The sequence below is a fragment of the Calidris pugnax genome, unplaced genomic scaffold (assembly GCF_001431845.1).
Source record: "Calidris pugnax isolate Ruff unplaced genomic scaffold, ASM143184v1 scaffold44, whole genome shotgun sequence".
In the NCBI taxonomy this organism is placed as follows: domain Eukaryota; kingdom Metazoa; phylum Chordata; class Aves; order Charadriiformes; family Scolopacidae; genus Calidris; species Calidris pugnax.
In genome coordinates, this window is record NW_015094506.1 from 34,704,050 (window position 1) to 34,760,408 (window position 56,359).

Sequence of the window (56,359 nt, forward strand, 5' to 3'; positions counted from 1 at the left end):
CCTGAGTGGAACAGGGTTTGAACTCCGCCACCTCAGACACTGGGATCTTACCTGTCATGGAGAGCTGGCACTAGAATAAATTCCAAAATTCAAAAATCAGAGACACAGAGTGACAAACGATCTGTTCCCTGTAGCCTGGTGTGAACAAACAGCTGAAAAGCCTTTCAACCCCGGCAGCGAGAGCAGAAACCAAACCACACGTTCAGCTGAGCGAGGCCCTCGAGCTGAGACAGGCAGTGGGACACCAGGCTCTCATTTCTCCCCGGGGCACAGGGAGACACCATCCACTGTTCTGTACCTTTCCACTTCAGTAGTTGTCCTCATGCCCAAGCACAAAACGTACTAAAAAACTACATCTCTTAAGACTAAAGCTGAAGGAAATATCTAGGTACAGATATATATATTTATATATAAATACAGATAGATATATGGGTGTTAGATGTGGACGCTTAAACAATCCTTGAAGAGTCTTCTCTGGTGAGTTTAGCAAAAAGAATGGTAAGGTGTTTCGGGTACATGGAGAAGTCCACATGTAGACACCCTTTCAATAAAGCCGTCCATGTAAACAACCAAATCCCATTCACATACATCTCATTAGACTGTAAAGATGACATGACAATGAAACACAGGTTGTCAGATTTATTTTTCAAGCAATCTTGTCTGTAAGATACAATTACCTTTCCAATAATATGCAAAGAGAACTGAGACGTCTAACCTTCATACAAAAGCTGAGCAATAAATTCATTTAAGTCTAAACTTTGAAAATGAAAAGCAGCATTGCACTGGGAAACAGAAATATATTCCGATACAAAATGTTCCAAAAATAGTAGCAGTGTTTCTTGAAGAAAACACCCTGTAGTGCTTTCTTTTTGTGCTCCAAAGAGATTATATATTTTTTAAAAATCCTAATTTTCTTTGCATACTGCATTTCCTGGGCAGAAAACCAAGCAAGGTGCACGCACATACAACAGAAACACAACCACGTGGTTGTGCATTTGTGGGGCAAAGGAGGGAACAGAGAATTCTCGAGTGAAATCCTGGTCTCACCAAGCACTGGACTGGAAGGCACCGGCAGATACAAGTCTAATTTTAACCCGTAGTTGTAGGACTTTAATCTACCAAGGGAAGGAGGCAGCAGGGAGCAGAACAAACATTGCAGGCTCCATCCTTACCCCAGCAGCACGTACGTACCAGCCACACAACAGACCAACAGCCAAGGTCAGCGGGAAGCAGAGCAACTTAGTGGAGCCAGGATTTCATCCGACACTCGGAGCATGCGTGGAACTGTAACAGCATCCAAATTTGACAGTACAAAAGCATTCAGTGGTTCAGTATAAAAAGCTCTCCTCTTTGACAATAACACTCTGCCCTTCATTCTTCCTTCTCCCTTTGGCTCCTTTCACCCTCCTCTGTGTTTCATTGGCTACTTCATTACCTATGCACAAAGAAAACCCAAATCCGGAGCAGCGAGACTCGCAGATCAAAACTTTAGCTATTCTTATGGCTGCTTTTCCTACCGGGCAGAGCAATACCTGGAATTCCAGCCCCTCGGGACTGTGAAAATGGCACTAGGCTTCTCAGGAAGAACAAGGCTGTGCGTTTATCAGCAAAGTGTGCGTGTGAGGCAGGCTGAGAGCAGACAGCTTCCAGCATCAGTGCTCGCTGAGGGGAGCAGGGCTGCCAGTGCAAATGGCGCCTGCCCGCTGCGTTGCGCCTCACAGGCCCGACTGGTGATGTCTAAGCCATGGCTGCCTCTCAAGGTGGCATAGAAATCCCTGAGCAAAAGCCACAGGAGCGGCCCTGAGCTGGAAGGAAGCGAGTGCTGGTTTGTCAGAGAAAAGGTGTCCTCAGGCTGCAGTTCAGCCCTGGGCTGGTGCAGAGGAGCTGGCGGCAGAGCCGGGCCAGCCCCCCGGGCAGCGCAGGGCAGGGCAGCCCTTCGGGCACACCGGGGAGCTCCCATCAGCCTGACTGGCACTGCACGGGGTGGCATGGACAGGCTCCCACATGAAAGCCTCTAAAAGCACGACAGCAAAAGGACAGAAGCTAACTCAAAGAGTAGTGATTTAAACCTCTCAGCCTCCTGCGTTTCCCAGCTGCTTGTGCGAGGCGGCCTATTCCCTTTGTGTCGGTACCTCCGCCGGCCGAGGCGCACAGCATAAGAGAGAGCAAACACCTCACGTGGAGCAGCTCCCAAGCACAACAACTGCCTTGGGTGTCAGAGTGCCCTTCCCAGCTGCAGAGCTGTTGCCCCCGCACTCCCTTCATCACACAAGGTGACACCTGACAGCAGGTCTGTCCACACATCCCCACCAGCTTCCACGCGGAGACGGGAAAAGGGATGGGGGAGGCTGGCTTTAACCTCTCTCCCTCCTCCAAGCAATTTAAGTTTACATTCATAAGAGAGGGATTTAAAAAAAAATATTAAGATCTAGATTTCAAATATTTAACAACTGAACATTTTCAAGATTTAACAGGATCTCATTTGCTAGTAGTGCAGAATTTCTAAACTATTTCTTGCATATTGTTATTGTGAAAACATTCACAAACACTGTTAAAATGAAAGACTTTCATTTTAGAAAGACTTTAAGTTACAAGATTTAAAATGTAAGTATCCCTTTCATCTCTGTTTCTCTGATATATTATTTTTACCACATGAACAATCAACCTTAATCAATGGAACTCATTAACCAGGATTTTCCACCACAAAAGAATCCACCAATAAATTTTTCTTTCACCTTAAATTTTTCTTAATAATAACCCTGTACACTTAGAAGATAAACTCTATTACTTAAAAAATTACTTCTGAGATATTTTAGGAAAAATATAAGGAAAGCATCCGATTGATGCGGAAACACATACATGAAAGTGTAACAGTTTTAAGAGGAAAATACCACAATACATGCATCTGGGTATCAACAGTTTCTATGCGAAAGTCAGGTGACTGGTTTTATGGAAGGCACCATTTGTGTGTGAAACGGCAGGTGCTGCCTTTTGCTGGTCCAAAATTGAGATTCTTAAAGGGGGGGACACATCAAACAAAGCCAAAACCTGATTGCATCCACTGCTTCCAGTTACTGTTTGATGACACTGTGGGTGCTGTACACGATGCCTTCCGCCCGAACACGCTCAAGTATTGGTCCGTAAACGTTCTTTGTCAATGGTATAACCATACCTTTGGCATCTATTTCACCTGAGAGAAAGGTAGGAAAAAAGTAATATGTTAAATGTTGTACTGGGTTTACCTGGCAAAGCTTTGGCAGCGGTGGGGGCTGTGGGGTGGCCTCTGTGACCCTGTCTTGTGTGTGACAGTAACTGGGAGCGATCTCCCTGTCTTTATCTCAACCCACGAGCTTTGTCGTTTTATTTTCTCCCCCTGTCCTGCTGAGGAGGGGCAGAGAGCAGCTGGGTGGGCCCCTGGCAGCCAGCCACGATCAACCCACCACAAGTTAAAAATATCAATTTGTAATGATATACATTTTAATTTTTACAATCAGAGTTATCAACCTTGGCATTATGTTCTCACACAGCAGCAGTACAGTATCAAAGGACAGGGAAAAAAGACTGAAATAGTAGTATACACAGCTTGAATTTAATTCATAGAGCTGTGAAACTGTGAGTATGAGAAAAGCATCTAAACTTCAAAAGTCTGGGTTTTGTTTTTTAAACTACAAAAAACACCTCCCAAAAAATCCCTAAACCCCAAGATTTTGCTCATTTCAATTAGCTGGGAGAAAAATGAACTTCTAAAGATTAAGAGCAAGCAAGGGGAAATCACACTATTTACTTAAACAGAGTGACGACCAGGCAGAGTCTGGCTGTTTATATATACACACACAACACAATCAGGTAATGTTCCTCAAGCCTCAAATCTGATCAATCCAGAAAGCAGCAGTGGAAGTCACCAGTTGGTTCAGCACAAGTATATTCTAGCCCATTTCACTGTGGCATAATCAATCGTAATTTACTATATCGAAGGTCTCTTCTACACCAGTGAAACACTTAAGACAAAATTACTAAAAATCTCTATAGATTAAGAAGTTAAGATGAGTAACTGAGACTTCTAAACATGCAGATTAAAAATTCCTGTAAAGACGACAAGAAAAGATTAATTAAATATAAAAAAGTATATATAATATATATGCAGAGACAATACACATCTGCTTCCTACAGGCAATTTTATCCAGAATGATAAAATACTGTTGCTGAAGCCTGAACAGTCACTTACCATCCAGAACCATCTTAGCAGCAATGGCCGTGGGGTATCCTACTGTTTTAGCCATCGCAGAATATCCTTTGTTATCGCCATAGACAACCAGATCAATAAATTTGTCTTCCAAATGACCAGAAGGATGCCTGAGACCTATTTCATTTCTCATAACAATCATATCTCTCTCTCCAGTGCCTAAGAGAAAAGCACAAAAACTATTCATTACTTGTATTTCTGTCATAACAAGATGAAGTTCCTGAGGAGCAAGGCACTGTGCATACACAGCTCATAGAATCATAGAATGGGTTGAGTTGGAAGGGACCTTAGAGATCATCGAGTTCCACCCCCCCTGCCCTGGGCAGGGACACCTCCCACTAGAGCAGGTTGCTCAAAGCCCCATCCAGCCTGGCCTTGAACACTTCCAGGGATGGGGCATCCACAACTTCCCTGGGAAACCTGTTCCAGTGTCTCACCACCCTCACAGTAAAGAATTTCTTCCTAGTATCTAATCTAAATCTCCCCTCTTCCAATTTAAAACCGTTACTCCTAAATCCTATGGCTACAATCCCTGATAAAGGGCCCCTCCCCATCTCTCCTGTAGGCTCCCTTCAGATATTGGTAGGCTGCTATAAGGTCTCCCTGGAGCCTTCTCTTCTCCAGGCTGAACAACCCCAGCGCTCTCAGTCTGTCTTCATAGGGGAGGTGCTCCATCCCTCTGATCATCTTCATGGCCCTCCTCTGGACCCATTCAACAGGTCCACGTCCGTCCTGTGTTGAGGACTCCAAAGCTGGACACAGTACTCCAGGTGGGATCTCATGAGCGCAGAGGGGTAGAATCACCTCCCACAACCTGCTGGCCACACTTCTCTTGATGCAGCTCAGGGAAGTGACTTATGATTGGAACTATTAGCGAGGACAGAATATTAAGATGAAACTAAAAACATAACAGGGAAAGAAAAGGATACATTGGGGGAGTAGAGAACATTGCAAGACATTAAATAACCTAACATGAAGTTTTTTTAATGGAGGTGAAGAAACTAATCTAATTAAGACTGATAAGAGATACTGCCTTGTTCCACTCAAAGCCATGGAAAAGAAGGATTTCTTACGTACCAAAGGGCAGCTTCATCTCCATGTGCTTTGCAAGAGCCCCCACAATGGAATCTGCTGCTGGAACTGGTTCATCTCCCAATAGACCTAGCCTGGAGGAAGAAATGAGACATCATTGCCTATTGACAGCTTAGCCTCAGTTTTGCAATTTCCAGCTTGTTCAGCATACCAGTTTAACAGTCTCAACATGGACGAAAAGGAGCAGAATTGTAATCTTTCTTTTTAAAAAAAAAACTTAAAAAATAAAAACAATCACTGGAAAAATCTTACCATTCCACTGCCTCCAGCTGACTTTCGTCCTTTTCCAGTTTGTTAAATACGGCTTCTTTCAGAACATGGTACTCAGCAGGTGGCTTAATTCCAACCAGTTTGCACATGAGCTCTTTCTGTATTAAAATAAAATGTAAAAAAAATTCCTTGAGGCCCAACATCTGTTCCCACTCCTTTCCAGCCAAGGTTTTGAGAACCCACTGCTCCACTAAACTCAGTTAAATACCCAGGACTTCTGAGAAGACAGGTGGTGCATACAGGGAAAGGGAGATAGTTTGAGATTTTTAATTGCAACAAGTGAGAATAGGGGTTGTTTTGTCCTACAACACTTTGTACCCCACCACTCAGCTGCTTCCTTCCATTTCTCAGTCTTATCCCTTCCTCTGGCAGTGAAGAAAGAACATAGAAATCTGCATAAACAAGAAACACTGGGAGGATGTCAGGGTGAAAGAGAAGCCACCAGACAGAGAGTCAGGAACTTAAGGATGTCTTTCAGCCGGTCTAGAAATGGAGAACATCCCTTTCAAAAGGAAGAAAACAGACTGATGAGATGAACAAGGCTCTGGAATTCCTGGGAATAATCACCAAAAAGCTCTCTGAAGATTTTATGGAGGCCATTTTGTGCCCCCTCGGTGCTAATTATTGCTTGCTTCATTCACATCAAGAAGGGTGATAAATGGAACTATGAACAAGATATAAAGCAAGCAAGAACTGCAGAGCCTGTTCAGAAGCACAGGTCAGTCTGTCTCCTCTGCAATGCATGATTCCAATCACTAAGCACATCCACTCTTAGCAATAAGAAAAACATTAATAAAACAGAGGAAAGAGTAATCAGAGTAACTCACCCAGGTTAGAGGTGGCGTGGTTGAGCTTAGCAAAGGATGAGGATCTGGGTTAATTAAACCTAGTTTTACAAAACCTCTCATAGTCTTAGAGTATCCCTGAAATAAAAGAATAACACAGTTAAAAATAATAATCACTTGAAACTGAGGTGACTAATTCTCCTTGGCTTGATTGCAGTGGTGGACACAACCATGGCAGTGTTGAGCGTTATTCCCATGGGGAGGCAGCCACAACAGCACAATGCCAATGGAGTCACTGCTACAGAGCAGTACCTTCCCCAGTCCTTCTTCACCCCTTCCCCTACTTTTTCATTACCCTCTTTAACGACTTATTACTATTCTGCCATCAATACTTCCATGGCAAGTAGCGTTGGTTGACGAGATCAAAGGGCTAGGCTGGCCAGCAGTAGTTCAAACTCCAGCAGGTCATTACAGAGGGGGTTGGATCAGCCAGTTGGCCCCTACGCTCAGCTCACCCCAGTCTTACACCAGTGTGATTATACAGACATCAGATAAACTGATTTTACAGATAAGAATCCTGTGTGTTTGTATCTCTCCACCAGGAATATCAGAGAGTCAATCAGGACAGCAGTGGAATGGTATTTAAAAGGAACTGCAAAGGCTGCATGATAAGAAACTCCCAATTGGTTTCTGCTCATTATTGTTTGTATCCCATTAACATTCCCACACAGCTGCTAGATACCTGAAAACCCTTACATGCAAGTGACTAGTAGCACTGTTAAAAAGCAGGACAGTGAAAATAAAGCACCCTGAAAGAGGGCTAAGAATAATTAGGAGCCACCTCCACCAGCACTAGGTTATCAGCTCAGATGGTCTGGCAGTGAGATTCTTCTGTGACATCTCTTTTAAAACTGACTCCACCAGCTACCTGAAGTTAATCTGGAAAAGGCAGATCTGGAAAAAGACAGGTCCTGAGGAGCTGTCAGCCTCGGGACTGACCAGAGTGCTTTCTGCTCTGCGATACCCTCTGCAAAGGGCCAGCATTTTCTTCTGCCCCGCTCAGCGCTGGGCACGTAGGTACCACACAGGCAGAGGCATGGCAAGCTCTTCCATGCAACCCTACCAACATCACCCCAACCCAAAGGAACAGACCTGCTTTGGGGGTTTAAAAAATCCAGCAGTAACCAGAGAAACATCATTCTTGCAGCACACCAATAACAACTCTTCGTGTCACCCTGACATCTTTGGTGTTCCTTGTGCTAACACTTGCACAAAAGAAGAAAATTTTACCAGGCACCAAATGGAAGAGGAGATACTGTCATGTTAAGATTTCAGGACGAAACAGATGCCTTCCACATACTTTTAGCTTCTGAACAAGAGATTGTATCTAGACTGACAAAAAGAGAGCTATTGCAATTTGTAGCCCTTATTCCCCAACACTGGCCTTCCATCTTCTTTGGCTAAGCAAGCCTCCCTCCTTCCCAGAAATAAGTAAAAAAATGTGTGGTATTGCAACAGAGAAATTAAGAAAGAAAGGACATACACATTCCTCAAACAACAATAACTTAAACCTTGACATAAACCTTAACTCTATAGACATATCACAACATCCATAAAAGCCTTTTCAAACCTTCAATATCGTTTCTTTTTCAAACCTTCAATATCATTTTAAATTTATTCCTTCTCAATGTATTTTGACCAACAAAATAATTAAAATAGAAATCTGAAAGAAAAAATACCATGTTTTCATTCTGCTTTGTGCACCTAACGAACAAAAGGAAAAGAGTCTATCTGTTAGAAGGAAAATACATTTCTCTCTTAACGTTTCAGTTAACTGACCAAAATGTTAGAGATGCTCAAATTCAAGATTTCCAGTTACTTAATGAAAAACTCTCAGTTTGATGGAAAACCATAATTTTCTGTAAGATTTTTACAGTATGTTTTCCACAGGAAGATAAGCAACAAACTGTAAACTCAAATTTTATCAACTTTAAGAGAATAGATCAGTTCTCAAGAATACGTAACAGCAACACACATCACTCAAACCCATCAGATTTATTTTTTTTTTTAAATCTTCTACTGATCTGACACCAAATACAGTCAGAGAAAAAAAGAAACACAGACACAGACTATGCAAGGCAACTGACCAGCTGTCAAAACCAAGTAAAACTATTTTTTTTGTTTGCAACAAATACCTATTAAATAAACCAACTAAAGCTAGATTTAAAAAAATGAGAAGTTATTTCTCAGTTGGGATACTGAAGAGCTCATAAATAGCAAGTATAGAGCTATAGGCTGACTTTTAAATAAATACACAGTCTTCTTGAAATGACAACATTCATCTCTTGAGAAAAACAATAATTAATAACAACATCAACAACTACTTACTTTGTATCTTAAGGTGCCTCTCAACAAAGTGCGAGCTGTCTGAATACCATAGGGCTCAGCATATTTTGTACTGTCTCTGTTAGGAAAACCTTCGAGATTTAATCCTGGGAAAAAATCCATCGGAGTAACAGCATCAAGTAATGCTCCTCCAGCTGGAATATTGATGATCTAAATTTTGTGAAAGAACAGCAATATTATTTTGGTGCAGTGTTATTTATTTTATTTTACAACAGAAAAGATGAAAAATGCACAATATAGGAACAATATGCTTAGTGTTTCTGGTTCAAACAAAGGTGCAATCTAAATAAAGCAGTTGCACGAGCCATTTAAGTGTATCCTGTGCTGGAGGAGCACGCACTATGTCAGCCATTACTAATCAAAGGGCTAAAACAACCCACATCCTCCTCACACACACTGTTAATTCCCGCTGCGCTTACAGTGAAGTGGCAGGTTCTCATTTCACTTACATCAGTGGAGTTTTGGAACACCTCTCCAAACTATACCAATGTGAAGGGAGATTCTGCTCCCTGCTTTTTCGTCAATATTTTTACTTTTTTTTGTTTCTGTTTTTTTTATGGGGGAGAGCAGAAGGCAAATGTAAAGAGAAGTATGGGGTTTTGTTTCCTTTTTTTTTTTTTTAAGATTAAAATAAATCAGGTGCTATCACACTGGTAAAAAATTGCTGCCCATATGTATCTTTACTTGCAGCTACAAAGCACAGAAAGAATACACCGTTGAAGGCAAACAAAATAAGGTTGACTAGTTCTATTATCACTCCCAACCAAAGCCTTGAACCCGGCTTCCTTCAAGCAGCTGATGCACAGATCTGCTCTGCAGCATCAATACAAACTCATTTGGTGACTTCTGAGCGAAGGGGCAAGGTTTCCATTTAGAAGAAAGACTAAAGCAGCGAAGTCTGCAGCAACGCTGAAAGATCTTATTGTGTTTGTCAGGCAAGACACCAGAGGGGAAGAATCCTGCACAACAGTCAAAGACAGCTAAGGATTTAGCAGCAAGGAGGGAAAATCGCACAATTTACTGACAAGCTCGTATAGTGTTCTTGTAGTGAATCATTCATATGCATGATCTAATTTTTCCTAGCAATGGGTGAACCAGGTCAGACTTAAATCAGAAACATTTTCACATTCTCCAAGAGGCCCCTTCTTTCTTTTTAAATAATTATCCAATGTGCAGTCCCTGAATTTCTCCTTTCTTACTGCAATAAGAACACTAGAGCACCAAAATGTCATCATAAAACATCTCAAAAGATTTCTCCATGTTGCGGATCAAAAAGTTTAGATAATTAGCTAAACTTTACAGTGGTTATACAAGGCAGTCTCCTTGACATTTGAAGAGCCCCTGCTCAGTAACTACTCTGAGCAAGTGGGAGTGATCGAACAGATAGGATTGGAAAACAGAAATGTGATAATGGTTTGCAATAGCTTTGCACAAATCAGTTATAATCTTTCCATAAAACAGATACAGTGACATTTGCTAGGTTAAGTCTACTCTAATGACTCCTGCGCAAACAGCAAAACAGAGCTTATATAAAACACATCAGAAAGCACTGTACACTTTCACGAAATCCACTCAGTGGGTTACTGGTATTACAGATTGCACCAAAAGAAAAAGAAATCAAGAGTCCCATACTTGCACAGTTTACAGCAGATTTAAGCTGTTTGGTTTACAAACATGACTACAGAAAAGCAAGTAGAAGGATGCACTCTCACTTTGTTTCACAGATCCACAGACAGGGCAATTAAGTGGCAAAAGCAACACACAACAGGAATGGAAGCTGAACCCAGAACACCAACCTCAATCCAGTGCTTTAGTCATTAGAACATGCTCCTTAGTTGCAATCAGTTTCCATATAATAAGAATTAAGCTGGCAGCAGCCAGGCACCATCACCCCCCAAACACAGGATTAAGCGATGTACCCAACTTGCTTAGGCAACTGATTGTCACCAGCCTGAAAGTAAACACAGCACCTTACAAATCCCCCTTCCCTCCTTAGCCCAACTGCCCTTAGCCATCACCTTCCTTGCCTGACTTTAAATGGAAACGTTAGGACTACTTCACCTCTCCGTTTTTCAAATACGTAGCAGACTGAACTGTGTTCAGCAACACTCCTTGTGGGCTCCAGCTGAACTTGTATCTCAGAGGATTGTCAGAGTGCTCCGGAGCTGGCAGGCCACCGCAGAAAGAAGTGTAGGATATGACCTGTCAGATTTATCCACAGGAAAGAAACAATGAAGATAAGACAGACCAGAATCCCCATTGGTTCCTAAACTTTCTGTTGACATTGTCTCCCAAATGGACCAAATCAGAAGATCTACAGTGGACAGGGGAAACCAAAAGAATTTCACCAAACAACAGTGTCAAGTTATCACACTGCAGGCACTGTCTGTAAAGAAGAGGAAACCAAAGCAAACACTGGGGCAAAGCCATCTTAGTTGATGGTCTCACCAAATTGATTAGTTGGCACCAAATTGCAAGAATCAAGAAAAGTATGGTGTCCAGAGTCTGTTACACATCAGTGACGTGCCCAAGAACCGGGTAGTGTTAAAGGAACAACTTTACTCATAAAATCTTGGCAGAACTATGCACTGCCTGTCAATCTTACCGTAGCACCAACTTCTTTTGCCTTGTCAATACATTCCATTGCCAACATATGGTCGAGACCAGGATCCAAACCCATTTCACTGATAACTGTAATACCAGCAGCCTCTACGCTGAAAATGACAGAAATGCAGATTTGTCAGAATATTCACTGTTACTGGCCTTTTATTCAGGAAATCTGTTTAACCAGGGCCCAATGAATTTTCCCCAACACATTAAGTTCTGGGCTTGTGGAAAAAAACAAGCAAGCAGATGTTAAAACCTGAACAGTTACAATTGTGTATGAGTCATTCTAGCCTTGGTTTCTCTTATTTTGCTGCAACTTCTAGAGGCTGGAGGAAAAAAGAGATTCCTACCAGGTACTCCATATCCACATTCTCCTGGACAGTGCTATAATGCAGGAAGGTAGCAACCCACAGACAGCACAGAGCTCGTCACAATTGCCCTAACGAGCTCCTGTAGGGGAGAGATTGGAAAGCCCCCCTTTCTCAAATTACAAACATTTGTTTTTTCTTTTTTTAAGCTGCTTACACTCTCAGAGCAGCTCACTTATCACCACAAAGTGAGGCGATTTGTTTTATTTTCAAAATCACTTTGTATTTTGATAAATGACATGTCTTTTTTTTTGTGTCTTTTTTTGAAAGCATGATGATATGCGTGCGTCACAGCAAGAAGGGGAGGAGAGGCCCCTAAACCTCCCTCATTGCCTGCAACTCTGGTTCTCTACTTGTCTAGCTTTCTCTGTTTTCTCTTTTGTAGAGACACAGCATGTACAATTCTCTTCTCATTCACTTGAATTCACTTCAGAGTTTCCATCACTGTGACCAAAAAAGCACCTAGATTAAGCTCCATGCTCAAAACAACTTCCAGTATAATAATAGTATAATATATAATAAGTAGGACAACAGGAACATTAGAATAGTTAGAACTGTCACCAATCTGAGACTAATACAGTGGGCCTGTTCAAAAGACAGTGGCATGAAGGAGGATATTCTGTAGATACAATAAGCCAAAAATGAGTTTTTATTAGAGGAGTGTGAAGGATGACAAACAGGCCAGCCCAGCTGCTCAGTTTGAATATCAGCCCAGCTCAAGCATCCCAACAGGTTTGAGGGGAGAGGGGAAGGCACATTAACATGAAATAAGATGGAATACATGGAGAACAGAACGTTCCAGCATTTAGAGCACTAGTCTGACCAGACTGGGCTATGAACTCATTTCTCCACTCTGCCACAGCCTCCACATGCAACTTTGAGGAAAGGTACTTAGTCCTCCATCACAAATGGAAGAAGAAAGAATACAGAAAAAAGTAATTCACAATAAGCATTGCAGGTGTAATGGACTGCAAAATATTCAGATAATGCACTAAAGAAGGAAGCATCACCAGGGAGATGCTACTGTCATACCTACCTCTCCTGGAGTTCTTTCATAGCTGGTGTTAAGTAGCTGGCTGTTACCAAGTTGACTTTGTTGTCGATACACTTCTTAGCAACCAGAGGATGTACTGAATAAGGCAGCAAACTACAAATGAAGGAGAATTATGCAACATCAAAATCCAGCCAGTTACTTACGCTATTACTGGAAAGACACTCACAAATGTTTTCTGTATGCCTACAAAAAAGTTCAAGTAAACGCAACAGCCACACCTGCCTTGCCCTGAGCTGTTTTATACTCACACAAGTGCAATGCCACCCTTTCAGAAGAGCATTGTTGGATGCACTCAGAACAGGGTGCAGGACAATAGGGGAGCCATTCTTCAGACAGCATCTTTTGTCGCACTTCTCTTTGTAAAAAACAAACCACTGACCTCTTACCAAGGCCACCTTCTAAATAGGCATGCTGGGGGTTTAGAAGATGCAAAACTGTAAAACCATCCTTGAGAAAGCTTGCGTTACAATGATCTTGCTGAAGCATTTTGTGAAAAGCATGCTCCTCACAGAAAGGAAACCACTCATGACATCCAGGGCAAGAGGGACAAAATTGCAAGGACTATGAAGTCATTTTCTCCCCTGTTTCAATACCTGGAAAGATATCTTTCTTAACAGACTATTTAAGGGAAATGACCAAGATGTCAGAACTTTGCCTGCTCTTGCAAATGTGCAAATTTGATCCCCTCACACTAAGAAGACTGTCCACATAATTAGTGAACACTTCTAAAGAGATGCTGCAGTCAAAGCCCCTTTGAAAGTCCTGATGTCCTGCTACCTGAGGAGGCAGGGGCCAGCTGTAACTATTTACATACACAAATATGACCCCAGTTCCTGGGCATTAGAAAAAAGTTACCATGTTGATTTAGGTCAGTGAACTAGGAGAAAGAAGCAGCATGACTTCAGGTTGAGCCTATCATGTTTTACACAGAAATCTGACCTGATCACAAGGTCGTGATTCTTCACCAAAGAGGACAGCTTTTCCTCGTGCTTAATGGCATCCATATGAACTGAAGTAACGTTGCTGTATTTTTTCGTCAGTTGTTCAAGTTGTTCCTTCATGACAGATGCTGTTTTAAAAGTAAAACACACCAACTGTTACCTAAAGATGAAGGCAAGTCCAAAGCCTTCCCGTGTATACTTGTGCTTTACACACACTTCCTTCCTCCCAAAGAGAAACAGTTGTATGGATGTCTTCCTTCACTAAACAGTTGAAGAGAAATCAGGCATAAAGCACCTTACTTGCCCTAACATAGTCAATTTTATTATGAATTGCCAGTGTCAAGCCATAGCAGCTAGAACTCAAAAACAAGAATCTACAAAGAATACTTACTCTCAGAAGTGAAGAACCACTCACTGTTAAAATTGTGTAATGAGAAGTTGTAACCAACTTGTAACTAACTTGTAACTTCATTGATGGACTTAAAATTAACAAAAGTTTTGACTGTAGTTTGCCGGTCAGCACACTAAGTTAACAAAATTTATTTATGCAAAACTAGAAGTCATCTCCCTTCTTTTCCACTCTATGAAGAAGTAGGTCTAGAACACGAGATAAAGGACTGTTAAACCTATCTTTGCACAGTAGGACACCCCAGAACCCAGTGGCTCGCTTGTGTCATGTGTACGTGTCCTCCCACCATGGTTTTTTACAGCAGCACTGTCTACATTTGCCAGGTAACTGAGCATCCACATGGTGGGAAAACAGATAAACTAAACAGAAAGAACACCTCAGTGTTTTTTTAGAGAGAGGGGAAAAACATCTGCTGAATATCTTATAGGCTATGCAGGGTTGTGATCCACCCCATGTCTTTAACTCTGACCCCTCACAAAAACCTTTGGCAAGGTATATTCTATGTTTAAAAAAACATAGATACTGGGAGGTTCAGCCTTTGATATCTCAGATGAACACCTGTCACTCTTTGGTAAATGCCAAAATGTACTGAAAAAGAAATTACAATTTTTCAAAACACAATTGACCAAATCAGTGACAGAAGGAGAAAAGCAGATTCTTCTGGAATCCTTAGAAAGGAACAGTTGTCTTGGATCTAGAAACAGATCAACTAAAGAAAGTGTCTGAGGGTGAAGAATGCAAATAAGTCACAGAAGAGGGGCGCTTGGATGTGTACATTCAGGCTCAAGAAAATTTTGAAGAAAGATCACAAGAAAGCAGCAAGAGCTGTAATAAACACTACAATTGATATAGGAGACTACTGCCATCAGCCCTTACCAGTATAAGGAAAGCAGAACTGAAAAAGAGATCTGGGTTAAAGCAACCAGTATGCACCACATCTAACTGCCAGTGAATCAGTTTCCTGTCCCGGCTCACCATGCTGCCGGCACAAGGATGGCAATGGGCACACAGCCAGGAGAAAGGAGTGGGCAATGAAGGCAGCAGGTAGGGCACAGGCTTACAGAGAATTAAAATCATCTCTATCTCTAACTTATGGTCTTATTTCCTTATGGCTTTTCCAAAGTCAATGGGAAATAAACATTGCCTCAGGGTGATTCTCCCTACCCTAATAATCAACCTGTGCTGAGAGAAAGGAGCTGGGGAAAATCATCTACAAATTCAAACCAAAGAAAAGTTGATAACATGAAGGTTTCCCAATTAAGATTTTTGTGATTTGAATTTCAAGTGGTGTAGCCTAACAGTAAGGAACCAAATGTGGCACCGCGATGTGCATTTTATGCTTTCTTCATCTACTTGCCTGGTGTCAAACATTAGACAAGTAACTTCCTTGTGTCTCTTTGCTTCTGAGTCCATTTGTGTGTGTGCTTTAGAAACTGCACACCCAGATAAGCTACCCAGATAAGAGGGATCTCCTATGTTTGCACAGTGCTTGGGAAAACAGATCTTCCAGTTCACCTGGTTTCCCTTTCTGCAGGGACTAGATGCAACCTCTGTACTGATGAGGGGATGGACACTGCACGTTGCTGCAATCCTTCCCTCTTCACCACACCAGGCAGTGCTAATAATAAGGGTGCAGCTTTCTTAGAGTTCCCCTTTTCTTCCTAGGAAATCTTCTCCATGGGGTTAAAAGTACTATGGTTGTCACCGCAAAGTGCAGCAAAAGCAGCCAAGTATGAAAATAGCATGAGGGGGGAGAAAACAAACCAAAGAAACAACAAAAATCAACAGAAATACAACGGTAAGTTTAAAAGGAAATCACCTCCCAGAAAAGTTTCTTTCAGGTAACACAGCCTGGGTTTTAAAGCTGAAATCACAGAATGAGGGTGCAGTCAACATCAAGAGTACAGAAAGGTGGTTTTGAGATGCCCAGCCTGAAATATGCTAAAGATAACATGAAAACAGAAAAATAAACAAGCATGTGGGGCTGATGAGAAGGTCAGGGTCTGAAGGTTTACTGCCACAGTACTGGTTATAACAACAACAGAGGCTTCACTCATACTGATGTCTATAAAAAACATTTCATCTTGTGGTTGTATGAGGCTGAACACCCATCCCAGCACCAACAGAAGTGACTGACTAGCTACAAAACCAATCCCAAGCCTGAAGCAGGTTAGAAAGAAAAATACTTCTAGTTTCCCTACAGGTTACACATGCAAACAGCAAACTTTTAACATCACTATGTCATTTCCAAATCGATCGTATAAACTCCAAATGCTCAGAAAGCTATAAAATCTTCTTCTGTCATGCGTAATAACAAAGATTTTATCTGTTCTCAGAACCAGATCCATTTATTTTCTGTCATGCGTAATAACAAATATTTTCTTTATCTGTTCTCAGAACCAGATCCATTTATTACTTATAAGAAATGTTCTGCCACACTAGTAGGTTTAAATTAGACATAATTTTTCAATGAAAAGCAAGTGAAGTCTTACATACCAACTGTGATGCCGATGTTGGAATCTCTAGAGAGATATTCAAGTACAGGGCCAGAAACGTAGCCAGATCCCAGCAACAAAACCCTCTTCTTATTACCCATCTTCAGCGACTGAGCATGCTCCCTAGGAGGTGTTACAGGCAAAATTAAACATAAGTATGTTTTAGTAAGTCTATAAACCAAGAGCTGTATTCAGACCAAGAGCCAAGTTCCTGGCTATCCAGCCAAGGACTGGGCAATCACTGTCTAGTACTGCTTCCTTTCTTCTGCTGCATACCTTCTAGTTTCTTTCCTCTAATATAAACATGATCAAATCCATCAACATGTCCACTGCTTCTCCAGCTGCTACTGGCTGTTCAACAAATTTCTCTCCAGCTGTCATTATATTTTTCCCAATGGCCAAATTACTGGAACCTGATCATTTGAGGACCACCAAGCTGTCTGTGTCATGCTGAGCTGTTAGAAAGGGACTCCAGGCTCTGCCTTCCTCCCTTTACATCACAGGCAACCATTAAATTACACAAAACCATGCTGGTGAAAGCGTATTTTGGGTAAGACATACTAGGTTCATATTAGTCCATCACAGAAACACGATAGTCATAAAAGAAGAAAAAAAAAAGCTAATGGCCAATTAAGAAATCCTGTTTGCAGACAAGAACTCAGATTTGAAACCCTCACAGAGTGCTTCAACCAAGCTTCTACTACTCTGCTACACAAATTTAAGAAGCTGCTCTCCATATAAAACTTTCCATGTAAAAGGTATTCACATCAGATTTTGCATTTCTGTTTGCCAGAATAACAGAGTTCAGCAGTTGCTTAAATATGCTCTCATAAATGCATAAATTATAGTAGCAAAACTTCATTTTAGTAATTTATAATTATTTTTCCTTTTAGCTTAAATTTGCATTAAGTTGTAAAATTAGGATTGTAAAACTGTTTGTCTAAAGTATTATCACTATGCAGATAAAAAAAAACTATTTAGCAAACAAAAAAAGTATTTCTTAAAGCACTTTTTATTGTTTAAGAAAAGGAGTTAGTTGCCCTGTCTTTTAACCAAGTTAATGGACAATGAGGTTTGGCTTTCCTTAGTCCACATCCTTAAAAAAATTTTCAATAATTAGGTAGGTTCTTCAAAGATACAGACTCATGGGAATCTTCATAAGCATGTAAGTACGTTCCTCAATTTCCTCTTTATCTAGTGAGAGTTCACACAGGCATATAGTGCACTGTGGATTATGCCACCGAAAGAATCCTGACCTCTAGCTGACAAGCTCACGTCCACTTTGCTTAAAGCTATTGTCCTTAAAAGAGAACTAACCATGTAGCTACTAAATAATGTTTGTTTCAGGCCTTTATGGAGCTGACATGGCATCCATAAATCAATTTTCAGTTGTGTTTTTTCAGTTCAAAAATGGCTATAATAACGAAGGATGGTGTTGCAGTCAGCCAGAGCAGTACCTAACAGCATGACAAGAACGGTGTTGCATGACTTAAAACATGGCATGAAGTACCCGAGTACATTTTGGGGGAACAAGGCCTCAAACAATAGCATCAAAAGACTACCCTGAGTGAAGTTAAATCAATACCAAATACATCTATATCATCTGCCTGAAGAAAATTTGTTATGGAGACAGCCTCTTCAGGTGGTCTACCAAACAGCACACAACTAAAATCACTGTGAGCTGCTGTCTTCGAGAGGCAAACAGCATGTTACATTGGGTAGAAAACACACCTATAGCTCATCATGCACAAGTTCGTAACTAGAACTTCTAAAGTTCCCAAAGGAGATTGGAGAAGTTGGGCATGCAAGAGCCAATACACTGTGCTTTCAGTGCACAGTGCACACAGTGCTTGTGCTCAGACCAATTTCAACTTTTATATGATGCACAGTGCGGCTGGTGCTGACCACGAACATGAAGCCAGAGGTACCCACTTACTGTCAAATTTTTTCACAGGTCAACAATAGGTCTTTGTTAACAATAGGGAGCAAGGGGAAGGGAAGGGATTCCCAGGTTATTTATATTTTTGTTAGCTTAATCCACTCAATGCTACTTCTTTCACATCGCCACCAGCTGGTAACTCCTGAGACAGGGTATGGATGAAGTGGTAGCCAAAGCTGTAGCTACAGGAGTGTAATGGAAAGTCTGAGAGTCTCCCAGAGGCAGCCACAGAACAATGCTATGCAGCAACAGCACTTGAGCCATACTAGAGGAAACTAGATTCCAGGTATATTGGAGAGCCTTTGCCTTTCAGCCATTCCTTTCAAAGGACTGGATGTTATATCCATTTTAAAAGGGCAAGGAGTAACGGAATAATATTGGCAGGTGGCTGTTTTCTGCCTCTGGTAAAGTCATCTTCATAACGTAAGAAAGAGAAAAATGACCACTTTCTCAGCTTCGGTATAAGTTACTAACAACACATGTTAATGATTTAGGCAACGTGCATCAAGAAAGAAGGAAATCATCAAGCTAGGAGGCATTTAGACACAGTACAAGATAGCAGTATAAATGCAAAAGGGGAGATAGAATGCAGACAAGTGTTTTTTTAAAATCCTTAATAAACTTTAAGAACCTATACATTACCTGCTCTCCCTCAGTTTCTGGATATACTCATACTTAGCTGTCAGTGAGCCATTAGATGCAATCACTGCCTGGAAATACATGAAACAAATTTTGAGGGTTTTTTGTATCAGTACATTTTAAAGCAGAGGAAGACAAGCAGAGTGCCAAACTGCAAAACTTACATCTCGAACAACAGATGAGTAATTCTGGCTTTCAAGAGGTTCTGAGCCTTCTGACACCAGCTGTGGAGATAAGTTATTTGGAATCGGGTCATTTTATTTCCCATAATTTTTTTTCAGAGTAAAACATCAAGATTTTAAGCAACTTTTAAATGCATGCAACAATACCAATATTTTGCATATCTGAGATTCTCCTGGCCCTCATCGGTGTCATTTGACTTTTATGAAAACATAGGAATTCAAACAGAAGTCTGATTGTGAGTGATTGTTGAGTGCCCCAAGAAAATCAGATTTAGACATCTATTGCAGGGTCTGGAAACAATGAACTACCTGCCAGAACCTGATTCCTGCCTACAGAAAGTGTTCCTCACAAATTCCTAAGACATCCAGGTCACTAATGTCTCATTCACATGTAGCTTTTTGCAGGTGTTGCCTCAAGACCTAGAAAGCTTTTTTTATTATTTTTTATTTTTTAAGTACAAAGTCAGTTATGTTCTACAGCAGATTCATTTTGAATGTATACAGGAGACCAGAAAAGCAACAAACAAGCAGACCAAAGTCCGAGCCTTTTACCTTCTTGTGGGACACATAAGACCTTACCATCTCTTCAATATAAGGGAAAAGCATGTCCCCAAAGTACTCTGTTGCTTCTATAGGAAGCTGTGCTGGCAGATTGTCAATGGAACACATCAGAATCCCCTGGCCTTCAACACTGAAAGAGAGAACATAGCTCTTCTGAACTACTTCTCCTTGGTACCTGAGAGACAGCACCTTTCAGGAATGTTTTAAATGTATGATTTTTCAATAGAATGTTTCACTGTACAAATTACAGAGGAAAGCAATACAAATTAAAGGTTCTCCCACCTGTCATGAATGATATGCTGGTCAGCATCATACATACAAAATGGACTGTCAATTGTTGTACACTCCGTCATAAATTCTATAGATCCTCCTGTGTCTGCTGAAATGTCACAGATTGCCAGAAGTCTAAAGCGATTAAATAAAATGAGAAAGGAATAGATCATTACCCAAATTACTAAGGAACATACATATTAGAGATCACAAGTGAAATAGAAATAAAAGAAACACAAGAAAATCTATCATCAGACTTGTGGTTTCATTTATCTTAACCAATTTAGAAGTCAACACAACACAAACAATGACCTCTAGGAATGTAATGGAAATCTCGCCCTACTGTAGTCATAAGATTTCCACTCACCTCAACAGGATCTGTATTTCATGTGTAACTTCTCAAAGACCAGGATAATCCCCTCACCCATCATTTTTTCTCTGTATTCCATGTACTTCCAACACCTCTCATTCATTATCCACCTACCAATTCTCCTGAGTTGTCCCTGGGCTGTCCTGTGCTAGAATAACTTCAGCATCGTAAAGGGAAACCTAAAGGGGTGGCTGCTCCTTTCAGTTCAGAGGCAGCTGGCACTGGTGAAGCATTCGTTAGCCTAACTCACAATCTCTGGCTCCACTCCAGGCTAACACTTAAATTCTTCATTTGTCATGTGAGAGAAAGAAAGGTGTCAGGAGTGGGCAAAGAAGAGACAAAGATCTGCTTCCTCAGCAGGATACACTGTCATATCCTCTCCAAATCTATCCCCAGGCCAGTCTCCCAGAGAATTATTACAAAGGGTTATTAGAGAAAGGGTGGCTCTCACCCACACTGAAAGGAGACTAACCCTGGGTTTCCACCCTGTGTTCCATTCTTAAAGCTATTCAGGCTTGTGAAGCATTCCCACTACCTGCTGCAGAAATCAGAGCTGTTAAGGAACAGTTATTGAACTTGTACAAACCAAATTGCAGGGCAGGAAGAACTTAACCAACACGCTCTGCTCAGGCAGAAAAACTTCTAGCAATAATGGTGCAGTAGGTACATTTCCCAGCTGTCACTCTGTTTGTACAGGATTCTGCACAAAGATCAATGGCAGAAAGACAGCCAATACCTGCCAATCATTTGTACTGTGATGTTTTCAAAACCTCCCAACTGTGAAAATAAGACTGTAAAGCTCAGAAGAATGAAAGCAGAATCAATGGGGCATTTTGCAGCATGCAAGAGGAACAACATAAGAAACAGAAACATTTGGTAGATATTGTGGTGAAACTGCCTAACATTATGACATAATGTTGGTGCTGCAGAATTGTTACATGCAAACTGAAGTGTCTTACTTGTGTGGTAACACAGGACAGCCCTCTGTTGCACCACCAGGAGATCTAACTGGCACCAGCAGGTTCTGAGCATCCTGTCGACTTAGCAAGCGAGGAGTATGTTGTTCCCAGTATATGCCATTAATTAAACAAGTTGTGTAGGGTGCAATCTGCAAAGAAAGTTACAGATGCCTGATGTTCTCATCTAGTACTTTAAGAAGCTGAAAGCACCTGGTCTGGTGTTTTAAATGAATGCTCTCTCAATTGACAGAGGCAAAGGTTTAGTAACTACCAACACTCTGCAGAAAATCCTTCATAAAAGAACAGAAGAGATGCTCACATCAGTGTTAAAGCGAGAAGTGTAAAGTTCTGGATGTTTATCATAGTCTACTGGATCATACAGTCCATCACGTTTCCTTACAAGATGATGGTGACGACTTAACACTGTCCCATAGACTTTTCTGAGGTCTGAAGTTAAAAATAAAATAAAACAAACAAACAAACAAAAAATTAGCTGTTCTACTTGGACAAAAAGGATTACAGTGTTTTCAATCACTTTATTGCCACAGCATACCTCCAGATCTAGAAACTTCCTTTAACTCATGTGGTTCCACAAACTCACATGGGAGGGCATTGAACATTTCTTGAGCACCCTGTAAACCAAGAAATAGGATTCAGAATGAGTGTGAAAAATAAAGGTAGTGTAACACTGCTCATTTGGTGTGTGAAAATAAATATAAAAACATGCACAATGTGACAGTCCTGCCAGAGAGCATCTTCAGAAATGTACAAACTGTTTCACACATACCCTTGCTTACCCAAAACAAAGCTGTTTGGGCTCTACGCACAAGGAATTTACATCATTCCACACTACTCCACAATCCAACTCCTGGTTTACATTTCTAATAGCAGAGCTGGGAGACCTTAACTCTGCCACAATACATGGTTTCGCTGCCACTCTGTGAAGCAGCTTCTCTTTAGGGAAGACCCCTGAAGCCACTTCTCATCAACCAGGTTGTTCTAAAGGCCAAGAACTTCAAGATGACTTTCGCAACAAGCTGTGATCACTGAACACAGACCTTTCAGACACACCACCCTTTTGTCCAGAAAGCACACATTTACATAGGCAGTGATTTCACTTTATGGCTGGAGCCTAGTTAACTGATCTTTGTTGCCAAAACCAGGGGTAAGCCTTTTCCCTATGTGGTAGAAAATAGCTCTGAAATCCAGCACTTGTAAGCCAAGTCAATGCGATCAAAACATGTATAAAAACTCAGCGCATATTAGAAAAAATAATTATTTCCCCCATACTTTAATGGGGTGATTCAATATACTTTGTCTCCCTTGTGAGAGAGGGAGACAAAAATTATGCAGGTAGGAAAGGAGAGAGGAGCAGTAAGACAACTCATTTTTCACGGTAAGAAGTTAGCGTGGTCAGCCTTGTCAGGCATGATCTCATCTTAAAGGCATTAGTTTAGGGCACCTAAAATTCATACTGGCAAAGGAAAACCTGAAGTCCAAGCAAACAAAATGAACACATCCACCCATTTCACCTGCTAAGTATCAAATGCCAAGAAGTTCTATTAAAAATAATATAGAATTTCATCTTGAAGGCAGAATTCTTACCTTAGAAACATTACCAGTGCCTGTAAACACAAATGTTAAGGGCCCAACTGACTTTGGCATCAATCCCAGTGAAATTTCATACCCAGCATCTCGTACTGCTTGCACAGCCTGACTGCTATTCCTGTAGTTATGTGCCATCCCAATGTGCTGTAATCAAAGACACAGAACCATCAAGTTATTTTCCATATTCAAATACAGATAATTAGCAGATGCCCGAATGTCATTTTGCTAAAGAAAAATGCATACATGTATACTCTTACCATGAAGGGAGTGTGATGTCCCAGGGCTAAAAATCGTAATCCCAATCCATGTAGAATGTTGATCATTCCTATTGTTAAAAATAAAATAAATAAAAAAAAAAAACAAAAAAAAAAAACAAAAAAAAAGAGAAAGACCATCGGGGTTAATTCTGAATATGCACAGTTAGAAACTGCAGAGACTGACTGAAGCCTAAAACCATCCTGGATATTTTTGCCTGTGTTTCAACAGTAATAGTTTACTTCTAAAGAAAGTTTAGATAAAACCAGGGAAGGAGAAATTCAATATTCAATAGCAGTCCATGACCTTAAACCTGCCCTTGGCCCACATTATGCATTTCAGCACTATTTAATACTTGGATATCCTTTTATGAGATGCATCCACATCACCAGATTCCAAAGATGCAGATAATAAAGACAGTCTCCTGAAGAAAAAGAGCTGAAGTTCAGTAGAAAAGAATGAGAACCATGCCTCACAGAAATCAGTGCAAATGGGTAACAGAGTGACAAACAGATGTTCAAACTTGCAGGACTGACAGCAACCATTTCTTTCAAAAGCCTATTCTGTTCATCTCTTGATATTTAGTCTGCCTCAGATTAGTTGAATAGACAAATGGGACTTCGAGACAACATAAAGTAGCAGATTGGCGAGGAATCCACAGGACTATTTGAAATGTAGTCTCATCAAAAGTAGGGAGCACAAAACAGGATGGAAGAAAGCTCTTAAAAGCAAGAGTTAAAAATGCAGTTAAAAACGCATTGCAAGCCTCAACTTCCAGGAAATGCAGACAACCAGAAGTATTACAAGAAGTTACTTGTTGCAAGCCTGCCTTTACTTTATGCACTATACCTGCTACACCAGCCCACTTTCCAAAGGCCACAACTCGCATTCCTTTATGATCAACCATTTTTTCATAGTCAAACAGTCGAATTTCCTGAAAATACATAGCAAACTGAGTATTAAAATTTTCAGTGAATGCAGTCAGTGGCGTGTTGCTCTCCTAGGAACTACCTTTTCCTACGCCTTTGTCATCCTTCATGGTAGAGGCTGATGGGCACATATGAGAAAGGCAAATCATTCCTAGCAAGATTTAAATGTAAAAATAAAAACCTAAAGGACGCATTAAATTCTTGTTTTAAAGAGTGTCTACGCTGCCCGTGCACTCTTGGCACAGAGCTCTCCAACCTGCCAGTCCAGCTGCTGCAGGCCCATTCACGTCCTCTGCCAAGAGGCTGCTCGTTTCTGGGTGAAAAGGCCGCATCCCTCTGTGATGACCAACACGTGCTCTGGCTTAACGACCTTCCAACAAGCCTTCGTGCTCACACAACGTGAACCTCTCCTGAGCACACCACGCTCACAACTCAGCTGCCTTACACACATAAACACAGCAGCACCACAAGCATGAGATCCTCTGAGCAAGAAACACTCAGCGCCAGAGAAGGAGACTGAAAACAGTCCTCATTAGCTACCTACAAATATGCATGCTGAAAGTAACCACGCTAGGCAGCAAGCTTTCCATCACACTTCAGCATTCAGTTCAGCTTCCACCCCATGCAAACTGCCAATTGTCTTCACTATGACACTATTTACCTGTCTTAGAATCTCATCCAAAAGGGGCATGTTTGCCTCTTGGGCTTTAATAGTGTGAGAGAAGAAGGCATAGTTCTTTTTAGGGATCAATTTGTCTTCTGGAGGTCTCTTCACACCTATTATCAGAGAAGCCTCAGAAATATCTTCTTGAATAATGCCACCTGCTTTGATGTAATCCTATGAAAGAGAAAAATCAAAGTAAATCTCTCTGAGTGTTTTTTCATATTTAGATCTCAGCACATAAGCAACTAGAAGAGAGGACAAATAGATAATTCTACAAAGCAGAAACAAGTTACTGCATGTGATACATTCATAAACCTCTTTATCAAAAGGGGTATCAAATATCAAACTGAATTTCCATGCTAATATCCTATTATACAGTTATGTGTTAATAAAATCCTTCATCTTAAATTCACAGACTACAAAAAGGATATTTTACTGCATTTAAAGTATCTCATAGTATTGCAATAATGAACAGTCCTTTGTGATGTGTTGAAATACTTGGAAATAAATTTAGGCAAATCTGACAAATTAATCTGAAGACTGTTGACATGTGATTTCATAAAATTGTATAAGGCTAAGTCCAAGCTGAAGAGCAACTTCTAGAAGAATGTTTTTCCATATCAAAATTTATTTTTGTTCTCCCTTATCTCAAAAGCATATTAAAATTCCAGCTTTCAATATCGTAGTTGTGTACTTAATGTGATCTGTGCTTTGAAGAAAACCAGCACTGTGCCTAAATTAAAAGGTGACATGTGAAAGTGATCACTAATTCCCTACTTATGTTTCAGTTTTTAACTTAGAGCAGAATATTACTGCTGCTACAAGAACTGTAAAAGCTCCCAGTCCTGAAACTCACAGCAATAAAGAAGAAAAACCCTCTCTTCTCATTTTATCATGGGGAATGGTATTGAAGTAGGAATAGGATTCACCAGATTCGTCCTTCCTCTTTTTTTAAAAAAAATGCTTATTTTCTAGAGTGATGCCTCCATACAAACAGAAGATAAAAACACCAGTGTTAAATGAATTACCAAGTTTCTACTTCAAATGCACCTAGAATTTCTTCAGAAACAAATGAAAGGGCAAGAAATGAGTAACAACAACTCCAAAAACCCACCAGTGTGCCAACATTACATTAAAAGGCTAAACAAACTACTCCTTTATTCTCTCCACTAGAGCACGATGACTCCTCATTTAACAACAAAATTAGTAACATATTTTCTCATATATATCCTGTTAACATTATTCTTCCTGGACTATGGTTCATAACTGAACTCTGGTTTTGCTTATCTAACTCAACTTGGCACCTTACCTTTTCATGGAAGGCCCTCCGGTTTGATGGCTGCACCAAGACCTTGTATCCCATTTGTGTCAATTCCTTCACATGCCTTGGTGCTAGAGGTGCTCTTCTTTCCCATGAGTTGACATCTTCTCTCCTGATTGCCAGCACAGACTTACGATGATGCCACCGCTTAGCCTGACGGAACGCACACCTACCATTTGTGTGACTAAAGGCTCGGAGCATGGTAAAGCCTGATGGCAGCAAAGACAAAGTAGTAAAATAATACATGTATATGTAGGCTTCAAACATTGCTTGTGCAAAAATTCTGGTCTCCTTTAATATCTGCTGTAAAACACAAACCAGATTCTTTATACTCTAGTTACACCCTACTTTTGTGAGAATTTACTTTCAGCGTACTTTGTGGCATCTCAGTTTGTGGTGGTAGGGAGGGGCTTTAAAGAAACAAATTGTTTGTACTAGTGTAAAGGAAGGCTTTTAATGTGTTCAATGTACCAAGTTTTTCATTACATGGCTTAATTAAGTTCATTTGCCAGCACAAACATGCAAAGACCAAGCACTTGATGCACTCAAAGACTGCATTAAGAACAATAAGAATGAACACACACACAGGAAGGAAGTAGAACACAGGCTGTAATGCAGGCAGTTGATTAAAAGAGAAAGCCCAATACATAAGACCAAAGCTAAGTATTTTTCCACAACTAGCTCTTATAAAAACCGAAAGTGGAAGATAAGGACAAGACCTCAACTATTGCTTAACAGTCAGCATATGTGTGGCCAGAAACCACGGGGTTTCTTCCTAATCAAAATTTTACACAAAGTTGAAAAGCTTCATTAGGACCTATTTCCACTGCAGAGTGGGATTTTTTTTTTATTTTCTCTCTCCTCCTCTTCACTCGCAGTGAAGCACATATGCCACTGCTTATCTCTGCTGTGAATGGCAAAGGCTCTGCCCAAGTCCAGCATCAAATACCTAGGAGCCTAAGGACTTCAGATATTCATGCAATTGGAAGATGTGGATCTCAAAGATAAGAGGCTTCAAAGATGTGAACTTTGTTTCCGAAGCAATTTTAACTTTTTTCATTTACATGAATCTCTGTATCTGAACCACTTGGAAAATCCTGTTTGTCCTCATGCCTCAATCTTGTAAAATCTCTATACGCCTAAGCCTTAAGAGGTTCTACTTAACTCCAGGTTTGCTTAAACAGAGAAATTAGCTCATTAAGGAAGACCTGAACTCAGAGGCACAGAGTCCTCTGAGCCTGGTCCTCCTACCATCGCTAAACTTGTCCACCAGCAGAAGTTACTGGGCAGGAGCTGGCGTTATTTTATGACACTGCTCTTCAGCATGGGAAGAGGATCCTGAGAGAAGGTGCCGGTACCTCCCAAAAGCAGAGGGAGCCTTGTCACACCGGGTCAGCGGTGCCGCGGGCTAACACACAGCCCCCGGGGAGAAGCCAGGGCACTGCACGCCTCACCCCCGAGCCTGCAACGGGGCAAATCCCCCACACCACACCCCGGGGGAGCCCTACAGGACGAAAACAGCCGCTTTTCAGAATGGGGGGAGAGCAGCCCCGCGGGGGGGGTCAGTGAGCAGACGCCCGGCCGGGCCCTGGCAGGCCGCTAGCCCCGCCGGCGCTGCCCCCCGGGGTGCGCTCAGGGCTTCAGCCCCACAGACACCCACACCCTGGCGCCAAAGCGAACGCGGCTTCAGCGTTCGGAGCCGGCCGGACCCTCCCCGGAGAGGGAGCCGCACTGGCTGCCCGCCACCCGCCGTACGGTGTGGCCCGGCCCGGGGCGAGGCCGAGCACAGGCCGCACCTGAGCCGCCCCAGCTGCGCCCTCCCCGCCGGCTCCTGCTCCGACCGTTCTCCCCAAATTATTTATGTAGGGTCGGTCGCGTTGTTTCTTGTAACGTGGCACGGGAAGCGGTAAAAGTTATTTCGAAGATGTGACAAACAGAAAAGATACCCCGTGTGACACCCACGCAGCTGCCAGCGTTCGGCTGGAACTCGGTCCTTGAATTAGATCTCTTATGGTGGGCCTCAGCTGCGAAGTTGGCTTGTCACAAACAGCAAAGGCGAGCCGCACACGGGCAACTTGCCCCTCGCCTGCTGCTCCGACTACAGCGTGTCTCATCCCCCACCCCCGACCCTGCGCCCGCGGGTCTCCCAGGGCCCCTCCAGCCCCCGCGAGGTGTGGCGACGCGCTGAGGGACAGAAGAAGCCCCCGTTAAGAGGCGGGCGGGCGGGCGGAGGGAGGCCGAAGCGCGCCCCCCCCGGGTGGGAGCGGCCGCCCCGCCGGCAGCGTTGGCAGGGGGCGGCCCGCCGCGCTCGCTGCCAGGGGGAGCGCCGGGCATCGGCCGCGGGTGCCCCACGGGGGCCGGCGGGCAGCGCCGTACCTACCTCGGGGCGAGCGGGGCAGCGGGGGAGGCGGCTCGGCCCGGCTGCCTTCTCCAGCCAACGACCAGCGCGGCGCCGACGCCCAGGGCGGCAGCCAACCGCCGGCCGCCCTCCGGCGACACCCTCCGCTGCCCGCCAATGGGGAGGGGCCCTGGACGTCGCGTCACGGCGGACGCCGGCACGCCCCTTCGACGCCCCCGGTTCCTGGAAGGCCCAGCGCCCCCCTCGAATGGGATGCTGTAACTATAAATCGTGAGAGTTACGAGGTGTAAGAAACCAGAGCCCAGCCAGAGTCACGTACGGGGTTTGTGGGGGGGAGAGCTCTCCGTCCAGGGGAGGCACACCCCGGTGAGTTCCCACCGGGCAGATGCGGGTGCCGTTACCAGTCTCTGTGAGCAGAGGTGAGGACGTTGCTACAGAGGGTGAGAAGGTGAAGGGCGTTGAGCCTGTGCCCAGCAGAGCAACAGGGGCTGACGGGTCTGAGGAGAATTCATCCACGTCCCACTTTGCCAGAGGGAGATCTCGCTCTGAGGAGGGAGAAGCCAGAGCCATGGCACAGCCTGCTGCACCTGAACTAGGCACTACCACTTGAACTCTCCTTGAGAGGGAGTTAAATTTTGACGGTACGGCCACTACGTGGCTTTAGAGGTACCTCTTCATAGGTTACTCTCTCCTTATAGATTTCTCACTTTTCTTCAAAACATGCCCTTTTTTTCATTTTACAACCCTGAACTCTCTTTCCTGGAGTTCCCAGGCCTGAGCTGGGAACTAAGTTATTTACGGGCACTGAGCGGGAGACATCCATCCCAGCAGCTCAGTGGAGCGTGCCAGGACGAGGCACCGTGCCTGATCCTAACGCTGCTCAGAAAGCAGCTGACTCCTTTTGCCAAGAGCCGTCAGCTGTGTGCTCTCCCCAGGCGTTTGGCACCTTTGCCGGCGGGGTCTGCCTCTCCAATGGAAATGTAACACGGATGCCCTCCCTTCTCTCGCATGCTCCGGTTTGGCCGCTAGCCAAGTGCTTAGAGCACTCTGCTAGGAAGCTGAGGGCTGTTTTCAAAGTTGCAGTGTCATTCAAAACATTGACTTAAAAACATCTGTCTGTAGCATAAGCACTGGGAAATTGGGGTTTCTAAGGTGAGCTCCTTTCAGCTTTTTATGTTGGAAGATACTATGTGTAAAGGACTACTTGTAACTGAAGGCTCTTATGTCTGAGTCGCCAATGAATGCCCTAACTACTGTGATGGTAATGAAAAACTTCTTACAAGTTCCCGCTGTCCTTTGTGGGGGCCATGATGTGATCTAGGCACCTACTGGATTGGCTCCTGTAGCTGAGAAGGGTAGGTTGATTTGAGAGTGTTGCTTGAATATACTCAGGAATGAAGCTCCAGTGAGCTCTGCAGACACAGAACTGGATTTTAAAAAACAGTGGCTAAACCCCTTTTTTAATACCAAAGCGTTTCACTTTCAAAACAATTCAGTTTGAAAGAACATTTCATTTTGAGATTCCTTCATGGGTATATAAAAGAGACTTCACTTTTAGCTAAAAATCTATGTATCGTCACTTGGGGTGAAAGTATTCTTTGTATAATTTGGAATTATTGGGGATTGTACGTTTTAGTTTACTGATCCTTTTTGAATGTTCTTCTAGGGAAATGAAGTTCCAGGCTGGGCCAGAAGAGTCAGCAAACCAATGATCCATCCATCTCTATTCACAGTGATATACTTGATGACTTTGGCTGTATCCAGCAGCAGGACTTAAAGCACAAGCAGGAGGACCAGAACAAGTAAGGGCATGAATGAGATACTCTGCCGAAATGCTTATCGAAGAGTTGACTTCTGCTACAGATTTGCCATCTCTCTAAAGGGAGACTGAGAATTTTATCAGCACCATTTAAGTCTTTCTGCATCTAAAACAGACCAGGTGACGTGCACTCCGAAAGTGCCTATTGTGCTCCATAGAGAAAAAGGCAACCTATGTAACCAGTGTGAACTCATGCTGTGACAGTGTAAAGCCAGGGAAGATGAATCCCACCTGCACTGTACTGTGTTCCAGACAGGAAAGGCAGAATTGCTTAAAAAGAATAAAACAAATCTGAAATTCCGGTTTTACAAAGCACGCTAATATGGAATTGGAGCTGTTTTCTGTAATAAATACCTCCTGGTTTGGGTGGACTGTGATTCCATCTGTCTGACAATCCCTAATTATAAGGTCTAATTCTTACCCAGCTGGAACGCTTTTTACTCAGCACTGTGGGGGGAGTGCTGACTTCCATTATGGTAACAATAAACTCCCAGAGCACCTAGAGAGAGGTGGACTTCATAGATTTTATTCTTAGAATATCAAGGGTAAATCTTGAATCCGTTGAAGTCAATGAAAAACTCACTCCAACTTCTGCTGGGCGAGGGTTTCTCCCTGGGTCTCAAATGAACAGGGGAATTGGCATCCTGAAGAGATTTTTGCAGACTGTGTATCTACCTGTCAAACTCTGTTTCTCGTTTAATTCTGATTTTATACTGCAGAGATCAAGAAGTTCCAAGAAGCTTTCAGGCTTTCAGTCAGAATGAGGCTATTGAAAAACATGACCTTTTATTCAAAAGCCACTACCTGCAGTGGCTGTTGACTGCCACTGTGAATACTGACCTCACAGCAGAGTACTAGACATCACTGAACAGCACAGAGTGTTGTATTCTCTACAATCATGTAGAGAATATATTTACATTCCTATTGCCCGGTAGGGGAAATTGCCATCTCTCAGGGATTACAGCACCCCCAAAGAAAGACCTTCTACTTTTAGTAACACCTAAGATGTAGGGAATATCTGTTCACATTTGTGCACACTAGAATTCACAATAGCATCATATATGCCCATGTTCACCATAAAACCTGGTACTTTTGCATTTGTAGCGTGCACTCAGACTGCTGCATCAAATTGAGATGCCCTTTTAAGTCATCCTCACAATTCCAAAGACCCCACATAAGTATTTTTGAATTGCTGTGCAAATAAACCTAAACACAGAAAATTACAGCCTGTCGTATCAAATTAGTGAATTGGCTCATTAGAAGACAAGTACTAAGTTCATTGAAAAAACCTCAGCAGCTCAGCTAAAATAATCTCTCTGAAATATACCTCCATAAGAATCTTCATTGAGTCTATTAATTAGACTTACCGATGCTCACGCTAGTAGGGCTTTCAAGTCAATAACAATCTACCACTAAGCGTGGATCCATAGTGTGAATAAAATCAAAACCAGGGCCTTCTTTTGAGACAATCAGGGTTTAGTGCTTAAAGAGTCCATTAAAGCAATTATGCCATAGCTGCATTAAAAGTGCAACCTTGCTTCTGAGGCTCCTTCAGCAAACAATGGTTGTCCCTGCCTTAGCTCCTCCAGCAGTGGTTTGTCTCTGTCAGAAAGTGCTGACCTTCTGAAAAATTCACAACAAAAAAACCCCCAGCTTTTTGCATTTATTTAGTGCTTTCCATTTTTGCACTGCTAATGTCTTTATCAATTTAGCAGTAGGAGAATGTGTATTATTTACATCTTAAAGCTGGGGAAAAATGACACAAAAATTATGGTTCAGCCCATGGTTCACATTCAGATCAGTGTCAGAACACAAGTTCAGGACTTCTTGTTGCAAGAGTTCTTAATTCTTTATGGGCTTTAACATCAGAGATTTAAAAATTATTTCAACAAACCCATGAAAATAGTAGGAAGTAAGGAACATGTAAAGTGGCAAGTTCTAGACCTGCACAACTAGCCCTGTCGCCATGTAGTAAAACAGAGCTGAGCTGGCTAAAAAAATTTTTTAAAAAAAGCTGTATTTTAATGAGGATACTTTTTGTTCTCCAGGACAACTCAGCAGGTTCAAACAACTGAAGGTGTGTGCAGGCACAGGAACAAAGTGGGACAGGGGTGGGAGGAGGGAAAGAAATGTCTGCTTAAGCTGTGATTGCTGATAAAAAAATGCATGTTAGACTATTGCCTCAATATGCTGGGGTTTGGCTTCTATTGAGAAACACATGTTAGAGCAGGTACTGAAGCACAGGGTGTAACCAAAATTGTACCCAAAAGTAACAACCAGCTGTCCCAAACGAGGTCCCCAATGTGCTCCTGCATGTCATCAGGGTGACAGGACAGCGAAGGGCCAACCAGTTTTCAAATGACATGTGATTTCTGGGTGTCAGAAGGCCATAGTTCTTGAATGCCCTTGGAAAAGACTAGTCAAAACATTTCTTTGAAGACACTTCTACTTTGACCCAATTTATGTACATACTGAAACACAGGAATTTCTCTTTAAATGTGTTTTTCAGTTTTGTTCAGCGGTTCAGCTGTAAACTGGGTTATGGTTAAATTAGAAGGGAAATTCTTACATCACCATCATCACAGTAAAGAAAGTGCAGAGAGTTTTAACCCCTCTGTTGTGGGCAGAGCATAATTGCAACACTTTTACTGAAATCACTTTCATGACAGAATTATGGAGGACAAAACACCGCTCTAGTGCGGTTATAACTATTCGCTCTCCTCTACCAGCTCAAAATCTTTAAAGGCTTTGAGCCCTTTCCAGCATGAGCCACATGCTTCTCCTATGACTGGATGAAAATACACTCCTGTTTGCCATGGTGATTTCTGCATCCCTTCTGAGACCATCTCAGAGGAGCTAGACACAACTTCTTTGAATCCACAAGATGAAACCAGGAATTGAGAAAGTCCTTCAGAAGCGTGGGATACTGCTTGAAGCCTGCCTGCAAGAACATCTCTGCACCTTGGTAAGATGGGATGTGGAAAGACACATGCATTTTGCCCAGTTGCAAGTCTGTCAGTGTCCCATCTGTTCTACCAGTGGTGACTCTGGAAGCCCTGCATTTTCTACAGACAGGCAGAACATTGCAGCCCCACCTTCTCTCGGCACCACCGTCCTCACAAAGTGTCAAAGACACCTGGTGTGTCGTTGCCCTGCATAACAAGATATATTGTAGCTGCCTCCTCTTTGTTGAGTGCAGAGAATCAGCCAATTTACTTGCCCCATTTCTGTTGTTGTATCTGTAAAACTACCCAGACAGGTAGACAACAAAACTGCCCACATGCAGCATGACCAAAATGGCCTTCTTTAGAGTCAGAGATTCTGCTTTAAAAAAAAAAAAAGCTGATGGATGGATACATGAGTCACATGTATGTGCTGGACCAGAAGATGATCTTCAGGAAGCTGAGTATTTCTCTGCCTTTGGCTTGTTCAAGAATCACATTTTCAGCATGAAGGCTATCCAGAGGATTTGCCTGGTATTTGTGTCACCAGATTAACTAGGGTGCTCTCTCTCTATCCTGCCCCCATCACACTGTTTGGGCCATACTGCGTTTTCATCTACCTTTTACTCAGTCTTAATTTTAATTTTGTCAGCTTGCTCCAGTCATCAAGATTCTTCTCTTTCAGTTTCAGCCACTTGGAACAGCAGATTTTCTTGCTCAAACAAGCAAGTTTTTTTCCCACATTGAGGTTCAGTTTAGGGTAAGCTCTCAGAGGTAGGGCCAGCTAATAGGCTCTACCAGCTTACTACTCCAGTTGCTTTCAGTGTCTTCCTCCTCTGATACCACTGGTTCCCGTTTCCCCTGCCTACTGCTTCTCACGAACAAGCTTTGGTCTTTGTCCTGAACTGGTGTGATTCCCTGCTTGCCCGTCTCAGTACAGCACACCAATTACTTGAACCTTGTTTAGATTTTTTGAGTCTAACCTCATGAGATGATGATTTTTCGAGTCTAACCTCTGTTTCTTCACGTGTTCACACAGACTGCATCTCATAATTTGTCTTTTCTGTGTGTCCGTTTTTTCTGCCCAGAGGGATCCCCAACTGTCTTTACCGGTTTGGGCAGTACTTCCTTTTCACTGAAACTCTTTTGTCTGACCCTACAACAGCTGAAGTGCAAGTTTCATTTGAGATTGTGCACAGATACACACTCACGCACACGCCCACACACTCAAGCTCACAGACTTGGCTTTCTGATTTATAGCTACTCCGTTTATCTCTTAAAGGCTCTGAGTATTTTTCCTTGGCAAGATCTTACCCCGGCATTGTTTTGTTTCCTCCTTGCTCTGATTTACAGTCTAGTGTTATCTATCAGAGCAGTATTTTCAATCTGAGGTAGATACCAACAAAAATTAATAAATAAATCATACTAATCTCTTTTTCTTTCTTCTCAACGTGAACTTTCCACCCCAAAATTTGTTGGCTTAAGAAGCCTGTATTGAAATCTTTTTTCCCCTTGTTCTTCTCCAAAATATGAAGTGCTCTTACATGATCATTAACTGTAAACTGTGGTACATTAGGGTAAGAGACTGAATAGTCTTGTAAGTGGGACAAAGCCTGCTCTGCCTTCCCATCCATGTAGCTATGGAGATTCCTTTCACTCCACCATCTGGAAGAGTGCAGTGCAGATGAAAAACAGCTTTCCACAGAGGGAATATGCAGGCCACAAACAGGACCTAGACCACAAAATATAATGCCATGAAGATTCTCTGGTCTTTTTCATGACTCTTTTTTGCTATGTGAATTTTATGACCTGGTTCCTTTTCCCTTGCAGCCAATTCCACCCACCCAGGAATCTGCCCAGGTGCTTCACACATAAAACGCTTCTTTTCTGCTACCCTTTAAAAAATACTTTTGTACCTCATAAAACATCATCCCATTAACTAATTATCTTCCTATGCACATTATCTTTCTATGTGATTTCCAGTATTTAGATTTTAAACCTGGTATGTTTAAAAACACTATAGGAAAAATTACAGACCCACCACATAAGTACATGCGAACACATTTAAATGCACATCCACATCCTAACACCTGCATGTATGCGTACTCATACTCTTCATCTTCTTCAGGAAAGCATTTAAAACACATCCAGTGCACACATTTGGAGAATAAAAAATGTACTGAAAACTACTGTGACACATAAATTGTTCAGTAAGAGTGAAAGGATTAAAAGCTTCGTATTGTGTTTATGAAATCAAATCTTCGTGTCTCTACTCTGTGCATCCCATATCATAAAATAATGAATAGTTCCATAGCAACAAAAGTCTACCACTAAACCATTACCTTGATTTCAATTTTTGAACAGAAAGAACACAAAAAGCAGAAATACCAGCCCTAAAATTGAGATAATAGCAAGGATTTTAATAGCTTGGTTCAGAGTATCTCTTTACTCAGAAAATGAAAATGTTTATCATTTTATCATTGAAAAGAAGGACATTAGAATGAACCAAATAAGGCTGCTTTTACATTCACAAATTAAATATTGTTTACACAATTATAAAGTCTTTGAGCCACCTCAGCAATTTTTTGTGATCAGGGCATTGCTTTAACATTGATGTAGAATTCAAATTACTAATGGCTCTGACACTATTCAGTAAAATGCAAGAAAGGGTCTACCTATTAGGGAGACCAAGATGGAGAACGGCAGCATATATTAACTAACTTGAAAGAAAGTGTTTTTGCTACTAAAAGAGATTCTATTAAATGATCAAAATCAAGGCACAGGATGTGATTCCATTTGTTAGCAGCCAATAACAAACTAAGAAAAATTCTCATGTTATTCAAAGTGATTATAGAAGCATTTTCTCTCTCTCAAATATTAGAAACCAAATGATATTTCCAAAGAATTAAATAACAAACTCCCCATTCCTTTTAACAAGAGTACGCTGTTTTTCTGATGTTAGGTGTTACAGTTTACTTATTAGTTTCCATATGCATAAAAAACAGCTACGTGCTTTCCTCACAGCAATATCCCTAGAGACTTCAAGAGGTAAGACACTGAAAGCAAAGATAAAAAATAAATAAATAGTTAAATATACTTCATATGAGATCATTGAAACATTTGGCCATGTCCTGTCTGCTCTTTTTCCTAAAATATCCACGTATGTATGATAGTTAGTCTCTCCTCCAGATACAACACTTGAAAATGCTTAAGTAAATTAGTATTTCAAGTACAATTCCCTTAAGATCCAAGGGGCCCAATTCTGAGTCAGATTTATATCCTTTTAACCACTTTGCAGTGTAGTGGGCTTCTAAAACTCTTCAAATATGTATGAACAAATATGTATGAGAATAACCTTTGTCTAAGGAGTGTCTTTTCGCTGGTACACTACTGGGATAGGGCTTCAGAGCATCCCTCTTCCCAGAGCCCTGTGCCAGGAGGCAGAGCAGGAGGTGGTGGCACAGGAGCAAGTCAGGACCATACTCGGAGTACAGTGATCTAGAACTGTGCTCTGGTTTTCAGGTCCCACACAGAGTGCTTTATACATTTACAACATCCTTAACAACTGCTGAGGAAAAAAAAAAAAGCAGGTGTCAAACCTTATGTGACAAAAGCATCAGTGATGCTTTATTCACAAGTCAGACCTTTTCGCTACGTGCCTGCAGGGATGAAAACATGGCAACGGTGAGCTAGAGTTTGTCATACCTTCCCAGCTATTTTCCAGCACAGAGCATAACATAATATTTTGGTCTAAATCTGACAATATTGCAATGCTTTGCAAGAGGACTTTGGCAGAGATGCCAAAGCATGGAGATTTTTTTAAATAAGTATATTCATATGTCTGTGTGTGTATATTTATATGCATGTGTGTATATACAGAGAGAGCCTCTTCTGAATTTAATTTAAATAATTTAACAATTTTGCTTTCCTAAAAAAAAAAATAAAAATGCTGTAGTTGATACAAATACACTATATCTGTTAACTGATGGCAAGGGTGATCCCCCTGAATATAACAGAAATAACATACTTTGGTCTCATAACTGTTTAGAAATTGGGAAAAAAAAATTAAGAAGAAGAAGTGACCAAAGTGAGCATTTTCAGTATTTAACTGAATCAAAGACTTCAAAGATTTGGATCATTCAGTTCAAACTGAAGAATCTTGGTTCAGCAAAAAGGAAACTACTTCTTTTATTTTGAATGATTAATAACATTCCAAAAAAGAATTACTTCCATTTCTAAATAAATTTTAAAAAATAAAAAACCACAAATATCTAAATGTTTGTTTTAAAAACATTTGGGATAGCCATGGAAAAACTGAATAAAAACAACACAAAGTCCTGAGCTATTTAGGTAAATCCAGATGTCTCAATATTGGAAAAGGAGCTTCCAGAGGGTGGGAAATGTATTTTTGAAGTGGCACAGGTCTGTGAAACTCATGACTGTTCTTTCTGAGTTGAAGTTTATCCCATGCAATTCCTCCCTAACATAAAGCTGAGGGATTTGATTGACATTCAGCTAACAAGCAGCTTAGGCAGTGCCAAGCATTGCCCATCTCCAAGTGATGTTACCCTCTGCTAGTCCCAGAGTGACAGGTGGGTACTTCCAGAACAGAGGTGAAACGCTAAGAGACTTTTTGGACCACTGCAAGGGGGCTTGCCAGAGAGAGTTTCCCTCCTGTGAGGTGATCCTGCATTTAAAAAAAAAAAAAAAAAAACCAAAAAACCAAAATCAACAGTATTTGCCCTGAGAAATTTAGAAATGCGAAGGAATGTGACTTTTGATCCCTGCACTTTGGAACAAATTCAGCACAGCATCGACCGCTGGCTGGCTCTGCAGAGGAGCACCCTCAGAGGGACCGCTGTGCTCTGGAACGGGGATCTGGCAACAGGCAACATTCCTGCCAGAAGCACACTGCCACATAGACAGCAGGGAAATCTCAAAACCAGAGAGGAATAGTCTTTAATGACAGCCATAAATGTGATTTGTCAAAAAAAAAAAAGATATTTTTGCCATGTGTAAGAGGGAATGATGTGAGTTTCTAAAACCTGTGAGCAGGTGAGACTTCTTTCCAATTTTAGACCAGGATATAATGTGTACAATGGGGAAAACATTCCCACTGCAACAGTTTAAAGTGCTGGTGTATCTGCTGAAATCCATGCACTGCCACTTTGCCAGCTCTTCTCAGCAATACAGAATATTTCCACTTGATGGCACCAAATTTTATTTTTTTTTAAACCTCAACTCAAAACAATTCTCTAACAAAAGAGATGCTGAATTCTGAGGAGATAAGAAAAAAAGATGTGCTTTTTTTCTGAGCACACTTCTTTTCTTAAAAATATGGAGTTGTTTATAAGTAATACAGTGTATTTCTTACAGTGGCTTGGTCTCTTCTATTTGACCATGACCGTGTATTCATTCAAACTGCCTGGTTTTTTTCGCCACTGCTTAGAGAATCTCTCATTTCAGAGAAGTAAAGGTTGTGTTATCAGACCGTTACAAGTTAGCCTCTAAATGTGCATGAATCATGCATTTTAAGGTAAATTATTTCTAGCCCCATCCTTAAAACTCATCATACATTTTCTTGTTGTAAAAATGTAAGGCATCCATGCAGATCATAGCAAAATAACAGGCACGTTTTTAAGGGCTGAGTACCAATTTTGATTCTTACCCTAAATTACCTGTTGCTTAGTAATAGTAATTACTTACTTGTAGTTCTCCAACAGCCTTAACTACTTTAAAAACAACTTTTAAACTTTGCTTGTACAATCTATTTAGGCACTAAAAGTGTAAACAAGCAAAGCTGTAGTTTAAATAGTTGTCCAGTTCTTGGAGATCTCACAAGCTTTAGACAATGGTCAGCATCATGTACAATGTGCCAGATAATAATAGATTATGTGCTGGATAATATTAGATTACAGTAAATAGCCATTTATTGTTTCTCATCTCCTCTTTCAGCAATAAGCCGGGCAAGGCAGGGCCGAGTCCTCTGTCTGTGCAGCACCTGTGTGGGGGAGGGAGGCTTAGTCAGGTTCACCACTAAGCCTCCCAGATACTACAGTGACACAAACGATGTAAAGACCCATCTGTTGAGGTTCTACAACTGCAAACTGGCATTTTAACCACATGTAATGAGATCTGTCACTTTTCTGCCCGCCAAAACAGAAAATGAAGTGCAACATCAGGGTTTGAAAGGATGAGGGGAGTAGTCCTGGAGAGGGAGAGGACTGGGAATCAGGGGCAGATCAGTCCTGTGTATGGCCTCATCCGAAATTAGGGTGCCAATCATGGGTTTTCAGGACAAAAGGTAATTCCAGAAATTTCTGCTATGGACTGTGTTTTCATATGGACCTTGAAGGAGTGGACTTTGCAATGCGTTGTACGGACGCAGTGCATACCTGCAGTAGACAAGCACTTAGGATGTGCTGTAGTTATTGTGCAGGTACAAACCAACTGCTTGCTACGTGCGAAGCAGGGCTGGCACTTCCCAGTCTGTCACACTCACTGTGTGTCCGTGACAGAGCTGCTCTGTGCACACGCATGCACCATCGCTTGGATATTCAGCTATGTGGTTCAATTGGAGCTACTGTCTCTGCCGTGACCAGGCTGCTAGATGTCCAAAAGTCTCACTCAACTTACAAGAAAGAGGACATCTTTGGAAAAGCCTAGGTGTAGGTAGCTTTCATCCAGAAATCCCCCTCCCCTTCTACCACCTGCTGTCTTTTCCTGCCCTTGAAGTCCAAAATCTTTCCAATCAAGTCCAGACTCCTCTGACCCATGAGTTTTAAAGGATTATCCAATGCAACCTGTTCATCTACCTCCCGTTCACAAATCGATTGTCAGTCTGATTGAATCTTCTCCAAAAGTATCTTTCAACTCCAATTTCCATATGGTTTCTCTCTCTTCTGTGAGGAAGTAAGCCACTTGGCCAGTCCTGGTTCCCATCAGGAAGACTTTCACCCAAACTTAGCTCCATTTGAGACCTACTCTTGAGGCCAAACCCCTCTCTTTGAGGATGTGAACATTTCAGGTAGCTGGGGTTCTTGGACCAGGAACTGAACTCAGTGTCTCTCAAAGACACTTTCCTCCTTTTCTGTTCAGAAGAACAGTGTGGAAGAAAGCCCAGTCCTACAAACATGTAAGGGCAACATTATTCATTTAAATTCAGGCATTGTTTTAAACAAGTAATCTTTTATCATTTCTGTCTAATAACATTTATTGCAATTATAAAAAAAAAAAGGCTTTTTGTTTGATTTTTTGTTTTTCTGTCATTTTTCCCTGCACATTGCTGTCATTCAATCACTACATGACATTTGTGGTGTTCTATTTTCTGTTAGAAGCAGAAAAAAAAAAATCATTGAGGAAATCCAAGAGCCTGTGAAAAGAGCATGAGCCTTGTTTCTGGCTCTGGAAAATACAAAGAGCAATCATTACTAGCCAGAGCTTTATTAGAGATGAAAAATAGCAGCTGAGAACAATATTTGTCTTTTCCTCGCACAGAGGAAGAAAACTCCTGGCACCACAGTGTCTTCCCAAGCCACTTCAGCTACCTAGAGTCCAGCCTGAAGCTGCTTCTCGGGGAGCAGAGATCCTGCCAAGGCACGTCGGCCCCGGCACACACTCCACTGCTGCTGCTCTGCTGAACTACACGGGCTTTAATTAACGGATGTACTTCCCCTAGGACAGAGGTCTGACAGCCAAACTCATTTTTCATGGGCCAGTTAATCTCACTTAAACCCTTAATTTTCACTATATAATAGAGGTTGGTCATGTTAGTCTTAACTCACAATTAAACCAGAGGTTACTAATGCCACAAAAAAAGACCCCTCTTTTAATTACTCTTTCCCCTCCCATATTCCAACAACTACTTTTGCCTAATACCCTGACAACACACCCATGGTTTAGCTCTCATATTTTCACAAGCACTTACTGTTGTTCCACACAAATTCTGCATCCCCTCATTTTTATTCCTGAAAATTACTTTAAATTAGAAATAGAGTCATGAAACAAAGAGAAAAGATGTATGCCAATGCCAAATAATTCTGCAAGCATCCTACCCATATACTGTTGCCTCTTTTTTTTTTTATCACACAGGCTTTGTATTTAATTATAGTTAGTGTTATGAAGTTGTTCAGAAATTACTGTCTCTGCGCTTAGATTTTGTATGATTCTGGCTGTAAGTTATCGCTTTGCTCACTTTCTGCTTAAGGGTTTTTCTGACATGGTTTGCACGGAATCACAGAATTGTCAGAGTCAGAAGGGACCTCTAGAGATCATCTGGTTCAACTCCCCTGCTAAAGCAGGATTGCCCAGAGCACATCACTCAGGACTGCATCCAGGCGGGTCTTGAAGATCTCCAGAGAAGGGGACTCCACGACCTCCCTGGGCAGCCTGTTCCAGTGCTGTCACCCTCACCGTAAAGAAGTTTTTTCTCATATTTGAATGGAACTTTCTATGTTCCAGCTTGTGCCCATTGCCCCTTGTCCTATCGCTGGAACCCACATTCAAGTCTAGGTGCCACACTTTAGTCTAAGTTTTCAGAAACATGTGGTCTGGGCCACTTTGCATCCATATTAATTATAGTGGAAGAGCTCAAGCATGACCCAGGACCCCCACATGTTTTACCTTTCCCAGGTGGCAAGCAAGCTGACTCTCTCCAAGGCAGCTGTAGGAGATGCCTACTTTTGGCTCCAGTAAGAGTTGATGCCCTGAAGTAACATGACAGACATGAGCCAGGGTACAAGGCTACATACTCAAATTGCTGTTTATTCACAGGCCTCTCCCTGTACCCATCTACAGTTCTTCATTGCCATAAGCAGTCTCACCAGGATGGTATAGTATAAGTAGAAAAAAAAAATAAAAATGAACTGACCATGGCTGTTGTGCAGATTAGTGCCAGAAATGTGTTCTGCAAGGACTTTAGAAAACAGAAGCTGCTGAAGAGAGCTGAACTAAGTGGAAGGAGTTAATGGTGTTAATCCGTGCGGGATCTGAAGCAGCTAAGTGGTCTGCAATCCAGGAAGCTGCTCATTTCCGAAGAGTATTGGGCAAAAAGACAGAGATATCAGCAGAGCAAGGGTCTCAAGTGGCAAGCTCACTGAAGCAGAGAGGGAAAAAAAATCAGATAGGTTGTTTATGCCATTTGAGTCTTATTGTTTTGTCGAGAAAAAGACCCTTCATACAAAGAAGTGTTTTCTATGAGAGAAATCAGGAACCCGCAGAGGCAGCTAGTGAGTGGGTAACCCAGTAATACCTATTAATACAAGGTAGCTATTTCACTGATAAATGTGACATGATGATGACAAAGATCACAAGAGGATGGCACTCAAAAGAAATACAAAAGAAATCACTAACATAGGACAACTTCATATTAGAAAGAATCATTAGGAAAGCCAGAACAAGCTATTCAGGAGAGCAGAGAGTTTTTCACTACCACCAGTGACAGAAGCATGTAGCAAAGGCAAAGATGTTACAGGTTTTTAGCAGATGTGGATTATGTCACACAGGAAAGGAATGTGTATCATTAGGGAAGCTATGTACAAAGTGACACAAAGCAAAGCATTTTACATTAACATCCCACACAAACAGAAGAAACAGGTCATACAGGGCACACGTCTGAAGAACATCTCCAAAAAAATTAATGTATCAGCATCGAAACTACCTTCCTTTTGGCTACTATACAAACTAGGAACTGCATTGTGGTAAAACATATGCAAATATCTAAACAGATCCAGGAAAAAAGATGACATTTGAAATGGGTGTTGAAATGCAAATAAGCTGCCTCTCTTGAGAAAGAAGGTAGATAAAGTTTAACCCGTACCATGAGACTATCATCTTTTGGGAAGTACGATTAACAGTATATACAACACAGAAGGCACAAAAAGAAAATACAAAGGCCACCACCAAAGGAAATGCGTAAGTCTGGTTTTCCATGCAGGAGGACATGCTTGCAAACGAAGCATGTGAAGGCTGATAGGTTTGCTAAAACTTCTACTGGCAAAGGACATCTCACAGCTGAGGAAAAAGAAAAAGGTAATATTGAAAACAGAGGGTACTGCTGTTATTAAAAAGAATAATTAGTCATGGCATTTCTGAATGCCATCTATTTTCTGAAGAATGCCTTGTGTGTGGGTAGAATTAGGTAACTGGTACATGCGGCCATGTGCTTAACAAAAAGGCACAGGAAGGTGTTATTCAGCCAACTTAGAACCAGGTGTGTACAACAACAGGCACATACTCCAACCTGATTATCATTTACTCCTTCCATACCCAATGGAAAAAAAAAAAGAAAGAAAAGAACACATCTAAAGTATGGATCATGCACTAGTTTTAGAGGATCATTCTCTAGAAATTGACACCGTCCCTCCTGACATCCTGGTCTCTAAATTGGAGAGACATGGATTTGATGGATGGACAGTGGATAAGGAACTGGCTGGATGGCCACACTCAAAGGGTTGTGGTCAATGACTCAATGTCCAAATGGAAGCCAGTGATGAATGGTGTTCCTCAGGGGCCAGTATTGGGATCAGTGCTGTTCAACATCTTTGTCAGAGACAGGGACAGTGGGATTGAGTGCACCCTCAGCAAGTTGGCCGATGACACCAAACCATGTGGTGTGGTCGACACACTGGAGGGAACAGATGCCATCCAGAAGGACCTAGAAAGGGTTGAGAAGTGGGCCTGTGTGAACCTCACGAAGTTCAACCAAGTCAAGTACAAAGTCCTACACCTGAATCACAGCAATCCCAGGCACAAACACAAGTTGGGCAGAGAATGGATTAAGACCAGCCCTGATGAGAAGGATTTGGGGGTGTTCGTGGATGAGAAGCTCAACATAAGTCAGCAATGCATGCTAGCAGCCCAGAAAGCCAACCTGGGCTGTATCAAGAGAAGTGTAGCCAGCAGGTCACAGAAGATGATTCTGCCCCTCTACTCCACTCTGGTATTACCCCACCTAGAGTACTGCACCCAGCTTTGGAGTCCTCAGCACAGGAAGGACATGGACCTGTTGGAACAAGTCCAGCAGAGTGCCACAAAGATGATCAGAGGGCTGGAGCACCTCTCCTATGAGGAAAGGCTGAGAGAGTTGAGGTTGTTCAGCCTGGAGAAGAGAAGGCTCCAGGGACACCTGGATAATATAGTGGCCTTCCAGTACCTGAAGGGGGCCTACAGGAGAGATGGGGAGGGACTCTTTATCAGGGAGTATAACAATAGGATGAGGGGTAATAGTTTTAAACTGGAAGAGGGGAGATTTAGATTAGATACTAGAAAGAAATTCTTTACTGTGAGGGTGGTGAGACACTGGAACAGGTTGCCCAGGGAAGTTGTGGATGCCCCATCCCTGGAAGTGTTCAAGGCCAGGCTGGATGGGGCTTTGAGAAACCTGGTCTGGTGGGAGATGTCCCTACCCATGGCCGGGGGGCTGGAACTCAAGGATCTTTAAGGTCCCTTCCAATCTGAACCATTCTATGATTCTACAAAATGCTTATCTCTCTCCAGTGACTCTAAGGAGAGCCTGGACAGGTAGATCATTGGTAGAAAATTAGACTATGAACATCTTCTATTAGGGAAGATTAATGTCAGACAAAGCACCAAAAGAAATGCTTTCCAATGGGTCTCCGTAGCTGTTAGACAGAATTCTTCAGGGAAAAAAAATAAAGAGCATGTATTTTGAAGTCTTGTTTGTAGCACTTTTTTGGTTTGAATATTTCTAGGTCGTTTTCCCCTTGCTGTGAGCAGTTTGGCCCTGGACAATATGTTAAGTCAGGCTCATCACTTTTTATAGAATCAGTGACACTAAATACTGCAAAGTGGAGACATTGTGATTATAGAAAAAAATATAGAACAACCTTCTAAATACTGGTTTAGGCCTGTGTCACCACACCAGACAGCACCAAAACCAAGGTCCCAAGTGTGAGTGGAACATATGATTGAGGAAACCCTGTCAATTTCGTAAATTTTCTTGAAGTTTTCGGTCCAGTCCTCCCTTCAGCACTCCTCAGAAAATGAGAGAGTGGACTGCTGGCTTGGACATGTTCTATATGTCCAGCACGGGGTTTTTTCCTGTAGGTGTGCAATCAATTCTGCTCTTCCATGGAAACACCACCTGAATCACACAAGCATACAGAATAGCTGCCTCTGTATTAGTAAATAAAACACAAAGTGGACTGGTTTGCAGGCATTTAACCTAGTTGGCACAAAACCAACCTGTATCTATATTTTTCAACTTTATTCCTCTCCAAAAAAGAGAGTGGCTGCATCCAGTCTGCCCAGTGCAAATGATCTCTGGCCAATCCTAATCCCTTAACCGTGCCTGGGAATTGTTTTGGCTGGCCCACACTAACCATGCTAGTGACCAGATTAACTAGTTTGATAGGGTGGACAACTGAGTTTCAGTGCCCAAGAGGGTTCCCCATCTCTGTTTAATCAACTATTTTGGAATTCACCAATGCAACCAGTCACATGGTTGTGTGGCAGGACCCATACAGAGTTTTCCCTCTGCCAAAGCAGAGTCTATGTCTCCATGACAGTGTTATTTATGAGCAGTTTCCATTCTGATGCTGCATTCAATGAGTGGACCTCATGCAAGCCAAGTGCTCCTGCACAGGGGTCCCTGACAGACCCAGGGATTCAGGCTGGGATGGTGAATAAGACACAGGTGCCTGCTCTCCACAGGAATTTGTTAAGCCCCAGACACAAGATGAGTATGAAGCTACAGGTTTGAATGAGTATACATACAGTATTTTTTTCCTCTGCCTGTGTAAGGGAGAGAGAAGGGCGGGGTGAAAGAATTAACTACTTATGCAAAAAGAAATTATGGGAAAAACAAGTTTCTAATCTTGGGTTTTCCCAAAACCCTCCCACTGAATTTCCACTGTTTGCTTTCAATTACCAGCCACAGAAAACAATTGCTTAAATCTCTGCCCTTCAGAGTTGAATCATCAAGCAAAGATTTAGTTCAATTGGATTTCACAGAGATGACAGGATCTGTCAGTGACTTTAACAATGAAGATTTTCTCCTATGTCTGGTTTTCCATGCCAAGTTTCTTTGTGCTTAGCTACAGTCTTAGACATGATCAGTGTAATTCCAGTGCAAAAGCTGAACTCAGACTGTTTCTTCAGAGCGGGGAGGGATCTGTTACATATTACAGAGCTTTATAGCCAGAACAGGTGCTGTAGGCACCCACCTCACCATCATGAGGAGCACGGTCCTCTTAATTAAAAGAGTATATGATTCAAGGATATCTTGTTATGACCCACTTTTTTCTTTAATATGGGCAAATATGAAATGATGGCATTAGTGGTCAGATTGGGATTTAAAAAAAAACCTCACAGTTTGGAATTCCATCTGTCTTCCTTGACAACGGGTTCCTACACTGGTGTGATGAAGGTTCAGGACTGAAGGAGCCAATAACAAAACACCTTTTCAACTCATAGATACTGAGCCTTTAGATCCTTCCTTATAGCAAAGACCAGGAAAATCTCCTGGCTTAGGAAAACACAGAAACAAAGCAAATAGAGGTGATACTCCCTCAGAAGGATCCCATGGGAGCTCAGTCTTGACTGTGCCCACCAAAAAGACCAAATACTGAGGGATCCATCCTCGGAAAGCTCAAAGAAGACCTGAGATAGATCCCTAAACCATCAAGTCACATTTTAAATGTATTCCCTTTTAATAGATAATAGCCTATAGAATGTATCACAATAAAAACAGCAATCCCTTTACGCAGCTATTCATGTTAATAGTTGATGAACTATAAAAGCAACAGACGGTTGGGTTGTGGGATTTTTTCTGATTGATCCATTTAAATTTAACCTTAATTTGTTTAGATCTAACTGAGAAGCTGCTACCTTATTCTGAGCTACAACTGTTGCAATTAGCAGCAGTATCCCACTGTGAGTAGAAGGCTGATTGCATGGTATATGTCTGCAGAGGAATGACACTGCCCAGATATCTATTGAAGAGATCAGGCTACTAACTCCAAAAATGCAGGATTAACTATAAATATTTATTCAGCAGCACATTTTGAAATGGACTATAGCATGTTAACATTTTGTGGGTGGAAAATATTGTATTGCCTTATTATAACCATGATTGTTGATGCTCAAACATTTTTACTGATATAAACAGGATCTTTAGATACTGGGGATACACTTCCATCTTCCTCTCCTTCTATCTTCAGAATGCTTATACTCTTATTTTAACGTAACATCCTCACAAAGCCGTTAAACACCAAAGTGGATAATATTTCAGCATATTCATATCATTGTCTTTCAAAATACCCATATCTCATGCTGGTTCTACTGAAGTTGGTCTCAAAATCTAAGTTTTAAGAAGCTTCTGTCTGAGATCTTAATAAAAATAAGTAATTTATTAAAAATTACACAGGACTTGTCATTATTGAGAAGTGTATTTAAAAAATCCATATCTAAATTGTAAAAGTTTTCTGCTAGTCATACCGAAGAATTCATTTTTACAAGAAAACAGAATACTGTGGTATATCTCCAGACTTCTACAAACAGTAGCAAAGTCAAACTCTAAGGTACTTGAGAACATCTAGATCAGTTAAGATATGGTGTTCTTAGCAGCCAGGAAAGCCCCCATGAAAATGCAAAATTATTAGTTACAAACTAAGGTACCATAAAACATACTTTACTTTTTTAGATTCCTGATAACACAGGATAGTTGCCTACCAAAAAATTATCTTATCTGATCACTTGGACTCAAAGAAGAGAGGGGTTTTTTTCCATTCACTTCAATAGAATTTAAATTCCACTCACAGTAAGAAAGCAAAAACAAAACCTCAAAACACAAAAAACCCTCACTCAAACTCCAGAGACCCTCAGTGTGATCAGAGCAGTATAATTTTACATTAGCTCTCCAGTATCACAGCCTGGCAGGAGCTCCAGTGTTCCCAGTCAAGGGTCTCCAAACTGTAGTTCTTCATTGCAAATGGATCACACGCCCTACAAGTGCAGCAGCCACACAGAGGAGATGTCTAATGACTTACCGTGAGTTGATGCAGGCACATGGACTGCCGGTTAGTTCACATCCCTGGTGGAGGGAAGAGGCAAAAAAGCAGTAGCTGTGTCTGCAGTCAAAGCCACCATCTCACCTAGGTCTCAGCTTCACACCTGATCCTGCCCCAGCAGCTTGAGACCACCATGAGACTCCTCCTACAGCTTCCTCTTCGCTTGGCTTCCCAGGTGCAAGGTATGGGGTATGATGGCTCTCGAACATTTGAAGAGGTTGATAGGTATCCAGGTGTCAAGAAGATTGTCTGCACTTGTTGCGAATGTTTCACAGATAAAGCAAGAAGCAATCCCTTTCAAAGGATTTCATTCAACCCAAAATATCATATGTGAGTGGGAAATATGGGGAGGTTTATATGGTCAGGTTTGCTTATGCCAGCTGTTGCTAAGTAAATACACTCATTCTCCAGTGATGTTCTTTTCAAATCCTACTTTTGTTGGAGAGGTAAGGATATCCAAAAGAAATTTCCTCCCAAGAGCCATTTTCAAAAGCAAAAAAAAAGGAGAGGTTTCCTAATTACACCAAATACTTACAAAGTTTTAGCAGTTCAAGAAATTGAAATTAATTTTGAGATATTTCTTAAAGAGACAGGAGAAGTCTCCTATGAGTTTAACTTTTCTTCACTGAAGAATTCAGAGCCTTTCTGTTCCCTCAGCTGTGCTAGCTGCTAGAAACACCAACTGCTTTGCTGTTACCTGCAGCAGTGACAGCCAGTCTGCCCAGGCACTTTCCTAGGCTGCAAAGTCTTCACAACTGAATATGGACATAACCATGGGCTCCAGAAGGAGTCGTTCCAGCTTGCACTGACAGGACCCTGGGGTTTCTTAAAATCCACCAGGTGCCAACAAGAGACACGTGTGATAATGAAATCTAACAATTGTCATAAATCAGCTCATCCAGCGTGAAAAAGTCCTTAATCTGTACAAAACAAGATGGACCATACCCAAATCCAAGGGGAAAGCTGAACACAAGGAAGCTCCACAATATCTTAAACTGAGACACCACGCAGCCAGGCGTGCAAGACACAGAGCAGCCAGGGATTACAGCAGGCCCTTGGGAGGAAGCAGGACTGGGATTTCATCCCTGCTTCCAAGGCTGCTTGAAAGCAGCACATGAGCACCAGGGCGCCCAGCTAGAAAAGCAGCTCTGTCGCCTCTGAGAGCCTGGCCCAGGAGGGCAGGGGAAGGAGTCCTTTGTGCTCACTGTCCTCTGGCCCCATCAGTGTTTTCATGGCAGATGCAAAGCAAACGGGAAAGCTTGGAGCGTGCCTTCGCTCAGCACACCCCACTGCCTGAGGACTTGGGTGGTCTCTTAGGATGCAGATGTTGGCAGTGTGAGTCAGCCCAACAAAGCCAGGTACAGCTGCCCATCCTCTGGCTACGTGGATAAGCAGCTTCCCCACTGAATTATCATGCAAAAAAGTGGTCGCTGGCACCATTTGCCTGGTTTTGGTCTTGTCTTCCCAGAAGTGGTAACAATGAGGGATGCTTCGGAAACTGGATTGCTTCAAGAGGCTGCTAGAAGAACTGCAAATTCTCTGGAGTGAAGGCAGTACCCAACACAGGAGGGACTGAATCTGTTTATCATGCTCCTTGAGGCACCTATGTCTCCTCCATTGACAGTGTAGAAAATGCAGATGTTTATGTTCACTTGCTTCCTCTTAAGATGCCCAAAATCTGGGTGTAAGCATTGCCCAAGGTGGACAGGCTGGTTCGACTCATGCCTTGAACAAAATTGTTCTGAATTGAACTTTGCTAAAAAAAAAACAAAAAATCTGGAAAATAAATGGTTCATAACCTGATTACTCCATGTAGAATTTGGCAAAAAGGGGGAGAGGGTAACAATATCTCAGCCTTGGGTAAGACTGTGGGACACTTTACAAGCTGGTGCCTCACTCTCCTTAAGAAATGGAAAAAAAAAGAGGCTAAGAGCTCTGTAAAAGAAGCAGACGGTCCCTACAAAGAGCGTGACCAGCAATACTGGCTGGGAAAGCCAGAATGCCAGGTACCAAATAATCTCATAATTCCAGAATTCATCTTCACTGTGCAATAGGTTGAAGCCAAAGTCCCCCAAAAGTACTGCAACCCCATCCCGAGTAACCAACAGCTCTTTTCCGACACTCACAGAATGAAAATTTAATTCCCATAATTTGGAATAGCAAACAGCCCGGGGACTGGGCAATGCTCCTGAGATGCCTGACATCCACATTTAAATGATTTCTATCTGCTTATGAGTTGCTTAAGCACAGAAAAATCCTTTTCAATTGATCCACATTTTAAAAGGCGGTTCTCTTGCAAAATCCTGGTACTGAACACCTGCAATTGGCCAATCTCATACTGCAGATCTGGGACCCAGGTCCAGTCTCCCAACTCTCTCTCTGATCCTACGACTGTTTGTCATTTATGTGAAGAGAAGCAGTCCAGGGACAGCAAGAAAGACTAAAATAGACGCGCTGACTCTACAGCACGGGACAGACCCTGCTGAAGTGGTTGGAAGCACGTGAAGCAGAAGGGGAGTTGAATGTGAGTGTGACCTCCTCAGGCAAGAACCCAACCCAGCAGACTCTTCCTTGCCCTTAAGCTGGTTATCTCTGGTTGCAAGCAAATTCCTGCCAATGCAACAAGCTTTTATAATAAAGTTTTATCAAAACCAACTTGCAAACTTCTGCAGAGAGTTATAAATGCTGATTTATAAAGGAAATGTCGACAAAAAGATTCAGAAAAAAATATCTTATAGAGTAGCACCCTCTGTATTTAGTATAGAGACAGATGCAAGTTAAATATAGTAAATGCAGCTCAGCTGTGATATACTCCTGTGCTCGCATAAATAAAAGTAGCTCTTTGCCCACTGTAACTTCCACTACAAGTCAGTCTGGTGTGCAATAATATTCAGCATCAGAGAACAATTTCTGACTGCTTTTTCAAGAAATATAAGTTTTGCATTGCTCAGAACTCAGCAATGGCAGATCCATTTGGGGGTAACTCAGTCTCCGCTGTAGTTATAATCCTTGCGTAATTTAATATTTTCACAAAAAATGTAACTGTACACTGCATTTCTAAAGGTATGTGGGAAGAATATACCTAGAGAACCAGCACAATCCACAAGAACAGAAGAAACACTGTTTGTAGGGGAGGGTGTCTCTGCTTCCGAGGTCTAGCAAATCAAAACAGCCCATTACTTTATTATGTGAAGTCATAATAATTACAGGTTGTCCACAAAAGTAATTATAAATTTGTTTTGGTCTTTACCTAACAGTTCTAGCCAGTTCTACTGTAGCTCTGCAAACTGGTTCTTCCTATAAATTGAAAAATGTCACCTAAATTCATTTCTCTGTATCTCTTGCACTTTCCATGTCACAGGATGCAAAAGCATTACTGGACATAAGCAAGTACTGGCCCTCAGCTTTTAGTATTCAGTTAAAGTAGTCCAAAGTGCTTTTAAAGATGTACTCTTTTTTATGTAGATTATGTATGTATGTTTGTAGATTAATGTGTTTGCTGGCAATCATAGGAGAAAAAAAAATAAAATAAAGATTATGTGATTCCTGCATTCTTCATAATCTGTTTTTATTATTTATTTTTAAAGCTAACATATTGTTCCTTTAAAACATAGTAGGTTAAAAATAAGATTGCTTTTCCTTTTTTATTTTCTGATGAACAGAAAAAGAAACAATCAATAAAGACTTTTGTAATTAAAGCTAAATGATTATTTTTCTGAATATACCGTGGTTCAGATTTTGTTTAACTTCTTCAGCAGAGATGACTTTTGCTTGTTAAGAAAAAAATATTCATTTGAACGTATTTATCATCCAAGGGTTTTTCATTATTGTTATTTAGAAAGAAAATTCCTGTTCAAGATTACTTCTTTTAAATCCAAGTTAGGCAAGGTTTCTCATGTGGAGGTATAAACTCTTCAGATGTTTCATGGTAATATCAAGAGGTTAACAGGTGTCTTAGAAATATTTTGAAAAGATTTATTATGTGTCATCAGTTGTATTTAATCCCTCTAAGCTGAAGTACCATGAATCAAGGTTTCTCTTACATGCTGTGTCAGTCTGCAAATGAATCTTGTAGTCCCATCCCTGAAGACAAACATTTCACCTACCTGTGCAGTTGCAGGTAAGCTGCTCATGGTTACGTTTGCAAAGTATCACTCTTTCATTTTCCACCCAAAATAAAACTTACTATGTATTGATTTTTCATGGAAGTATTCAGAAAAAAAAATAAATCAGAAAACCAGCTTTTCTGTGTGTTTTAATTGGTAACTAAAGATGATTTCTTAGAAATCACATCATAATGGTGGTGAAATATTAACCAACTCAAAGGTGAAAAGAGAGGAGGGTTTGGATTTCCACAGGCGTGGTTATTGGATTTAATACTGTGCCTAATCAAGGACTTGATTACAACAGAGTGACTGAAAGTGGAGCCATTAAATAATTTCCATGGGAGCTTCAAAGGAGGACTGAAGATAGACACCGCTCATACTTCATAATACCACCAGAGGTCTTAAAACGAGAAGTTTGGTGGTGTTTCAAGAGTTGCAGATTACTGAAGCAAAATAACAGCTTTCTGCAAACCCACAGACTGATGGTGACTCCAACCAGCTGTTGCAGGGGGGTTACAGTCTGCTCTGCAGCCCCTGGGAGATCATCAGTTGCCAGCAGGGCACCAGGCAGGTCTCCTTCTGTAAGAAAGGGAGTGCACCAGTAACCAAACAGCCACTGGGAGGACCTTTGACACACCTACAGAGTTATAACTATTTCATATCAGCATGTCAAAACGCCATGCGCAAATTTAGTCCCTATCTTCTTTACCAAGCACTAAAGAAATAAATGGTGACTGTCCCATTATAAATACGGCACACGAGGTGCAGGGCAGGAGCTTTCTAATTCCTCATTTTCAAGCACTGTCCAATTAAACTGTTCTGGTACTCAGCTGTGACCAACATGCCTTCCTTTGAGCTGGCTCCAGAGGAATTTGTGACACTTTGTTTAGTCCCTCTATTTTCAAAAAAGAAAAAAAAAAACAAAACCAAAATGTCTCCTTGACTTAATATTGTCCAATACCCATTTTGGGTACCTTGAAATATGTTGGATTGCTATTTAACTACCTGTGAACTAGAACTAACAAACATGCTTTTGGGTAGCTATTGAAAAGCTTTGCACTTAGTTTACATTTTGACATGCATAGATTTTTTTTTTTTTTTTAATTACAAAAAAACCCAAAACAAAACAAAACCAGACAGACCCCTCAAAAGTCATACTAATATTTTTGTGTCCCCCCGGTTTTTTTTCTTTTTTGTAGGGGGGGAGGGAGGAGAAAGGGAAATAGGCACAGTCTGATCACCAATAAAGCAGTAGTAAAGTGAAGCCAGTACCATTTCATCTTCAGAAAGAACTTTGTATCTGATTTTGTGAGAAGATCCTGCTCTTGCTGTATTTTATTTCTACAGCGACGTGAGGCAGATTCAATAACTCTGGTAGCTCTTTCAGATAAACAGCACTTTCAGTGTTGACACGTGTTAATGTAACTGTAGCATCTGACCAGCACAGAAGAAATTCAGTCCCATCTGAGAAATCCTGGGTCGGGACAGGGGGTAGAGGGCAACAGCTCCTCTTTGACAAGGGCTCTTGGCTCCGGAGTCCCATAGGTACCAGTCTTGTCTCCCTTTCACTCAGTGCTAGAGTGAAGCTGCTGTGATTGATGTGGGGTGCACTACAGTGTTGTCAGGATGCTAACGCTCAGCGCTGCAGCTCAGTTCCAGCAGGCCCAGACACACCAACACCCTTCTCCTCTCAGCATCCACAAGGGACCAGCCGAATGAGGCTGACCAGTTGTCACACAGGATGCAGGTAATGTGGCAATGATGCTGACTGGGAAGCAGGAGCCAAAACATGCAACTTTTCCTTTAGGTACAGATGACTCCTTTTCTCCTATCAAAATTATTCTCAATTAAAAAAAATTATAAAAAACTATTAATCTTGTCTGTGGTAAGGAGAGCTGTTAACAGCTCTAAGCTTTGGATATATATGAAATTATGGCTTCTGTCTCTCCTGATGATTTCATTAGCTTTGAATTGCCTCTGACCATTAACTAGAAATTCACTTAACCTGAGATTAATCTTGAAAGACAGGAAATGAAAGGTAATGCTGCTCAGGCCTTCTGAGACATGTATTAATCCCAGCCTTTGACACAAACATGGTTTTATACAGCAAAATAAAAAATGAGCTATCCTTATCTCGCTGTGAAGTCCCACATCTGCAGTGTTTACCTCAAGAAATCTAGGAAGGAGAAACACTTATTCATGTCCATCACTGACTTTCTCTACTTCACCTTGGAATAAAAAAATAGAGTGCCTCATTTCCACTCCATTTCAAAATATGGTCACTCATGCACGTGAGTTCCCCAGCAAAATGGCATTTTTTATCAGGAAGAACACAGAAGACCCCAGATTATGCAGTGGCTGCAGATCTTTTACAGAAGGGAAGGCAAAATACTGACTACTGTTTATAAACCTGCAGATGGTCTGCAGCCAAGCAACGTCAGAAATTCTCTCTCCTTTTCTAGCCATACAAATGGAATAAATTTACTGCCGCTGCCTGGGGAAGCCCGACCCCTCATTGCACTTGGAAAACAGTCTGGAGAAACAAGGTAGAGCAAAGTAGGCATCAGGATAACCAGAGCACGGATTTCTGAGGTGTTCTCAGGCCTCACGTAGATGTTTGATTTGAAGCTGCTGCTACACGCTCATCACAAGGCAGCCAGACTAGATGCTCCTTTCATTTCATCGTATATTTATATACGAATCCTTTCGTCATGATATAAATACTTTTTGTGAGTGTTCCAGTATACCTGCAGTGCTTGAACAGTTTTGAACTGTTTAAGAGAATTATAAAACGAAGATACTTAGCGTCTTGCCAAGCTAGTTGCAGTATCTTGTACTATCACACTTGCTGAGCAATGAGAGAAGTAACTTGGAGTTCTGCTTTGATTTATTTCACCCGTGCAGAGGCTCACAGAAACGGCACACCCCCATCAAGGACATTTCTTAAGATTAGTTGAGTACAGTTTGTGAGACTCTACTATCACCAGCCCCCCCCATCACAGCGGGATCTCGGGGACATCTTACCTTTCTTTACATGTTGCAAAAGTTTACTTTTGGCGAGCAGGGAAAGAAAAGGAACCAGGGATGCAGCGCAGTCATCAGCTTGGGGAGTTTATCCCTGTTGAAGGCTGAATGACCCTCTCCTGGCCTCGGGAGCCGGGCAGAGCCCGGGGACCGGTCCCCGGGGGAACCCCAGCCTGTCCCCCAGCTCTGCAGGACCCTCTCCTCTCCCCTCTGCCCCTTCCCAGCCCGCCTCCCGCTTTGTCGGGCTCCCTTCAGCTGCGGACCCGCATCCCTCTCCCTCCGCCGCCCGCGCCTGCTCCTGCCGCCGCAAATCAGCCTGGAAAAGCGGGGAGTGTCTCCCCCCGACCCCGTGTCCCCGAGATCCCCCAAACCCTGTAGTCCCTCCATCCCAGTCACCAGCCGGGCTCCGGGCTGCTGCTCGCCGGGAGGGAACCGGCGCGTCCCCTGGGGTCCCCCGGGCCCGGAGCGGGGCTGGGCGCTGCCGGGGGGGATGAGCTGCAGGTGCGACCTGTTGCTTTGCTTTTAACAAGTCCAGCGGCCCGATGGGCGGATTCCCTCAGGAACCCGAGCTGTGGGAAAGGAGAAGGGCTCCCTTCCCCTCTCCGCCGCCTTCGACGGCGCACGGCGAGACCGGGGCCGCCGGCCCGAACTTAAAAAACTTGGAGGCTGCTGGTTGCCAGCACCCCTGGGGGGGGAGGGTGGGGGACGGGAGG

The 56,359-nt window shown here is 42.1% G+C and overlaps 1 protein-coding gene across 3 annotated transcripts; it reads right to left on the minus strand.

Moving 5' to 3' along the window:
* Positions 1-613: 613 nt before the first annotated feature.
* Positions 614-28,866, minus strand: AASS (aminoadipate-semialdehyde synthase). 3 transcript variants are annotated; one of them, XM_014963986.1, is made up of 24 exons: positions 28,748-28,866; positions 26,356-26,576; positions 25,044-25,220; positions 24,303-24,387; positions 23,456-23,523; positions 23,196-23,342; positions 22,144-22,222; positions 21,910-22,037; positions 21,591-21,739; positions 20,274-20,396; positions 20,010-20,121; positions 19,413-19,472; positions 19,252-19,319; positions 16,672-16,793; positions 13,765-13,894; positions 12,808-12,918; positions 11,402-11,510; positions 10,858-10,998; positions 8,779-8,946; positions 6,433-6,528; positions 5,588-5,703; positions 5,321-5,409; positions 4,226-4,402; positions 614-3,190 (listed from the first exon to the last, which is right to left on the minus strand). In XM_014963986.1, exons 2-24 carry the CDS (start codon positions 26,566-26,568, stop codon positions 3,072-3,074), a joined length of 2,787 nt encoding a protein of 928 aa, XP_014819472.1. In that variant the 5' UTR covers positions 26,569-26,576; positions 28,748-28,866; the 3' UTR covers positions 614-3,071. The 3 variants fall into 3 exon arrangements, with proteins under 3 accessions (XP_014819472.1, XP_014819470.1, XP_014819473.1); XM_014963984.1 differs by lacking the exon at positions 28,748-28,866 and having other exon boundaries at positions 26,356-27,027; XM_014963987.1 differs by lacking the exons at positions 24,303-24,387; positions 26,356-26,576; positions 28,748-28,866 and having other exon boundaries at positions 25,044-25,179.
* Positions 28,867-56,359: the final 27,493 nt, after the last annotated feature.

Bases quoted from the DNA above. Each gene is read 5' to 3' on its own strand.
- AASS (XM_014963984.1), bottom strand. From the start codon at position 26,634: ATGTTTGAAGCCTACATATACATGTATTATTTTACTACTTTGTCTTTG. The intron at 21,740-21,909 runs GTGAGCATCTCT...CTTTCTTTGCAG, and splicing joins CTTCTCGCTTTAACACTGAT to ATTGCACCCTACACAACTTG. The intron at 12,919-13,764 runs GTCAGATTTCTG...CTTCATTTGTAG, and splicing joins AATCACGACCTTGTGATCAG to TTTGCTGCCTTATTCAGTAC.